The sequence below is a fragment of the Semicossyphus pulcher genome, unplaced genomic scaffold (genome assembly GCF_022749685.1).
Source record: "Semicossyphus pulcher isolate SPU_LCO1_2020_fin unplaced genomic scaffold, fSemPul1.0.p SCAF_4, whole genome shotgun sequence".
Classification (NCBI taxonomy): Eukaryota; Metazoa; Chordata; class Actinopteri; order Labriformes; family Labridae; genus Semicossyphus; species Semicossyphus pulcher.
In genome coordinates this window covers 28,789,520-28,858,673 of record NW_027211715.1, presented here as the reverse complement: position 1 = coordinate 28,858,673, position 69,154 = coordinate 28,789,520, and the positions used below count along the sequence as shown (strand labels likewise).

Here is a 69,154-nt window from a genome sequence, read left to right as displayed (position 1 = left end):
AAGAAGAAGAATTGCGGCCAATCAAAAGCCTGAAAAAATCTATCCCGAGGCCTCTGTTCCTCAATATAGTAGACGAGTAACTGTACATGTGTAAACATGTAAAAAGTCCTGTTCAGCATCACTGTTTATGTCACGTCCGTCATTTTGCAAGGATGGTCGCCTCATTTGTGACGCGTCGACACGGACTTGTATAAGCTGAACATTTTAAGTCTGATCACATCAATGTGTCAGAGAAAGGAACGCTCTTTAGACTTGATAGAGAACAGTAGCAAGAGACAAGCAGTCTGACCTCTTGTCATGATAAACATGTCACAGGTTGTCTGTTGCTAATGATGTGGAACAGACTTAAAGACTCTGTGTGCGTCTGTAAAGGAGAAATGAGCCAGCGGCGGTCAGCTAACCTGAGTGCAGGTCAGTAATGGAGGAGATGCTATCTTTGTGAATTCTGTTATCTGGCCTCTTGTCCTGTTGTTTAACTGATCAGGCTTAAGTGGCTGCAGCGAGTTGTGTAAGGATGATAACACAGATCCTCACTTTTTGTAACATGATAAATTGTGTCTGAATGTAGTAGTGACCAATTAAATGCAAAACTCTGGATTGAGGCATGAGTGCAGTGATCAACTAGTTGACACAAAATTCATTGTATGCCGTACCATTACTGGTAACAGCTTCTCCAATTTAAAAACTTGCAGCTTTTTTCTTTTATGCAGTAAAATTATTATTTTGTATTCTGGACTGTTGCTTTGACGAAAGATGCAATTCAGCATACCCACATGGCGGCCATTTTTCTCAGACATCAGGCCCAAGGTTGAATGCTAAAAGGCTGTCTTAATGTTCTACTGCTGTGTTCAAGGTTTTCAGTCGTATAAACATAGAAACTGTTACCATCTCTCCTCTGGTTGATTGAACTAAAAAGACAATGGAGGGTGAAAATCTGCAGGGACATTGGGCCATTTTGCGAGGTAAACAACATATTTGATACTTCATGACGTACCGACAGCTACAACACAACAGCTAACGTAAGTATTCAACCTATTCCTAGCTAGCATTACCGTTAGCTAGCTAATTTTACAGTTAGCTAGGAACTTAGGGCTCTCCTATCGTGTCATGTAGCTCTATCAAACATCAATGCTAGCTGGGATGAGATTGAATGCTAATATTAGCTGTAGTCTCTCCATAGCTAATGACTTATTGAAATTGTAATAGCCTTTTTTCTTACTTTACACACAGTAGGTCATTCTACACAAATGAAGCAGTATTATGACTTTGTTAAGTAGCATTGGATCAAGGGAATGATTGTCTCCACTGTTAAACAACCTGCATTGCAGATAACAATCTATCTGACATGACTCAGGCTTAAAGCACGATCACTAAGACACATTTATTCATGTCATGTCATTTAATGATAAAGAAACGGCAGTAAATAAGTTAGCTAACTTAAACCGGTCGCAGACTTCCTGCCTTTATCTGAATAATTATCTGGATTTTCTGGTGTTTACTGTAAGACAGGAGACAAAATGAGACAGAGTTACTGAAAATGACGCATTTTATCTGTGTTTGAACCTTGTTTGAACAATTTTTTTTATCATGTTATACAAAACTCAAATACATTTAACACTGGACTTGTTTAAAGACATTTGATCACGGAAATGTTTAAATAAACAACCAATTAAATCAATTAATCAGTAAACATATACAAATTGTATATAAAAACCATATTGAATTAAAGTATTTATATAGGACTATTCTTGTTGTCCATGTGAAAACTAGTGACACTTATCGTACCTCTCACCATTTTTATTGGATTTGTTCAGCTGTCTTCATGTTCTGTAAACAAGAACAATTAAACAATAAAATTTAGCCTTAAAATATATGACCGATTAATCAGTAATGAAAAAAAAGGTTAGGCCCTCTTCTGTCTGATCCTGATCACAGTTGGTAATCAGATCCTTCCTGCCGTCGTTGACCCTTAAATGTTTTAACAGTGAGTGTTTTACTTTCATTTTCACAATCAACAGCTTCTGTTGTGAGCACTTTAAGGAGGACTTCAGTTAAAGTAGTAAAGTGACTGCAGAATGGAGTTTCAACATCCCTCAAAAGCCAAGGATGGTTAAAATATCATTTTCCTGACTTAGACCGCTTAATTTAGCCTCCATGAGTCACTGTTTGTGCTTCAAAGGAACACTTTATTCCAGATGTGAAAGCTAAGAAGGCCTTATTTGGTTTTTCTTCTCTTTACAACCTCTCAGAGACGTTTCAGCCAACACAAGCACACTGAATATTTAGGTGAATATCCCGGCTATCTCAGTCGGGTTTATATCAAATGAGATAAGAGCTTATCTGGGTTCTGGACACGAGGATATGATGTTTGCTCGCACGCCTTTTATTGTAGTTAGGGATATTACGTGGAGGTTGTATGGGTTATAATGTTTGTCCCTACTGATTACACAGAAATACACGGCAATGAGTAGTGTTTGTGTTTCATGAATCATTTAATAAGTCCACATTTTGTACATAGAAGGATCAGTAATACCTGGACTCTTTGTTAAGAGTTTTAATATCCTATTACTGTCTGAATGTCTTTCCCATCCTCACAGCCTTCTTGGGGAAAGAGTCCTTTCCTTCTTTCCACTATACTATTGCTCACATCATTATGCCTTGAACTTTGACCACCTTGCTCATACATCAATGATGTAATGTTAATAACATAACATAATGTTAAAAAATTGGTTGCATTGTACAAGAAAAAAGAATGTTTTTACGTATTTGCTCTCCAGACGCTCACATCTAGATGTCTAAACCAGGAGTACGAGATCAAACATGTTCCTAATTTAAATAACTTAATACTACTAAGAGGCCTCTTTCTATAAATGTATGTAAAAATTTCTTAACAACCTGGACAAATATGTATAAAAATGTGTAAAAAGTAAAAAGAGAAAACGCCTTATTTTGAAACATTTCCACATTTGTGGATATAAGATATTTTTGCATTAATGCACATTCTTCAATTTCTCCTCTAAATGTATATATTTTCTGTGTGCAGGGGATGCAGATTGCTATGTATTTCTATATAAAGTCTAAAGATAAAGACCTTATAACAGCATTCATCAAGCTTACCAGTTGATGTGACGATTCCTCCACTGTGCAGATGGTCAGAGTAAGTATACTCCAAAATACCACCAGATACAGCAGGACATCCTGGTATTTTTTAGCACATTGAATTTGAGACACGTATATTAGGACATACTATTTTTCTTTCTAGAAAACTAAATGGTTTGGAAGTACATCCCAACCCTGTCAGTGGAAATGGGGGAAATGTAGCTGAACATCTTCCTCAGAGCTGTAAGCCTAACTGTTCAAAACCGTACAAATCCACAACCTTAATAAAACACTAGTGTGGATTTAAATGCATCAATGCACAATAAAAGTTCCTTTTAGGTTTTTTGTCTTGAGCAGTAAAATATGAGTGAATAGCTATGACAATAATGTGATTCTCTGGGACGTAAAGCTGCAGGCTCATGGCAACGCTGCTCTGACAGGGATCATCCAGCCTAATTTATACCCTGAGAAAGGCTTGTGTCCCAGGACATAAATTTAGTTGCGGTGCGCGCTGAGAAAAAGGGAAGGCCCATAAACCAGCCGGGACACAGAGAGAGAGAGCCGGGGACACAGAGAGAGGGAACAATAGGCAGCCATCAGGAGGAGAGCCCCAACAGCTGCAGAGCCCTGCATCCCAACACACACTCACGTGCATGTGCAAACGTGCACCAGCATACACACTTAAATACACTCCCTTTACTTTTCTTTCTCTGTCCCACACACACATGCACAGGTCCTTCCTCAAACACTCTCTGGTCGGGCCATCTGAAAGGGGGCCAGCTAAGCAGATGTTCTGCCACTGCGTTCACAAAAGACACAAGTGACTGAAAAGGGAATCAAACTTCCTGCAGAGCAACTCTTCACAAGTGCTTATTTTGTGTCAAGTTAAATCTTGGTTAACGTTACATGTACGTTTTTGTTATGTCATTAATGCCAACTTTGCTTTGTAGTGAGCTGACACGGATGTGTATCCAAGAGGTCCGGTGAGGAAAGTCTTATCAAGGGGAGATAAAGTAACACGAGTTGAACAAAGTGCATACATTTTTCTATCCAAGGAGAAGCCACAATGTTAAAATACTCCAATAAAAGTCCTTCAATCAATTTACAGATTATCAGCACGACCATATTACTTGTGTAATGTATATTTGCATCTTTATATTGATTGACTACTGCTCTGAATTAGGGTCCTTGCTAACCCTTAGCTTGTTTACATCCTATATTTTTTATAATGGTGGTCCTTAACATGCTCTTTCCCTTTGGAGCAAACATGAATAAAATCAAATATTTTATAAAGTTATTGTACATTTTTTATATAAAAATCTTTATTGGCAATATAACTACAGCTGAAAAAACAGTCAATTTGTCATTTAAGAGAAACTGTACCAACAATTAGCATTTAGTCTAATTATCAATTGATAGTTAAAGCACATAAGAAAGGGAGAATAAAGAAATACACCGGTTGTGGCCTCTCGATTGTGAAGTGCTGATTTGTATTGTTTAATATTGTTTTACCTATTGTTATATTGATTAGAAGATAGTTGTGAAGAGGAAGTTGCGCTTTAGCATGGGTCTCTTAAAGTGAAAGTGCTTAATAAATATGATGTGAGCATATTCCACATCATCATCCATCCATCACATTTCATATTGGCTTCTTGAAAGTGATCTAGAGATGCTACCTGCTCAGTTATTTTGGATTAAATCAAAACTGTTGATTATTTGATTTTCTTAATAAGGGCTTTGGGAACATTTTTCACTACTTTCTGACACTGTGCAGGTCAAACAAGCTCAACAAGTGCATGATTTGGGTAAATGTGCTTGTTGATACACCACCCCCTCCTGATATAACCCCTTGTTTTCTATCGACGTACATACATCGCGCCATCATCACTGCTCGTATCGCTGAATAACCTCCGGTACTATCACAAGATGAGATCTCATTTTCAGGAATGCAAGACATTTCCAGCATGAAAATTACCCTAATAGATGTTATTTTTCAACAAGACAGATGCTCATGCCCTGCAGTGAATGTGTCGAACAGTTGCAACACTTCTGTCTGGTCCAAATGTTTGTGTCCTTCCTGATGCATCTTCCCTCTTTTCCCCTCCTCTCCTCTCCCTTTTTCACTCTGCCACACAAAAACACGCACTATGCAGCCTGCAGGTTTTGACCTGTAAATAACTGCCCAGACAGGGTCTAGTCAGTCAGATGTGTAGGCAGAACGAGGCGTCAGTGCCTACACGGCTCCTGCAGAGCAATAACAGATGCTTATCATGTTTTACTGAGGGTGGTGGAGGCGGCGGGGGGAGAAGGAGGGTGAATGTGGGGCCCTGTTGTTGAATGGCTCTGACAATAAATGCCCTCAATCATGGGTTGTACCTTAGAAAAGAGAGGCACAGATATGCCAGGAGGGTTACAATGAAGTCAGATAGAGAGGGAGTGTGTGTATGTGTGTGCTTTAAAGAGATCCAGAGAGCGCATGTGCACTCTCACACCCACTGCAGCTTTTCAGCAGCTCATCCTCTTGCACATTCCAAGTAGAGGCAACAGCAAACAAATGGCTTAAGGTTCAAGTGAAGTATGTTTCATTCCTTTCTCTGCTGTCTCCGCCGCTCTTAAAGTCTCGGGCTGCGCTGCAAGCGGGGACAGGGGTTAGCCGCAAGGTCAAAGAGGAGAGGATTACTCAAGATACACTTCAGATAAAAGTGTCAGTTCGATAATCGGCAGTGATCCATCATGTGGCCCAAGCCGTGCTTTCAGGCTGCTGCTGCCACTGGAGAATAAAGAATCGCCTTCATGTGTGTTTGTAATAATGAAGATGAAACTATGAAAAAACAAATTCCTCATGACACACACAATCCTGCTCATTTGTAAAGGCTAAGAGATGGCTGCGAGGTCGTCGCCATCCTTCTTCTTGTTTCTTGCTGAGACCAACATTTCTCTCCTCCTCTCTCCGCAGTGAAGTCCTGCACATTCTCCCCCTGAGATGGGACGCTGTTTTTTTTCTGCTGTTTGCTGAAATGCCTTCACAGCTACCAGTGAAGCTGGTAATTTGAAGTCCTGACTCGCTTGCTCGCTCTACAACTGAAATTAATTCACATTTCAGTGACAAATATGTGCTGAATTTCAGTGGAGAGGGCTGCGCTTCATTTCTCATCACCCAAACCTGAAATTACAGCCTCTTCCTGGGAATAGATCTCTGAAGTCGGGCTCAAGGAAGTAAGCTTAAATTATGTTAGAATGTTGCATTACTGTGTACTAGCCTGCAAATCCTATAAGTGGGGATTCCCGATTGATCAGCAACTGAATAGACAAAGGGAAGTGAAAATCTAAAGGAACAATATGTAAAACAACATATTTGATAACTCTTTCATTTGCTGTTAGACAAGAGCTTTTATTAGCTTTAAACCACTTCCTAGCTAACATTACCGTTAGCTAGGAATTAATATTGTGTAATATTATTAAATGGTACTGTAAGTAAGGAATTGTTTGAATGTAACAGCTGGAAAAAATCGGCTTACATTAGCATTCAATATATTAGCTAACAGTAATGTTAGCTAGCTAACAGATTGATCAGCAACTGAAAAGACGAATGGTAGTGAAGCTCTAGAGGAACATCGGGCCATACTTCAAGATAAAACTTTGATAACCCATTCAGCTACTGTTAGACAACATTAGCATTAACCACCTCCTAGTATTGCTGTTAGCTAGGAATTGTGTTGTGTGATACTATTAACAATAAAGTTACATTTCAATTGGTTGAAAGCTACAGCTACAAAACAGCTAGCATTAGAATTCAAGCTATCTTACAGTTAGACCAGCAACTGAAAAGACAATAGGCAGTTAAAATCTTGCAGGACACCCGGCCATAGAAGTAAAACATTGTATTTTAAAACCCATTAAGCAACAGTTATTTAAGAGCTTATATTAGCATTCAACAAATTACTAGCTAACAGTAATGTTAGCTATCTTATAGATAGGCTTAGATCTGCAACTGAAAAGACAATGGACACTGGAAGTTGGGGTATGGATGGGCATAGATCTGATTGGAGATTGGCACTTAGGCCTTTGCCATCAGTGTGGGAATGTGACATGTAGTGTAAAAGCAGCTTTGAGTGGTCACAAGACTAGAAAAGCGCTATAAGTACAGTCCATTTACCATGTATCATTTAGCAACCTAGATGAGTGCTTACTTTAGCATTCAACCAATACCCAGCTAATGTTGCCGTCGGCTAGGAACTTGAATTGTGTAATATTATTAAACAGTATTGTTAAAGGTTAAATGCTACAGCTAGCATTAGCATTCAACCAGCTCCACTTTAACATTACCTAGTTAGCCCGGAATTTCTATCATTCAATACTATCAAACAGTAATGCTAGCTAGGAATTGGTTGAATGTAACAGGGTCATATATCTGACCTGTATCTTTCACAGTTTCTTTGTTATAATTACCCAAAATCTAACGGGCAGTTGTCTGTCTATGAATTATGAATGAATTAGCCTACTGCTCTTTCCAAAGGGGTCGCCAGAATCAACACAAAAAAAAAGTTCACCACAGTAGCTTCAAGAAAGAGATGTCCAATAATACTCAAAGTATTCTTATATTGTAGTATTTTTAATTCACTCATTTAATCAACACTTCTTGCACCCCTGTTAGAAATACAACTGCAACTTTTTAAGATTCTTTCCTTTATTGATAAATTAATAATAGTTTTGTCTGTAAAATGTCATAAAATTCCCATTATGGCTGTCCAGAATCAAAGGTTAAATTATCTTGTTTGCACGATCAACGGTCTTAAAACTCAAGATTTTCAATTAACAAAGACATAAAAAAAAAAGATGCAAAACCTCCCATAAAAGACGACAAAGGTTGAAAACAAACCTTTTTGACTGTTTGTTTATGACTAACGTAGAACAGCTTTTATTATGGGTTTATAAGTTGTATCTGGCTTCATTTGAGTTTAACAAACCATTTACAGAAGTTTATGAGTTATAAAACCATGAATTAGATCACATTATTGGATACCAGGATGTGTGCAATGCTTACCAGCCTCAACCAGGACAGTTGCATTGTTTTTTTAAATATTTATTCATTAATAATTGTAAAGACTAAACAGCACTTTGAATGTGTCAGAGTTTGCAAAAGGCTGTTTCGGTCATTTGACCCTTGACTTTCACCTGCAGGGAATGTGTCTCAAAATTATATTATCAACAACTTTTAGGACACAAAAACAAGTTTAGTTAATGATTTATAAAGCATTAATGAAGGCATTAAAGCTTACTACATTTATTATGGGGTTATTGGTCATAACAGCGGCCTAGTTTAGTTGTTATTTTGGTAGTGTTAAAGAAGCTTTCATGTAATTTACTCTGAATAATTTATGCACATGGTCCCTGAACTTTGAGCCATGAAAATATTTCAAGTATCTGAGCTGCAAACACGAGGAGAAGGTGAGGTGAGGCGCTAGAGAGGAAGAAAGAGAGAGGGAGGGAGGCAAAGTGTGTGTGTGTGTGTGCTTGTTTGTGTGTATGAAGCAGAGAGGGAGGGAGAGAGAGCTGGTGCAGTTACGCAGAGTGATCCAGGAGTGAGTGAGGCGACAGAGCGGAGGTGACAGCGGAGAATGGAGAGGAGCCCGTCCGCCCGGCGAGCTTTGACCGCGGCGAGCGAGGAGAACCCACTCGGCCCTTCACTTCTGGAGCCAGCGTGCTGAAAGAAACCGGGGGGGAACTTAACAGGGGGCAAAGGAAAGGAATGGCTGATCCTCTGCGGAGGACTTTACTAGCGAAACTCCGGGGGAAGAAATCCAAGAAAGGAGCGACGGTCGGCGGTGGATACGGCTCTGCTGCTGCGGTGTCTGCGGCGAATGGGGGCCGAGAAGGTAAAGAAAAAGTTTTGCAAACGCAGCGAGACTCCGACGAGGCTCGCCCGGTAGTGTTGCTCACAGGGCTGGATTGCACGGCAGAGAGAATGAGTACGTACGAGAATTGTGTTGACGGGGCGATGGTGCAGACAGGGGGGGTTGTGATAGTCCGGGAGAGCCGGACTGAGTTGGAGTTTGCCGGCGCACGTCCCCAGGAGCGCAGCAGCGGGGGCAGGGTTCGGGTTAATGAGGAGCTCCTGGGGGTCTCACTTCAAAGAGACGTGCAGTTTGTGGGACATACATTTAGGGAGGGACATAGGAGCCACCACCAGGGGCACAGATCCGGTGGCAAAATCACGTTATCGGCGGGGGTCCCTCTTGGAGGACCGCATGTCCAGAGGAAACACTTCATCTCGGTGCCGCGGCAGTGCAGCGTCGGGGATTCAATCGGGTTTGGGGACCATTCAAATCACGTTTCGCACCGAGCACGAGTAAAAACGCAAACCGGGGTGAGTAAGCCAGCACAGGGCCGGGTTACCACCGCAGGGTCAGAGCCAGGAGACGGAGGACTCTCCCGGCACATGGCTGGGACTTTAGTGGCTGTTGATGAACGCAACGCCAACTGGACTTTTGACAACAAACAAACTTTGGAGTCGCCGGTTTGCGCGCTTATTCACCCAAACGGTGCGTTAAGGAACGCGGAAGAAAACATGTTAATCAGAGATGTTGAGAGTTATGGGCCTGAGTATGCAGGGGATGTTAGAGGGACTGCAGGTAGTGTGCAGAGCCCGACTTTCTTCCCCACAGAGTTAGAAATCTGCGACATCAACATGGCATCACTCTGCGCCACAGAGGCCTCCCTTAGGTACACTTTAGACAGCGAGGATGATGATTACTATGATAATGAGATTCTGCCTTTTTATGAAACTATCAGAGCGAAAAGTGATAGAGCAGATGTTGCAGAGCTGCCACAGCCTGGGCAGGACAAAGGACAGCTCGATGACAGTAACAGCGCCCAGGAAACAGACAGGCTCAGAAACCAGCTTAAAGAAGCTTATTACCTTCTTATCAATGCGATGAATGATATCAACATGGATGTCCAGCAGATTAGCGGTCCTTTAACTGAGCAGCAGGCTTCCTCCTCCTGCAGCAGCCACTCCAGGGATAGTCTATGCTCCAGGTTGTCTGCCAAAAACATGGACAGTGACTCCTGGTCCTCAGGGGGAGACCACAGCCCTCAGCAGGTGTCTGACACTGACTCCCTCCTGCTTTGCCTCAGCGGAAACATTGAGTCAGGGCTCGACGGCAGGCTGAATAGTAAGAGTATGTTAAACCTGTCCTTGACTAAGAAAAGACCTACATTAGCGCGCTCTGCTAGCGACGGAGCTATCAGGTATCCAGGTGGACCCTTGCTCTGTGTTCAGGCCCCAGAAATTTGTAATGAGAGAGGGGCCACGCAGGGAAAAGAGGCTGATAGAGAAGTTGCAGGAGTGGGTGAGCTGTCGGAACCTCAGGGGCTTTACAGCGCCATCAGCAGTGACGAGCTGCTACAAGATCCTGGCGGCGATGAATACCCCGGCGGGCCGCTCAACGAGAGCGGTGGCTCGGTCAACAGCCTCACAGGTTCTTCAGACAGCAATCAGGGTCACGACAACAAGCAGGAAGTCCAAATACAGGGAGCCAACTCTGCCAACAAGGGGCCCGGGGTCACCGTCAACAAGATGCAAGAGTGGATGCACAAGGGCCGGTTGTTGTCTTCGGAGATGAAGCAGCGCATCGAGGGCTCGTCTTCGCCGCGTGGAGGAAGCCAAAGCCAGGAGCGGGGGGTTAAATCTGTCAAGGCAAAGTCACCTGCGATCAAGTCAGCACAGCAACAGCAGCAGCAGCAGCAGCAGCAGCCAGGTAGGAAGGCTACACGGAGTGGCCTCAACCCCCGTGGATCCTCTAAATCAAAGACCTCTCACCCTCCTTCCTCCCGTCTGATTATTGTCATCCTCCACTCATAGTACACTCAGTCTGGTGGAGGTCCACCCTGCACTCCTCTTCTTCTTCTGGATGCAAAGCAAAGGGACGAGACACCTCAGACCTCTTTGCTTTCCTTTTAAGATTGTCTAACCGGTGGCGGGTTCTGTCCTTCACACTAATTTAGGTGCATTTAACACTGAATTAATCGCACATCAGGCTGTAGGTCGATCACTCACAGTGTAGATCAGTAACAACTAACTCACTCTCTCTGATTGCTGCGGTGGTGGTTTTCATGGTGGTGGTGGTGGTGGGGTTTGTGTGTGTGTGAATGTCTTTTGATCATGTACCAAATGTTCAGTGATGTTCTGATTGTGTTTTGATGATTTGTATTTATTAAGGTGCAAAACAGGAAAACATCTGTATCATGAAACTGTTGACAGTTTTAAATGGAAGTCTTTTAAATGCAGGGACTTTCTCTGCAACATCGCTTTTAATCACACCACCTGATCTTCCTCAGCAGATGCCTTTGCCCAGTACGTCATGTCCTTTAGTACCTTTGGTGGTCGCAGTACTTCTCGCCTTATAACTTCTTCATTCCGGACTAGACCTGCATTGATTAGCTTATTAATTGATCAGTTGATTGAAACAAAATGAATGCCAGGTATTTCAGAAGTTAATTCATTGTTGCAGTTCTTTGTCAAGCAATTATGTCAAACATTTGCTCGTTCCAGCTTCTTAAATGTAAGGATGAGCTGTTTTTCTTTGTGATGGTTAATATAGAGTTTGGGGGTTTGAGTGGTTTGGACAAAAGAAGAACATTTTCACATTTTTTGACATTTGAAACTAAAGAAAAAATGATTCATCATGAAAATGATCGCAGATTGATCAATTTCTGAAAAAATAATTTGGTTTTATTGGTAGTTATGAGCTCGGAAACTGTAGTTGAGAATATTATCTCACCACAAGATCCAGTGACCCACTTATTTACACACTTTTAATGCATTGCACTGACAGTATAGCCACGTTCCCTCTGGTCAAATAACCTGCAAACACCCGGCTTTTTTGCTTTGTGGGAAAGGCTACAATTGGCATTCAGACCCGGGTCAAATGACTCTGCAAAACCCGGGTTGACACGCTAATCTCCTGTCTGGTGCAGTGCTATGCTCCTTCGGTAACTTCTGCGACTCCTTGTCGTCTCAGCTACAAATTCTGCCCGTCTCCATCTAAGCAGCGCTCGAACATCGTTCCAAATGTGTCGGCGCCGAGTTTGATACACAGACTGAATGAGTAATAGATACAATAAAGATGTAACCACCGTAACATCTTCACTGTGTCTGGCGCGTTTGTTACATCAGGCCGTGACGCAGCAGAAAAGAGATCAACAGGAGTATACTCCACTGGCAATGGGAGAGGAGAGACAATCGGCATCTATAAGCGGGTCTTCCCAGGTCTGTAAAACCTGCGTCAATGTGCTAATTTTGGTGGGAAAGGCGTATAACCTACAGTTCTTTACATTTCATATCACTTCAGTTACTATTGACCACTGTTTGAGTTGCACTTTTTGTTCACGCTGACCTGAATTGGCTGCAGTTATCCGGTTCAATAACCGGATTCTGTCAATGTGGAAAAACTTTGTATTGACATTTGTTGCACAGGCTTTCAATTCTACCGCTCTGTATATAGCTCTGTATGTGTTCCGGTTTATGTGTGTGCCAGTGAGTGCCAGCGCGCGAGCGCGTGTGATGTCCTGACAGTGTTTTCCAGAGTAAATAGATGAGCCGCCATGTGTGCAGGCTGTTGTTGACCGTCAGTGTGCTGTGCTGCTACAAATAGAGTGTGATCTGCAGAGCGGAAGGCCCTCTGTGTTTGACTTCCAGCCGCTGTTGGCTCCACGTACCTCCAACTTTTACATCCCAAACTCTTTCCTCTGGTCAAAATAGAGACAGGACTCTTCTTTATATTAGTTTCCAAAACCTCTTTACCTCCCTAATTCTTCATTTTTTCCCCATTCTGCTCAGCTTTCCCCTCTCTGTCCCCACTGAACTTTTCCACAGCTGTGGCCAGAGGAATCCAAAGCAGGAGAGAAGCTACTGCAGCTACTCTCTGTGGTTGTGTGTGTGTGTGTGTTTTGAGTGTGTGTATAAGGGGGGTTGGGCTGTCATGTTGCCTTCCTCCCCAGTCGTTTGCTCTGGACAGCTCCATGGTAACTTGCATTTTAAAGAGACTCGGGATTGAATATTTAGGATGCCATTCCTGTTGTTTAACTTGTTTGCGTTGTGTCACTTAATTCCTCGCCATGAATGAACAAAATGAAGGGCGATTAAGTATTTATTAAGGTCAGCCCTGGGCTTATCTTGCCCCTGTGGGCCTCTCAGCGCCTCACAAAGAGCCATTTAAAAAAAAGAAATGCCAAAGCTCTCAAAAGCGGCAGTGAATTGCTTGTCTTGGCTTGAAACTCTTCATTGAGTTTATGCTCTCCCGCTCTTAATTCATGCAAATATTTGTACGTTTCTGACTTTCTAAAAATAGTCCTTCCTGTTCCTCCCCTGAGTGTTGGTCGGAGATTAAACCTCACTATGGATTCTCAGGAAAATATGTTGGCTTAATTAGACTCCAGCTAATTTAATTCCTGCTCTGACTTGTCATTTAATTACTGTCTAAATTAGATCAAGTCCATTATCACCTCGAGCTGAGTGTCACTCCTTATATGTGTGGGTGGGGGGGTATTGTGCACATGAGCACGCATATTCACATCTCCGGTGTGGACATGCATGTTTGTAGGATTTATGGTTTTGTTGTGTTGTGCAGTTAAAGAAGCTTGGCTTGCCGGAAGGCAGGCAGTAACCAGGCATCATGTTTTGGCGAGACCTGAGCTCAGGTGGTGTGTCAATCAAAGCTGATGTTGCCACAACTGACACAGCTGAGAGGCAGAAACGATTTACTCTCATGTTGCTTTTTATGGTTCAAACTCTTTTGCATGTCAATAAAAGACAACTTTGGAATGGAGCAGCATCAGCCGATTATTGCTTTTACTGTCGCTATGAAAACTGCTATTAAAGTTGTAATCTCGAAGATCTCAGTTTCGTTCTCTTTGGCGGCACCTATGGCGATAAACGGTACTTGCGGGAGCACACTTCCCAGATATCCAGACAGTGCTGCATGTGTGACGTCCACGGTTGGCTCCGGTTGTAACTCTTGATTTTCCTCGCTAACGGTCGCTTTCCTTTTCAGACTGTTTGCTTCATCTGAGCGTCGAATTTGTTTCTTTTTCTTTGGATTTTCACTTCTTGTTGAAGTTGTATCTGTAGTCATCCATCTTTTCTGTGTCTGTTCAGCCATAGTAGATTACTGTTTACTCACAACACTTGCAGCCGCTTAGCTCCGCCTACCCTCTCTGGCAGACCAACCAGTGCTGGCTGATGGAAAACGCATCACTAACTGGGCGCAGCTTGTGGTTTTTTCCTCGAAAGTCACCACAGACACCCAGTCTGTAATACTGCAAATGCAAAGGCTTTCATCAGCGGGCCAAAGGCTCAGTCACTGTTGTGTTACCTCATTCGGCGATAGAGACTTAACAGACATTTATTCACATTAAAAAAGTTTCCAAGACAGAAAATAAACAAATTTACCCAAATGTTTTAGAAGACGATGATGACCACTTTGATGTGCCCCTGTTGAATGTGAAGCTACTCAGTCGCCGATTAGCTTAGCTTAGCTTAGCATAAAGACTGAAAACAGGGAGAGAAGTTGACTGTGTGTCTTCCGGCAAAAAACAAAGTTTGGCAGAGAAAGTTTAGTTGTGTTTTGAGTTTTGTGCCAGATTTTTTCTCGCCAGAGGCAGTGACTTCTTGGAGTCTTTGCTCAGCTGTGTGTCATTTTATGCTTCTTTATTTGTACAATTTCACCACATGAGATATATCGTGCTTATCAATGAGCTTTATAGGTACGACTAGGCAAATTTAGTTACCTTGCAATGGACCCATGCTTACAGTTTTCCCCTTGTTTTCAGTCTTTGTGCTAAGCTAAGCTAACTTGCTATAAAGACATAACAGACAGGTTGATCTTCTAATCTAGATCTTGGCAAGCAAACAGACGTATTTTCCAAAATCTTAAACTATTCCTTAAAGAATAACACATCAAATATGAAGCTAATACTTAGTAACATAATGCAGAATTGCTTAACATTTTAAACGCATTAATTCCTGCTTTCTGAGTAGATTCAGACTGACACAAGAGTGCAGGTGTAAGATAACCCTCCTCGACTGCTGTCAAGTCATGTCAGAACGATGTGGCGTTTGGTTTGTGCCAAAAATCGTGTTACTGAGCTGCCGAGTTGTTGTTTTTTTTTTCACATAAACACACACGGCTGATGGTGGAGCTCCAATATTTTGTCTTGTCTGGTGTGTCTGTACTTGGACAGATTTATGGAGGATTGTAGCTCTGAAGACGGATCAGGTGATGGAGGAGAAACCTGAGGCATGAAGGTTCATACCAGGAGGGTTTATGAGATATATGAGTCACATGTTGGTGTCTGCAACTTGTTTGGCAATTTAAAATGATTGATTATCAGTAGAATTAACTGGATTGTGTTTATAAGGTGGCAGTATTTTATCAGGAGCTGCTGTGCAGAGTCGTTGAAGGGCCTTCCAATGACTTGTCCTACTTTAAAGGGCGTTTTGGACCTAATTGGGTCGAACTGCGAGTACGTGTTCCTTTTTTTTTAGCTTGCATTGTCCTCCTGTTTTTTGAACAGACACATTGAGACAAGACAGAAGATTCCCTGAAAGAGCTGCAACATTGAAAAGAATTTGGGTTTGAAGCCAACAAACTGAGGAGGAAGTTGCATTAGCATTAGCAGGCCGCGCTGCCAGGACGCCTCAGCGGGATGCAAGTGTTGACATGTGATGCAACCCTGGACGATCTCAACTCTGCCCTGGCGTAAAAAGAAAAATCTACACTGAGGATCCTCATTAGCATATGAATGGATGTCAACAGGAATGTATGGCACACAGCTAAAGATTCCCTGTGAAGGCGGGGAGCCCTGGAACTCTGTATACACAACAAAAGTGTTGTCGGTGTGGAGGAGCAAACTAGCTGGTGTGTGTTTTGCACTTATCAAAAGAGGAGCAAAGAGAGATTGAGGAAATAAAAGAAAGCGTATGGGAAAGTGGATCAAGTGTTTTGTCTTAGAGGAGAAAGAGATTCAGTCATTCAGAAGATTAAGACGTGAATGTGATTGGGTGTACTGTCAGGCTAACGTGGGCGCAGGTTCACACCAGCTCATCCAGGAAACACGATTTTTTTTATAAGTTTGCATTCCTTTCTGCCGCTCAGACGAACCCATACCGCTCCTCCCCGTCACCTCTCCCTCTCTCCTTTTCTCTTTATTCTCTCACACGGACGTGCACCCTTGTATTATGTGCTCCGGCCATCTGTTACCTTCAGGTCAGGGGTGTGACTTTTACGTGCCCCGAACACTTCATCGTTGTACCGTCGCGGCGCAGAGAGACCCACTGTGTCAGCTCCATTATGGACATTTAAACAGTCAGAATGATATTTAGCTTTCTTCTGTTCATACGACGTTGGAAGGTACTTTTGACGTTCAACTGTCTCTAACATTAGAAATATACCAAAGAGAAAAGCAGCTGTTTTCTTACTTTTAATTCCTGGAATTGATTTTTTGTTGGTATAAATCACATTTTCATGATTAAATTAATCTTTTAGAAGTTCTTCCCTTATGGATATTCTGCTGGTTTTACCATCAGAACAGCTGCCTTTTCTTAATCAAACACATTGGGTTGCAACTCTTGATCATTTTCATTATCAGCTATTTGCATACGGATTAGTTGTTTAACCCTAAAATGTCAGAATATTGTAAAAATTGCAGATTACAATTTCTTAAAGCCCAATTTCTGTATCAAAAACACCAACATGTTCTGTTTACCAGAAGCTGATAACATCCCCGAAGCAAAAATCAGCCCCCACCAGGAGAGAGAAGAGAATCTTTAGCATGTCCAGATACATCTCCATGAGATACCATAAATATCAGAGTAACAAATACAATCTCATAAGACAAATAAAATAATGTTTTATATTTTAGTTTGAAAGTGAACCTTTAAATTCATTAAATTGTTTAGGGGTGGGAATCGCAGGGTAATTAACAATACCATACGTGGCCCACGATAACCATAAAATCATGATACAGCGATTCTGCGATATATTGCAAGACAGTCACATAGTGATACACCTGATAACTGCAGAATACAAAATGACCCTAAAAAGGTCAAGCGCAGGATTAATATATTTATTCACTGCAATTTGGCGCCAGTTTCCCAGAATTCAACACAAACAGATTGAACATTGACGTGTTTTCAGCCTGTAACGATAGAACAACTGTAAAAACAGGATTTGAAAGTGTCATCTCTGAACTTCTCACCGCTGTCCGACATTATCCCGCTGTCTTCTTCTTCTTTTTATCCTGCTGCCAACCTCCTCTTCAGCCAATTAATCTCTCTTCATGTTACCCTCATTCATGTTGTAAGCGCCACGAGCTACGTGCCGAGTCCTGAAGTAGTGACGCTGTGAGTCAGAATCACGGGGAAATCTGTTTAGCGCAGCGTATTAAAATAAAGATATTTGGCGACAGCCTACTGATAATTGAGTCAGGAAGATGATATATTTTGCTGTATCAGTATTTTGTTCCACTCCTAATGTTGATAGACCCCATTTGTTCCCCATCCACAAGCATTCTTATTGTTCATTTTTGTAAATAGTACAAAAATAATTTATATGTCCTAAATGTTTCTCTTTTGCCTAAAGCTTTAGCATCCTTCCTTTCTTTGCCTTTAACTGTCTTCAGGTTCAGTTAATACTTTGACACATGGCTTATGTTGTTAAAACAGTTCCCTTTGTTAGCTTTATATTGTAGCTCTCAGATTATATTAAAGAAAAGCAGACGCATCTGTTTTTCATCCACCTCAATCATAAGTAGATTTTCACAAAAATAGCTATGGTGAGGCGTTAGGAAGAGCTGGATAGTGTTTGAACAGTTGGATATTTGACACCGGTGGAAAAAGTGGCTAAAATCTGACTATTAAAGTCAAAGTCTTGCTGTAGCTGTACGTGCTGCTCCTCCGGTGTGACAGTGGAAGGAGACGAAGCGAGGCTGTAAATCTGGAGCTGTGGTCTGGAATGTGGCTCATGTCAGAACACGCTTCCTCTTCCAGTTATGAAAGACCCCTCAAAGAAGATGTGGCACGCCGGCAACAGCTCCACGCACACAACCATCTCACCTCTCTGTCGTCTCGCGTTACCTGAGCGCTGGCAGCGGCGTCTGCAGGTTTTGGATCTGTGTTCAGTTTTTAAAATCTTACCTCCCCATCCATGTGAGGTGCCGATATTTGATTTAACATACTTTACCTCTTAAATGTTAATTCGTAGGCTTTTTGTCTGTGGTGGGTGACTTTAGATTCTCCTTTTAATGTCCGTTAACCCTCATTGGATGCAGTTCATCCGATGAAAAGAGAGCTTCACTTAATCACTAAGGTTTATAGATTAAAGAGCCTGTGGTTGCAACATGTCCTCACTCCTAACATGTGAAATACGGCAGCTTTCCTCTTCCCTTAGCTTCAGAATATGTCAATCTAGGTACCACTGCAGCGTCAGTTTGGCACAACATCAAGTTTCCTATTATAAATATGCAACACCTGGTTAGACTTTCAAAATAAACTTCAAGTATGGGACGCTGGTTTAGCTCTGCGGTTAAATCACCAGTCCCGTATAAAGAGGCTACAGTCCTCGAATGCCACCCTCTGCCCCTTGCCGTGTGACGTCCCCACTCTCTCTTCCCCTGTTTCCACCACTATCCACTGTCCTGCCTCTCTGAATAAAAACCAAAACCCCAGAAGTATGCGATAAAAAAATAAGCAAACCGGTAAGATTTTCAAAATAAAACGCCTGGACGTGTCACAGTCATTAAACGTGATTAAGGTTAGTTTAAAGAACTAAATCTACTTTGTTAGGTACAGCAGGAAAAAAATGCTTTGGGTTTTAATAAGAACTAATATAGTATAGTATATATAATAGTATGTATGCTCGTTATGTAACTTACAGAGTATGACGTAGCCAATATATGTACGTATGAGACATAAAGTTATGTAACACTGTGTAGCAATCTCAAATAACGACCGCGATATAGACCTAACAATATTTGCTCACTCCCCACACACCCTGTTGGGGGGTTCAGTTTTTGTTTTTGCTTGGGACCTTTGTACGGGTGACTTTCAAAAGAAAAAGCTCCTGACTCACAAACCCTGACATCAGCGTTGTTAGGCTGATGTCAGCTTCTTAAAAAAAGTCATCATTGTCTATTGGGAATTAAACAGTGGTCACATGGATTGAAGTCCTGCGTGTGTTTGACTCATCCATTGCCCCGATCGCCACCTTAAGTGGACTTTTGCGCTCTTTATTCTGCATCACCTGATGCCACATCAACATAATAAGCTAAAGGCAGTGTCCAGAAATTACGCTACAGGCGTCCCTACAGTGTCATATTTTGACTTGTTGGGCCACTGATCAAGCTATAAAACATAATTACCCACTAATAAATGCAGATTGTCTCTTTTCCCATTGCCAGTGAAGTATACTCCTTTCTGTCTCTTTTCTGCTGCGTCACCATCTGACCGTCTGACGCCACGCGCCGTAAACCTGTCTTCCCCTCGGATCAGAAGAAGCTCTCTCACCTTGCTGTCTCACCAGTGTCACCTCGCTGTCATCTGTTCCACGCATTCATCGCTCGACTCGAGAGAGTTGTGTTTGTGTGCTGGCGGTCGAAATTGGCGTGTAACATTAGATTAGAGAGTTGTGTCATTGGGTTGGCTGTCAAATTAGCTAGTTTTACCAAATTAGCTAATCAGTATGTATGATAGAGAGTTCATTTAACAATCTATGTTAATAAAACAAGCTGTTTTGCTTTTCTGTGCTTTTATGTTGGCTAGTAATGGCCACGTACTGTTGTTTGTATTGCAGTGTAGTGTATTTGTCTAATATTATGTTAAAGTTATTTAAAAAAAGACTTGCTGCCGTCAAACGTTCACATGTGAGGTACAAATCGGGCAGGAATAAGTATGCGCATGCGCAGAACAGATCGGGCAGCCGGGACAGATGGGGTACTGACACCGCTCATTGCCTACGATGCCAATTGTAACCTTTCCCAGCCGGGTGCTAGCTTGAGGCTAGTTTACAAAAAAATATCCAATCACTCTGATTCCAATCTGAGAAAAATCTGACAGTTTAAAGGGTTAAAATGACTTCCAGGCACGATCAGCCAGAAACATAGTAGATTATTACAGCGTGCCAGTGTGGGCTGACACATTAAATCAAGGGACTTGATATCGAGCCAGGAACATGCTGTATGTTTCAACTTCAGTGAACAGTTATCACATGCTGAAGCTACTGAGCATAAGGCTAATCCAGGGTAATGCAAACACACGGCTGGCTCAGGACACACACACACACGTTTTTAAATTAAACGCAGCAGAAAGGAAGAATGAAAAAGATGAGGTTGCTGTTTGTCTTTTTGGACATTAGAAGGGTGTTAAATGTGGCCTCTGTTCTTACCACCGAAGCTGTTTTATATCCTCCGCAGCGTCTTATATAATCAGCTGGAGCGCAGAGGAATGGCATCCCTGACAGAAGCAATTTCATCCCACTTTAAATCATTCTTGTCATATTTCCCAAGTGGGGGAAAAGTCAGGCAGCGAGTGAAGAAATAAAGTTTGAGACATGTTTTGTTGTGGCGAGAGGAACAAAGTTGGTTGCATGGTATTTTCCCAGCTGGCGGCAATTATTGAGTCAACAGTTGCATTATGAAGTTGCCTTGTAGATCCGAGGACATCAGAGAAAACTGTTCGGAGAGGCTGGTGGACTTCCAGGGAAAAGTAAATCCCAGTGGAGCCCTCTGCTTTCTCTGTGGCGCTTTCAGGGCTTTGTCGATGAAAGCAACCAAGCAAAGAAAATACCTCTCAATTCCGTCTCAATCGGCTGAGTAGAAGTTATGCAATTTGAAACCTGGGGATTTTTTAATATACTTCTTGGACTGCTCTGGATTTATAACACAAGAAGAAAAAACGCTGTTGCGACTCATTCACACTTTTTTAATAGTCACACACTGAACGTTTGATTTCGTAAAGTGAAAATATTCCCCGGTCTGTAATTTTCTGGATGCAGCCTGGCGTGCATGGAAACGCATTTCCTCAAGGAAAGGAGAAGTTGTCATTATAGCATGTGGAGGGGCTCGTCCGGGAGCTGCTGAGGATCAAAACAGTCTTTTACACGAGCCTGCTGTACGTGTTAGAGCAAGACCCTGCCCTCAGCGCCTCACACACACACACTCGCACTCAGAGGTTGTTTTTCTCCGTCTGCTCATCAATGCTTTTTTTGATTTCTCGGAAAACAAAATCCAAAACCGCTTTAAAGCTACTTCTTCACATTCATATTTTGCCCCTGGCTGCACTTATTGTCACCCCCTTACGCACACCCTCCCCTCTCCACACTATTTTCACAGCTGCGACGCCAGCGGTTTTCTCGCTCTTTTTGCTGCGATGGAAGATATGTGCGCTCAATCCCTCCGTCTCCCTGTGATCTCTTTCAAATTCGCAGCCCACATATTCCCGAGGCGTCACTGAGGAGGAAAGAGGGGAGGTGCTCCGGGGGATTGCGGTGTTGTGATTGAAAGTTTGACTCCGGTCATAAAAACAGAATCACAAAAGTCCATCCAAAAGTTATGAATCAAATGACGACAGAATGAGACAAAGACAAAGAGATGTATCGATTCTTTATGTCACATTAAAGGGCAGAGAAGAAGAAAAAGAAGGGATGGGCGGAAAGCGCAGTAAAACTTTCATTCAGTGTTTTCACACCTGTGCTTTATTGATACAGATGTTTTCCTCAACTTGGCAGGACATGAATAGTCTGAGATAACTTCAGTCAATAATTGCTTAAATGATGATCAAAGTGATAATTAGTGGCTTTTTTATTCCAACCTAACGGTTTTTTAAGTGTCTCCTGGCACGAAGTTGTAACTCTCACTCTTTCTCCTTCCATCGCTCGCTCAGCTTTCATTGAGACTCTCCAGACCCCCTGCGCTAACGGCCGGGAGGTGGGCAGGGGAAGCGAGTCTCCGTCATGGCGGCAGCCGCTCACCACCATCACGGTGTCCAAGAAGCGCAACTGGCTGCAGCAGAGCTCCCTCGGGAAGAATCACTACGCCAAGGACGAGCAGCAGGGAATGCTGGGAGCTGAGGAGGAGGGCTCCCATCAGCCGCCACCTCCTCCCAGTCCCTCTCCAGACCACCTGAGACCCTCAGGGGGAACCCATACACGACCGGTCCGCCTGCAGCTGCCTCAGGTTGGCCTGGATGCCTCTGTTAACAAGAGGAACAGTTAGAGGTTTTGGGAATACACTTATTCACTTCCCCTCTGGAGAAGCTAGGCTAGCTGTTAAGCTAACTAAGCTAACCTGAGGGCTGGCTGTAGTTCTACATTTAGCAAGACTGTGCATGAAAGTGAATAAGAGTGTTCCCAAAGTGTCTAACTGTGTATAAAGGACGTTTATGTTTCAGTAAGTGTTCTGGTTTTCCTCAAAGTTAACCAGAAAACTTTGGCTCTCTCTTGATTCAGATAAGCGTCGCTCAGGCCAAAGTGTCCCCTCACCCTCGGAGCGTAGACCCAGCCGAGGAGAACGACGCTGACGATGAAGGAGAGATCTGGTACAACCCGATCCCCGAGGATGACGAACCGGAGACGTCTCACCGACCCTCCGTTCAGCTGCTGGTTCCCCCTCGAGCGGAGCCCCAGAGGAGGCCCAGCAGGGGAGCGGATGCGGCTCATGTCGGCAGGAACCTGGGGGGCGGCGGTGGCGTCACGGGGCTGGACCTGCTCGGGGAAAGTCTCGGCGGTGGTGGAGGAGGATCGGGAGACGGGAGTCAGGGGAATGCTGTACATTCCACAGAGGCACCACATCTGCACAGACAGATGCTCGCGTGCAAACCTCAGGAGGAGGGGGGGCCTTCCTCCAGCAGAGCCACAGGTAAGGCATAAAAAAAAAGACACCCACACACCTCCTCGCGTTCTCGATTCTCTCCCCTTTCTGCTTTTTTTCCTCCACTCCTTCTTTCACCCTCTCCCTCGCGTCTTTGGGGCCGATGCTCGGGGCCTTTTAGTGTCTGTCGTTTGTCTCTCAGCCCGTCACTCTCAGCAGGTTTTTGTGGTCGTTAACGCTTTGAGCGCTAATTACAGCTGTTGTTGAAATTGTTCCCAATTAAAAGGATCAAGAGGCTCATTTAGCTGCAAGTAATTCCTGGCTGACTGAAGCTCTACCCTCAAGAGTGTTTTTTTTGTTCTTTGTTTATTGGATTTTTAATTTAACCAACATTTATACGATAATTGCACTTGTAAAATGTCAATCGGGAATATAAAACTGCACATTTGACACAACAAAACAACAGAACAAAATGTAAAGAACCTGTAAATCTATATTAAAACGTTCCAGGTAGAATACTACAAAAACAGAGACCAGAAAACCCCGAACAAAGAAGCAATTAAAAAAAAAATAGGTCAAACTGAAATGCTTTAAAAACCCCCTCCAATCAAAATCCAGTGTTTAACCTTGTAAACATCTCCATGTGGTGTTCCTCATGTGCTACAAGACATATCAGGGACAACATGAGCATGAGTCATCTCCATGGCTGGGCCTGTCTGCTTTTAAACTGCAGTGTACCAAGGACAGGCTGAACAACACGTTTTCAGATTGGTTTGAGGTCGTCACAAACCTAAGGAGCCAATCCCGTTAAAGGACAGGGTGATGCTATGCATATCATTATGTGTAACCTATGGCAACCACTTCAGCGATGCGTGAGCCAGCTGTAACCGTCATCCTAACGTTAATGTTACTACTACTAATTGATTACTACATTTCAAGCTAGCTAAGTTTCAACAAGTTGCCACTAAACGATGGCAGAGACGTGTTTTGTTTTCACGATGGAGGAGGCGGGGCCTGTGCAGATTCAGGAATCTTTAATGAGGGAGAGGGGGGAGATGCTTTGGGAGGATTTTTACAAGGTAATTAAACGTCTTTGGCATAAAAAACACATCAGACACAATTTATTATTCAAGCAGAGCATTTTATGTGTCTTAAAACACGACTGGAAATGCTCTTTAATAACTATTTTGATGCCAGTTTTACAGGTCAACCAGATCAGATAATACAGTCCTTGAAATCCCAAAGTGCTTACACATACCTCTTGCATTACTGTGGGTAGCATGTCTTTTCCTACATAAAACAAGGATGAAAGTAACTTGTTTAAGATGATAAAGTTGCAAAATTAAAGAGTTTTAAAATCTATTAAAAGTGTAGCCACTCTAGCACAGTGTTTTCTTGTTCTGTTTTGTTTGATAGGAGCAGACAGGAGCTGCGACTGTCCACTCGTATCGCTCCATATCAGTGTCCCTCATTAGTTAAACTCAGGCAGACATTAGCGAGGAGGAATTCAGAACCAGCATTCCTCCGGGGGAAGAAAATCCATTTAATTGTGACTGCGGCTCACACAGAAGGCTGTGAACTTCTGCTGCTTCTTGGAAGTGTTTCAGTTAAATAAATGTCCTCTTGTCTTAAAAACCTGGCTCATTAAAACTGCACCTCTTGTGTGCATCCAGGCCCTGCGACACATTTCCAACAGCATCACGTTAAGTACTCTGTCTAGTACCCTATAAAGCACGTTTTTATTGACCTTTGTGCTTGGAAATTGTTGACAAGTTTAGTCTACAGCGACGGCATAATGATGACAGCCAGCACACGGCTCCCTGTCTCTTAATAAGCTCGCTCTGCTTTTTTCTAACATCCGACTTTTTGTTCTCTCTGATGTGGCAACATGGTAGTTTCAACCAATTGGCACATCTCGAGCTGAGCCTATAATTACAACTTTTGACAACACTTTTCTGTGGCACGCAACAGCCATTTTTTAAGTCGTAGGAGCACAAAGCGAGGACGAGCTGTTTGTGTACGCGGAGTGAAATCTAATACTGAAGCTTTAGTGTTCACAGACGTGGTTTTAACTGCAGGAATGAAGGCTTGAAAATGTTTCTCATGCTACTATACTGCAGTTTAAAAGTTGAAACCACAAGGCATTGAGACGCATTGCGAGAGAAGGGAAGAATATACTTAAAAAAAGACAAGAAACTGTCTCGCTAAGCGGAAAGTTTCTTTTTCTGCTAAAACAAATCTATCCGTGACGAAGACGCAGGTTTGATTGGCAGCTCATAAAAACTCCTTGATGCTCATTGGCTAGCCTCGAGCCTCTGTCTCTCTCTCAGCAACACTCTCTCCGTCCTGAGAGACTTTCCCAGTGGGATTAGGATTAAACCAGTCCCGAATGAGTCTCATTGAGTCAGCCCAGGGAAGGCGCTAATCATAGCACACAAAGCTAATTAAATTTAGTCTATTCCTGCCTGCACCTTCGGATAGACCTATTTTGCAGCGGAGGTGAAATTTGCCGGTGTCATGAGGGCCCTCCATGCTGAGTAAGCAGATGAGAGGACATAATTGGAGGCTGGAGTTGCTTGTTCAGCTCTTGTGAACAAAAAAGCCTCTTTTAATTTTCCCTGCGCTCTCTCGCTCACCTTTTCAGAAGCGATTCATTTTTCCATCAGCTTTCAAAGACCTCATTTACATCCTGTAATAAGATTCTGCTTAATGGCAGCGCTGTGTAGCAGCTCTGTGATCGAGTGGGTGGGTCTGACTGGGCGCTGTGAAAGTGAGAAGCGGGAGCAGAGGTGTTTTTTTTTTTTCCTCTCTTTTTTTTACCCTCCCCGCTCCGGAACTGCCCCCCCTCCCTGCTGCATGTTGACTTTGCAACTGATTCCTGCGGGTTTGGCGACGCCATCCCACACTTCACTGCAACAAAGAGACGGCAACAAGCTCGGCTACGTGTCATCAAAGAGGAAACGCTCATTACTGTGTGTTGTGGGTGCAGCGGGCACCTGGGTATTAAGTAAAAAAGAATAGCTGGAATTTAATGAATTGCTTTGCAGTCTTTCTTACTGTGTTTGGTGTTACCTCAGCCTGCACTGGCTGCAGAATGACACTGCACTCGTCCTCCTCTCACACTGAGTGGGAGGGTTGGAGGATGGTGGGCAGCCTGCTGTGTGCTCTCACTCCACCCTGCATTCAGTGTCCCCGCTGTCCTCTCCAGGGTCAAACTGGGTCTGTTGTAGGACATGGATAACTACTAAAACAGCATTTCTGTGAAACCTTATTGTAGTTTTCTCTGAAGTCAGAATAACTGGACCTTCATGGCTGCATACAACCATGAGCAGTCTTGGAAATGCATCCCATAAAGCCTGAAATGTGGTATCAGGTATCTACAAGTATACTGGTCAAAGCAATAATATATGATATGGCTGCTAGAAGTAACTATAGTTTTAGAGCAGAAAAGAAGAACTAATGTTAGATTAAAGCTATGTTAGACCATAGCAAACAACAACAACAACAACAGTGCAGTGCTGGCAGAGTTAAACGTCAAAGTTAGGTAAAGGTAAAGACGATTAAAACCAGTAAAAACACAGAAGAAAGTAGTGTATTGTTAAAAATCAGTGTCTCTACAAACAGGAAAACCTGAAGGAGGTATTAAAGTAGTAATCTCGCAGATTTTAATTTAAATAAATGTCTGTTAAGTCCCTATCTGTCACCGAATGAAGTAACACACTGGTGATTGAGCCTATGGTCCACTGATGAAAGCCTTTGCATTTGCAGTATCACAGACTGGGTGTCTGTGGCGACTTCTGTGGAAAAATCTCAAGCGGCGCCCAGTTAGTGACACGTTTTCCTTCAGCCAGCAGTGGTTGGTCTGCCAGAGAGGGTAGGCGGAGCTAAGCGGCTGCTTTTCTGGTCTCTGCAAGTGTTGCGAGTAAACAGTAATCTACTATGGCTGAACAAACAAAGAAAAGATCGATGACTACAGATACAACTTCAACAATAAGTGAAAATCCAAAGAAAAAGAAACAAACTCAACGCTCAGATGAAGACAAACAGTCTAAAGATTACAACTTTAATGTTAGCTTAGCTTGTTTCTAGATCAGGATTCCTTCAGTGTACTGAGCCAGGACAAACAACATAGATAGCAATCATATCCATTAAGGTCTAAAAACCATTAACTCGTCCCAAAGTGTAAAAATAGTTTAAAATAAATCTGCAATATTGCTGATCTGTTATCTTCAAAGTGGTCTTAAGATCGACTGCTTCTGTCTCCACCCACATACCTCACTACTCTCCTCATTCGACTAAAGTATTCACTGAAAAAACAAGACCATATTGAGTCTTGTGATTATTTCTCCCCATTTTTCAACCCAGAGGAAATCCTGCTATTCCACATGAACTTTGACAAAGTGTTAAGCCACAAGAAAGGACAGCAGCCACCCTGTTGCACCCGACACTATTTCTGTCCCTTCTTTATCAGATTCTTCACAATTATGAGCCCAAACAGACTCCACTTTATCTGAAGGGCCAAACATTTGACAGGCCTGCTGTTGATTGAGCCTGAATAAGAGCGTCTGCTGAATTAATGAAGCAGTGCAGATGTAGATGACTCTCGGGGACTATAGCTCTCCTCTGTCCGGCTGGCTGGTTCCTTTTCGCTCACCGGATACACTCCAGACTCCTCGTATGCTGCCTATTGACTGACTTTTTGTCCATCTGAATGCTCTGTTTGTATGGAGAATAATGATTGATGGACTTTGGGGGTGGTGAGCATGGTGCGTTCCCAATCTCTTGTTCCTTTTAGCGCCTGTTTGGGGAATCTGACTTGGCTGCTGCTCAGAATGGGATCAGGGCTATTTCTGGGGGTTGTTTTGGTCACGCTGGCTGCTGCGTTTGAGCACTGGCTCCGGCTGCTAAAGTTACATGAGAGTTCAAGCCGCTGAGTTGAAACCTGGAATCTAATCTCGGCTGAGGATTGCACGGTTGGGTCTGGAGGAAGTCAACAACTCGGAGGAGCAACATTGTGAGAGCAGCACTTCAAAAAGCAGAGCAGATTCCTTAGTTTAGCGCGAGATGTGAAGTTCAGGTCACATAGCTTCTCATGGCTCCTTCTCTCTGGTCTGTTCTCCATTTCATCACCAGAGCAGCTGTAGAAAAGTGTTCTGGCCTCTGTTTTGATGAGTGAAGACTTTTATCTGTGTACACTAATGCATAATCCGTCCTAAATTGGTCATGCATGCATGGGTGGTCACAACAGTATCTGGAGTTCAGTTGGAAGAGAATCTGATCCTGAGCAGGCCTTTGGCGAGAGGTTTTCCAAGCACTAAAATTAGAGCTGCAACAAACTTTGTTTTTTCAATTCAGCTGTAAAAAACAAACAAAAACAATCTCCTCGTCTACGGTTATGTCTCCATGGTGCCGGTTTTGTTCAACAAACAGTCTAAACTGATAAGTGACTTTGATGAATAGCAGAAAATCGCATTTAAAGGTGTAGTATTATGCTAATTTTAATCTTCATATTTCACCCTTTCACACCTGTGGAGTAGCTTAGCATCATTTACAGTTAAACAAACACCTCATTTTTCTCACACTGGTGCTCTGTGCAGGCCCTCATACAGCCTCTGCCTGAAACGACTCAGTCCGCTCTGTCTATCCGCTTTCTTCGGATTGGCCAGCTCTGCGAAGTCTCCTGAGGCTGCACTTTGTGACGTCACAAACAGTCTGAAACCTGGTGTTCACAGCAGCCTGCAGACTGAGCGGAGAAGCCTGGGGATTACTCCAACATACTTTTACCTACAGATCTGAAACTTCACCCACGTTTAGTCTGAACATCCATGTATATGTCTTAAAAACAGCATAATACCCCCACTTAAAGGAGTTTGAACCAGCTAATGCAGGTTTAACCATGGAAAAGGAAAGTTGTATAAAGGCATGGTCACACATTTGCAAATGCAAAAGACCAAATTTCCTTCTTGTCTTGCTGAATGTGGACAGTGCAGGAAATAAAGGTTTCGTCCATTCTACATTCCTACAACACCCAGCATGCATTGCGCCCCTCCCTCTGAAAGGAACGGCCCAGCGAGAGACGCTGGAGTCAAGGACATTGATCGCTGCAGGCAATGGCTCAGAGCGGTACAGAACCTGAAATACGATGATAATATACCGGTGGATCGTCTAAAAAATCTTCAGGTCTGCAGTCTACATTTCAAACCTGACGATTCTGAACGAGACATGACATCGAAGGCGGGCGTCCTAGATTGAGGAAGCGTTTTACGTAGTCTGGTGGAGGTTTTCCAGGGCCCATTGGAGAAGCGGATAGCGTCCTCCAAAGGCACAGAGCAACATTTTTCTACCATCATGGCATTAGCTCCCCATAATAGCATGATAGGACTGAGGTTGAAATTCTGCAAACTGGCCCTTTAAGCTGTCAGTAGTTGAGTTGCATTGTGGGTAGTGTCAGCGCCTATCTCTGGTTTCCCAGCTTGTAAAAACTAATTTGCATATGTACAATGTCTCTTAATGAGTTGAACCAGACTGATTTTGGTTTTATCTCATGCTGTGTTAATAGATGATCGCCTCACTGATTTAATACTGTAGACGGGCTTTGCTTTGTGAAGTAAGTTATTTTTCAGGCTTGCTAAGTTTCCATGAATCCTGATAAGCCTTCAGTTAGTTCTCAGATCAAAATAAGTAATTCATTACCACTATATCACATACAGTAGCTGTTTGTGCCTCGCTGTTTGGACGGTGGCCGTGCAGCAGGGCCGGTGTGGCTGCAGGCTGTCTAGATTTAGCGTCCACTCTGTCTCTTGAGTTACAGCAGAGCAGGAATTCCTGCAGTGGTAGGCGAGCTGGGCCACATGAGGGCTGCTTTGGCAGGGGGCCATGTTGTGCTAGTGAGAAGGCCCTGCATGCTTGGATATATTAGCAGGGGTTTTGTAACCATTGTAATGAAACGGCCGGGGCTCCTGCGGCCCCTGAAAGGCCTTCCAGCTCTGAATGATTTGGAGCCAAAAAGGAGAGGAAGCAGCGCAGAGTTTGGCCCCGGTCACTGAGGGAAGAAACTACAGGACAAGTATGCCATTGAGCGGTTTTATTTACACTCCTCTTGTTTGTCAGCACACTCAGGTCCTTTCTGTTTTTACATTTTACACACACATTTGGCAGGCGTGCTTGTACAGACACACAGACAGTGAGGTGAATGCAAGTGGTTTTACAGGGGCAATCAGGGACAGCAGATTATTGTCTCGCTCCAAGGCTTATCATAGAGCGCTCAGTGTCTGCCTCTTTCTTTCTCACACACATACACACACATTGTTGCAGCCCCGGCGCCTATTGTTGTGTCATTGGAGCACATTTCACATTATCAGACTATTCACTGGAATGACATTTTGGCTCACGCTAGAAAGAGGATCTGAGAAACAAATATCGGACATGTTTGATAACGATCAGCTCGTCCCTCCTCCTCCTCCTGCACCTGTCTGGTGCCGGCGTCTTGAAAAGCCCTCGTCATAAATTCCTGGGCTTTGTTAAGAGGTGTCAGTGGCCGGGTGCCTGAGGAGGGCCGCGGGGTCAGGGAGGGTATGTGTGTGTGTTTGTCTTTATGCATGCATTTTGACATGCACTCTCTCTTTGTGTCACAGTAATATGGTGAGTGCATGTGTGTTCAAGTGTTGGGGTGGACACAGTTACCCGGCTCAGGTGTCACCGGAGAAATGCAGACCTTTTGCCCTTTGACCCGGGAACATGGCCCTGGAGGGTTGGGTGTCAAACCATCGCCCCTGAACCTCAGCTAGTGAGGTGTCACGTTTCTCTGCTGGCTGCTGCCACAAGGCCAAAGACTACAGAGGACACAGCTGCATGCGTGTGTGTGTGTGTGTGTGTGTGTGTGTGTGTGTGTGTGTGTGTGTGTGTGTGTGTGTGTGTGTGTGTGTGTGAAGCAACAGTCATTAACTTTGGCAGATCTCCCTTCCAGGACTGGTGGACGTTGCCCCAGTTCTTGTTGATTAACAAATATATGGATCAATAGAGCTCCCTTTTCAACATGAGATTTGAGAGTATGAGATGAGGTTGGAAAATCATATTATATTTAAAACATTGTTCTGGTTTTTATATATAAAACAAGAAGGTGATAAACCTGAATTATTCCAACAAGAATGCGTCTGTACCATTTACTTTGGAAAAGATCGATGTGGCATCGACAATAGTTAAAGTGGTAATCTCGAAGATCGTTCCAAGGTTTGTTCTCTTGGTGATAATCAGTAATTGCGGGAGCACACTTCCCAGATATCCAGACATTGCTGCATGTGTGACGTCCACGGTTGGCTCCGGTTGTAACTCTTGATTTTCCTGGATGACGGTCGCTTTCCTTTTCAGACTGTTTGCCTTCATGTGAGCGTCGAGTTTGTTTCTTTTTCTTTGGATTGTCACTTATTGTTGAAGTTGTATCTGTAGTCATCCATCTTTTCTTTGTTTGTTCAGCCATCGTAGATTACTGTTTACTCGCAACACTTGCAGAGACCGGAAAAGCAGCCGCTTAGCTCCGCCTACCCTCTCTGGCAGACCAACCACTGCTGGCTGATGGAAAACGCGTCACTAACTGGACGCGCTTGTGATTTTTTCCACTAAAGTCGCCACAGACACCCAGTCTGTAATACTGCAAATGCAAAGGCTTTCATCAGCGGGCCATCGGCTCAGTTACCATTGTGTTACGTCATTCAGCGATAGATAGTGACTAACAGACATTTATTTACATGAAAATCTCACTTTAAACCTAGAGACAGATTTTAACTGTAGCTATTTGAATTCTAGTTACATCTACATTTCAATCTTAGTCACTTATTTCAATAATATAGACGATATATAAAGTCGTAAATGTTTTCATGTTCAACGAGTTGCGCTCTTGAAAACCTTGTTTCAGACCCGACCAGGCCTCTCTGCACTCGACCCCTCCCCAGATGTTGTTTGGGGAGCTCACACCTCCAGTGCCCTCCGCCCATGTTCTCCCTCTCACAGCGCCTCTTAGAGCGCCTCTGTGTCTATTATTGGCAGGAAGCCGTGACAGGGAAGGCTACTCAGCCAGCGGGGAAAAGAGGCTAAACATGGTTTGGTGAGGAATGTGAGAGAACAGCCGTGTTCGTTTGTACATTCACCAGCCGGCCTGCCAGCCTTCCAGTCGGCCATCCAGACCTCTGAGTGCCTGGACAAGGGGCGCCTTTGTCCCCCATCTGCCGGCTACACCCTGCCCTGCTCCTGCCCCCCATCTTACCCTTCTCTCCATCCTGTTGCGCCTCCTCTGCCTCCCTCTTTTCACTCGCGGGCCCTCGCCCCAGAATAGCACAGCAGGTCCCCTCTGAAAATAGAGCTGGTGATGTTGGCAGGGTCAGGGTCTCTCTCTTCTCCCTACTCTGTATCTCTCTCTCTCTCTGTTTTTCTCTCTCTTACAGAATCATTCTTTTGTTTCAGAGGTTCATTCAGAGAAAGTAATTAGCTTTATAAAACAACAGAAGCCTCTGTCAATGAAATTTCACTTTCAGACTAAAAAGCTCATCAACCCCTCGACTTAGTGTTTGTTATGTAGATCACATCTCACCGCTCTCCTCAGAAGGCTGTCTGAATTTCTCATTGATCCATGCAGAATGGTATTCCCTCTGAAGTGTGAGACGGGCAGGTTAGCAGCAGGGGAAATCTTATTAAAAAAAGCGCTGAATGTAGAAAATACTTGTTTTGTGTTTCAGACAGGCTCAAATTTCCCCTTTGGGCAAAAAGCAGGATTCATGTAAGTGGACAAATTCCACTTAAATCACACAAAACGTGTTTGGCTCTGTGCCGACTCTTCCTCTTGCTCCTCCTGTGCTGGAAAGACTCTTGGGTAGCACCTACATCAGAGATTATTTGAGCTCTATGCACAGTTCAGTAACAATGCACAAGGTTTATTTATTGTTGTCATTACGGCAGTTACAGTTCAAACATGCTGATGTGTTTAAAGTAAACAAAACAAAGCACTATATTTGTATCTGAACAGTGGTATTGAACAGTCACAGCAATTGTTGATAGGCTCTTAAAGGTGCATCAACTGACCTGTAGGCACAAAATGTGAACACCAATAAACCTTTAAGTTAATATGGCAAACTTGTAAGCTTGTTAGGACATTTGGAGTTGGCTTATCCTCCTAAGACCCGAGCTTTTGTTTGATATGCATTTTTAATTTCTCCTTCCTTTTGGGGATTAATAGGACCTAATTAGTATAAAACATAAGAATTGTCTTTGTGTTACATTGAAAAAGTCCCAATGTCCTCATGTGACTACCTTGTCGTAACGGTGTTGTAGCTTGTTGCGATTGATAAAATTAGTCAAATATGTCTGCCATATCAAGCTACAACTGTTAATACGCATTAAATAAACACGTTTCAATCGTAAAATCTGAAGAGGTTTTGTACCTGGTTGAGTTTTCTGTAGAGACCGACTGTAACACAATTTGGTTGGGATCACGGCCATCTTGAATGTACACTGATCAGTGTAATTTGCTTTTGTGACCACAGGTTGGTGGACAAAGTGTCCATGAATGAGACCAACGGGTCTAAGTTTCGAAGAATTAAATATTATGTTGCTGTGAAGCCAAAATGTAATGTCCCCGTATGAGGGCGCAGGGTCTCGGGAGGTTAAGTCTGTATACCTGATGAATTTTAGTCTAATATTTTAGCTCTGTTTGGGTCTCCACCAGCTCCTTACTAAATATAATGAATAAGGAGCTGGTGGAGAAATCTTTAGCTGCTGAGTGCCCTTACTTTGTCTCCTGTGGGTCCTGGCCACGTAGCAAACAATGCTTTTATAGATCTTCTGTGTTAGAAAAGAGCTGCCAGCTCTGCCATAGAAGATGCTGACGTTGGTGAAAGTGGACAGAGCAGTGAAGTTGCAGAACAATGAGCTGAAAGCTGAAAGCTCTGCTGAGAGGGGAACTGCTGCTAGCCCATCACTCCGACTGACATCATGTTAGTCATTTGATTCATTTGAAAACATATTTATTATCATCTTGACCTGTTAAAAAAACGCCATGTAGTCTAAACAATGGCGCTCAGTCCTGCGTAGAACTCTAGACCCGGAAATTTCATGTTGTAGACGTCTAGTTCTTCCAGACTGCCTACATGGTCCAATCTAAATGGATATCCTTCAACTTGAATGATGGTGGAGTAACTCTAGCTCAGCCCTGAAGCAGTTGGCGTCTTTAGACTAACAGTTCTTTGCTTATAGACCAATGTTTTTCCTGGAGCTACAGCTGAAGACATTCCACCTCTACTTCCCTTCTTTTGATTGAATGACGCCCACTTACAGCGAAGAGGCCTCTTGGAAACTCTTTCTGAACAATTGAATTTTTCATATTGGCGCCACGTCAGCAAACGGTTTGTCTTAAACAGTGAATTATCCAGATTACTGTCTGGGTTTACTTATATAGAGTTAGAGCCTGCAGTGCCCGCTGAATGTATCTCTGGCGCTGGATTACTGGGTTGCATGTAAACCTAATCACTTGATGATGTGCCATGAAGGTGTTTCCAAGAGACTGTAAATTATGGCTCATGCACACTTTGCCTTTGGTTTCAGTCTTCTCTTTCCTGTTTGCTTTAACTGGACTTCTAAAGAGATACTTGTAATCATGGGAGTGAGGTGGTTTATGTAGTGCAACCAGCGATTATAGTGTCTTAAAGAGCTTGTGACTGGTGGTACCCATTTGTTGCTGAGAGTAAACCAAAATTAGCTTTTAGGAGTAAAAAATGTTTAAAACAATGTGTCCCGAAGAAAAAACAAAATTGCGTCAGACTCCTCTTTTTAATCCCATCTTTTCTCTCGCCCTGTTTTTTCCTGTGTAGATGTTCCTGACCTGCCCAATGCCGTCAGCTCCCCTCCCTCCAGCCCGAACCCAGCCAAGAAGAGCAGCTCCATCAACTGGTCCTTCCCAGACAAGATCAAGTCCCCGCGCACCGTGAGGAAGATCTCCATGAAGATGAAAAAGCTTCCAGAGCTAAGCCGGAAACTCAGCGTCAAGGGGACTCCGAGCAGCAGCAGCAACAACGGAAGCAGCCAGTTAGAGCCCAGAGCCCATTCTCCAAGAAACAACGGGAGTGGTTCGGAGGCTGCCCCCCATTCGTCAGGCCCTCCAAGGTTAGCTGCATCAGGGGGCGGGCAGGCCAGCCGAAACGTGATCTCACGCTACCACTTGGACAGCAGCGTGTCCACGCAGCACAGCTTCAGCAAGAAGAAGAATAACGGCAGCTCAAAGTCGGCCAGTAAAGGTGGCTACCTCAGTGATGGGGACTCGCCGGAGCTGGTGGCCAAATCTGGGAAGCACAGCTCTGCGGAGGGGAAGGGAGGGAAGGGAAAGGAGGTGGAAGGAGGAGTTGGAAGCTCCAAACTCAACGGCACAGAGCTGGACATTGATGCTTTCCGCCATTACAGCTTCACAGAGCAGCCCAAGTGCAGCCAGTACATCTCTGGACTGATGAGCCTGCACTTTTACGGTGCGGAGGACCTCAAACCTCCACGAATTGACTCTCGAGACGTCTACTGCGCTATCCAAGTGGACTCAGTTAATAAAGCACGGACCGCCCTCCTCACGTGCCGAACCACCTTTCTAGATATGGACCACACCTTCAACATCGAGCTGGAGAACGCCCAGCACCTGAAGCTGGTGGTGTTCAGCTGGGAGCCGACGCCGAGGCGCAACCGCGTGTGCTGCCACGGCACGGTGGTTCTGCCGGCCCTCTTCCGGGTGACGCGTAGCCACCAGCTGGCCGTGAAGCTGGAGCCGCGAGGGCTGATCTATGTCAAGCTGAGCCTGATGGAGCAGTGGCAGAACTCGCTGGATGGCGGCCTGGACAGAGACAGGGAGCCGCAGGTGTTTGGTGTGGAGGCGTGGCGGGTGGTGGAGCGGGAGAACACGGGACAGATGGTGCCGCTGCTTATAAGCAAGTGCATCAATGAGATCGAGAAGAGAGGCTGCCAGGTGAGTCTGTGTTTGGGTTGGGCTGGTGCTGCAAGTTGTTATTCCCTTATGGACCAATCTGTCTGTTTTATTTCTACTATATGGCAAAAAAAAGTTGTCCACAAACATCCGTCACAATTATATTTTTTTGAGGCCAAAAGGAAATCATTTTACAATTATATAAAACACATTTGAGAAGTTGCAAACATGGAATTTTTGCTTTATAATTGACTTGAATTTTTTTATTTGTTTCTAAGGTTTGCTGTCGCTTATTTTTCACACAACTGACTTTAAACTACTGCACAATGGTTTCAGCAATAAGGACAGCAAATATGATTATAGGATGATTTAATAAACTCCTTTATTAATACCTTTATTGTCACAGCACGCTAATATAGACCTTAAAACAAACTAAGACACATTTTGGCATCAAGCCTTCGTGTGGGAGTCTTACGACGAAGACAGATAGACAAAGCTTGTTTGTTTAAAGGTGTACATGAACTAACTAAACTAACTCACCATTATATGTTTATTTTATTTTGTAAAATAACAAGAAGAGTAAAATTAATTGGTTTGCACAGAGCCCAATGTGATGAATTTGTTTCTGATCAGCAGTTAAAAAAACAAAAATATTACATTTACAGAAAAGAAGTGAATCCTCACATTTGCAAACCTTGAATCATAATACATCAACAATGTATTGATGATAGGCTTAGCTTCCAATCCATTTACCCAGGGTTTGAGGGCTCTGATAAATATATGTTTAAAGACACATATATACGATATATATATACACACAGTACATGTGAGTGAAAGCCGTTCTAATCCTGTCCTGTGAATTGAAAACAGACGGGGATTCATTTGAAAAGACGGCTGTAGGATACAATTATATAATGCATTTTTGTATGAGAGTGAAAGAATAGGGAGAGAAAATAATCCCACATTCAGAGCATCCTTTTAGCTCAATATGCCGTGAGACGAGCGCTCGCCCTGCAGCCAGTTATAGTAATGGATGAGTGGCATGAGCAGAGTGGATAGAGGAGATGTACCGCTCTGCCCCGGCCTTCCTGAGGCAACAGGCTCTTTTATTTCAGAGGAGAAAGACTCAGAGTTAAGAGGCTGACGTGCTGGTGACGAAGGTGGAGTGGAGTGTTCCCCTGGATCATGTTTTGAGCTCTTGTTTTGCCCCCCCCTTCCTTTCACATTTCATGTGCTCTTTGAAGCCCAGAGAGAGGAGAGAGAGAGAGAGAGGCCGGGAGTTTCTCCTAATTAGAGCAGAGACAGCGGCAGTAAAAGTGTCTGGCCACTGTTCCTGACTGATCACTGTAGGGGGGCATGCCAGGGGCAGCGGGTGCCTGGGGGCCAACAGGCAAACATTAGGCCTCTCCAAGGAGCCTGTCTGTCAAATCACACATCAGACCCCGCCCTCGGGTACTTGTGCAGCATGCCGGGCTTCTAGCTGGAGTAGCTGCTGCAAAACTTATTGTAATCTATGATTTCAAACGGGGCGAATAAAATATTTAGCATGAGATATTAGCTCTTTATTTTCTTGGTAGTGGAAAATTATCTCATGTTTCATAGCTGGTAGTGCATAAGATAAGGTTACCAACTACTGATTTCTTTATATGGATTACTTTATATTCTTTTTGTCAGTTTTCCAGAGGCTCCGATTACATCTTCAATTTCTTGTTTTGTTGAGCCAAGAGTTAAATAAATATGTCTTACTATTACGTATTTATCTGCATTATTAATCTTTTAGTTAATAAAGCCCGGCGCCGGTTCGGCTCTCACCCTCGGCCCTTTGCCGATTGTCATCCCCCATTCTCTCATCTCCTGTTTCCAACACTATCCACTGTCCTCTCTTTAAATAACGGCATGAAAGGCCAAAAAAGTATCTTAAATAACTGAATAAAATCTAGGAAAAAATTTATAAATAGGCCGAGGCACAGCCTGATTTGATAAAGCATCTGTTTTGTCTTAGCAGGGGTTTAAAACCCAAAGATGTTACCTTTAAAATAATATTATGTTGTCTGTTGAGTCTTCAACCTATACCCCCATTTTCCCTTAGTTTAAAAGCTTTATCGAATCACCAGGGAAAACATCAACACTTGCCAGATGGTAGGATGCTGGTGGCTTCTACCTCCTGAAGCTGTCTAGACTCAACTCTGGCCAAACTCACCTGACCTCCCTCTTAAAGGGCCAGCTATATGTCTCACTTTACCAATAACTTTCAGTCGCTCAGACGTCTTCTGTTTATGTAATCTCGTCTGAGTTGTGTTGCCATACTGTGATTCCTATCTATTTCTGTCTCCTCGTCTGACTTGGTCTGTCTTTGTTTTTCACACATTACCTGTCCCCTGTCCCTTGCGGTGTTTCCTCTACTCACTCTCTCCCTCGTTTTGCTGCTGTCTTTCATTACAGAGCTGCAGAGAATAGACTTTGCACAGGGTATCAGTCTGAGATCAAGTGTAAGGGCTCCTCCAGGTTGCAGGCAGATTGAGGTTAGGACGGGGTTGACACCAGATCCCAGAGGAATTTTTCAGGTTGTGTCACTAAAGCACGCAGGGCCAGACGTGGAGCGGTGTGCCTTACAAATGATTATGCGCATGTTTGATGGAGACCCTTTTTCAGAGTCTCTTTCAGAAACGAGTGTCCTGAGGGCGTCTCCGAGCTTTTAAGACGCTGGATGATTGTGGGTGTTTTTGAAAAGACTGCAGACAATGTGTGTGTCAGAGACTGGAGCATTCTGTACCCATTAAAGGAGACATTTTCTATCCCAGCAACCTGTATATTATCGTACATGACAGCAAAGGATGCTCTCAGATGCTATGAAATGTTGGGAATGGCTGTACAGATGCAGACAGAACAGACTTCTTAGCACGGTGACGGTAAAGTTTTATGTTTTGACAGATGTGAGCCTCCTGTCAGCGTTACTTTGCTGGCTTTATCTGTGGCTTCTGGGCGTTTAAACATAGGTCTCTGTTGCGTAAACGACTCAGAATAGGTCTTTTCAAACAGCTAAAATACAGCTGCAGCAATATTTGTGCATATATATGTAGCATCTGGCACACAGCACAAAGCTAATAGCACTGTCTGAAAAATTCTGTAAGCTAAACATCTCCCTCTTTCACAGGCTGCATCTCTGATAGATATTACATTATTAATTAATTACTGTTAAATACGTAATGAAACTAAGCTTATGAGTTCCTCAACAGCAGATCCCTTAATAACTCGTCTCATTAATTTCACTCTCTATTACGGTAATTATTATAAATCTGCTGCCCTGTTTATAGTACAGTTCAATAGCATTAAAACGTCATTAAAAATGACTTTAAGCTTTGACTCCCCTTAAATCCCTACAGGCTGAGCGGCTGTGTCTTAAGAACTCAGCTGGATTTTCTGATGGTTTTTCTTCTTTGAGTGAAAGATAAAACGACACCAACATGTTTTATTATCTGATCTTTTCTAACAAATATCAAACCAGGAAGCACAGACCCACGCCAAGGCCTTGTTTCTTTAGATGGATTTAGATCCGCTCTAACATTAAATGGGTTCTTTCTACACCCTTATATCATAATAATTATTGCTTTATTTGTATAGCACTTTTTTAAAACAAAGTTTGCAAAGTGCTTCCCATAAAACTAAAATCCAACAATGAAAAAAATGGCGCCAGTTTAGCCCAGCTGTTAAATCGCGCGCAAGGACATAAAAGGCCAAAAAAGCCACACAAAAAACCCAATAATAATAATACAACAAGGATAAAAGAAAAGAAAAGAAATTATGGGTTATATGTGAGGTAGGCATGCATCACTAAAAACACATCGACAGGTGGAGATCAAAACAAGTTAGGGTAAAATATAACATAAGATCAGTGCAAAGGAAACTTAAAGATGATTTACATAAAAGTTTGTGAAGACTTTAAAAGATGAAACTGACTTTGATGGCCTAATTTCCTCTGGCAGGCTGCATGCATGTTTGCTTTCCTTTTATATATTTATACAGTTTGTGGGGAACCCTCATGAAGGTGAAAACAGATCATTTTTTCCCAGTGGTGTTTGTAAGAAAGGTGAGTCATGTTTAGAGGAAGTTAACAGCTCGTTGGACTGACATTGGACGAACACTTCAGAGCATTAGCGCGGTCAAATGCACTTTTCTTTCTTGCCTTTCTTCTTCTTTGATGTTTCTATAAAGTCTTTAAGCTAATCCCTGACTTAAAAAAAGCCCTGATCCGATCATTGCTCCTTCAGTCACTGGGCATCCACATTCCTGTCGAGGGAACCCTTTTGGTTTCTCGGTCATTGTGTCTGCCTCGCTCTGCATATATGTCCTGGCTGGTGCTGCCTGTTTTGTTGCCGGGTTGCCAGAGAGCATAAGTGCAAGCCCTCTTTTTTGCTAACAGCTGTTCCCCGCCTGCACTCGGCTCTCCCCCAAAGAGAGACTCTTTTTTTTTTCTCAATGGACTTGTTGTTCATTGTGCCCAGTGACTTCTGTTTACTCTCACACAAAGCCAAATCCCTGCCTAATCTGTGCTCCTCTCTCCCTCTCGCGTGAGGTTTAGAAAATAACTCGACGAGGAGGAGAGCTCGCAAATAGTTGGTCTGCTCCTACGCCGGAAAGGCCAGCAATGTGTGTGTTAGTGCGTGTGTGTGTGTACAAGTGTGTTTGTGTGGAACCGGACCCGACCCGCCATTCACAGCCCACTGCCTTAACACGTTACCAGGGCAACAACACCAGTTGGTCTGCTATGCCACATACCAGACAGACACATGTAGGAGAAATTATGGTATGTCTGTAGCCAGGCCTAATCCCAACATAACAAGGAGACGGCTGGTGCCAAGTTTCAACTATCAAATGTCTCAAGGAAATTAAGAGTTCCCTCAGGTCAAACTCTGGAGGCTTATGTAAAGAAACATTAAAGGTTTATAGCTTCGTGCTTCCATTTTTAATGCTGAGCTGTCAGCTGGGTTTTTAGAAGAGCTCAGTGTTTATCCATCCAGCCATAAAGATGTGATGTTTTATAACACCTCTGAAAGAAGTCTGCCAAAACTCAGACAGCATTTTCCTTTTATTTACTTTCAATTAAGTATCTTTTATATATAAAGCCAAATCGTCCTCTAACAGTTGAAAGTCTACCCAGGAATTTTCCTACTGCAGCCTTGTTTTGCTGGCTTAAATAAGCTAATGCTATCAAACGTTGCAAACTAATATTTTAGTTTTTAAGTTAAATGTAAAAACACTAAAATTTACTTTTGCTCTATTCAGCAGCCCTACACTCGAGTTTTTGCTGTTAAATATGGTCTGCATCACCAGTAGCTTACTTTGGCAAGTGTTAGCGAATGTTAGCAACATAATGCTGAGTCACTGTCATTAGCTTGTCCGCTCTTTTTATTAGGTTTCTTGTGCTACTGTTGGCATAGCTTCAAACTCCTACTATAATCCTGTTAATCAGCATTTTACTTAAAAATATATAAATAATCTGTTAACAATATTCTTCTTTAAAAATGTACTATACTTAATGCACTCAAGCTTTTACCACTACTGGTATTACCGTTAGCTTGTTTCAGCTGACGATTGGTAATGCTAGCATCATAATGCTATTACAGCCATAACTGAGTCTGTTTGCTAACCTGACTGACTAAACTGACTTTTTGAAATACTGTTACTGTTAGCATTGTTTTTAGCACCTTACATTAGCCGGAAACTGTCTGTAGCTCAGCAAACATAACTCTTGCTTTAAAGGATTGAAATAATTTCCTACCTTTCATACAAAACTGCAGCCTAAAGTTCTCCATGTAGTAAAAACTAAAACAACACAGACAGACATTAAGAAGCAAGCAAGTCATAGCAGGTTTTAGTTTAAATGTTTAAAACCAACATGCCTTAACAGTCTCTGTTGAGAAGAGGCGGCTGGTTGTCCATTAAATCCAGTCAGTTTCGTTTGTCCAGCCTAAGTTTGTGTCAGGGATTTACAGTCTTACAAGCCTCCATCTCTCCTTAAACCCTCTATTTGTCAGATAGTCAGCATAATAAGTATTGTGATTCAAAACTGTGACCCTTTTATGTTTTAAAATAAGACCATGAAATCCAAGTAAAGATATTTTATCATTTTGCAAGTATAAAAGCTGTTTGCAGCCGCCTGGTGTTGCTCCATGTTGGGCCTCTGGTGCCCCATAAAAATTGTGCCCTGTTTGAGTAATTTATATACAATACATAAAATGTTGTCAGTTGTTCGAGTTAGCTGTCATTGTGCAGAGATAAAACAGGCTTAAATTTTGAGACACATTGTTTTTGGCTTCTGTCCAACACGTTGTTTGTGTGCAGACGTTGAACTTGATCGATAGGGTTGTAAAAATGTCTGCCTCTCTGTCAAATGTTTTGTTTGCTTGACCTACTTGTGTGTCTCTGTGTGTGTGTGTGTGTGTGTGTTTCCAGGTGGTGGGTCTGTACCGTCTGTGTGGATCTGCGGCTGTAAAGAAGGAGCTACGTGAGGCATTTGAGAGGGACAGCGAAGCCGTGGAGCTGTGTGAAAACACCTTTCCTGACGTTAATGTCATCACAGGTAAAGTGATCGCTCGTAACACAAGACACACACAAAGCTCTGGGTTAGCACACACACTTAGTTTGATTAGGAATTGGTTAATTAACTGGATGGATTTTCCAAAGAGCGCTTGTGTTCCTCTGGTCTCAGGATACTCTGTTTCCCTGCAAGCACCCTTTTAGTTGATTTCATTAGGGCATTACATAATACACTGAGCACACAAAACATTCAGTTTTCCCATGAAACAAGCAGAAAAGGTGATCCCAGATTAAATCTGAGGCTTGAGATCTTTTTTCCATTAACAATCATTCCACTGCTAATTTTCCACATTACTATTCAATTGGCCCTCGTCAGAAACGAGTGAAATGCAAATCACAATCTCCAAGAGCCTAAATTAATGTTTTAAAATAAGGTCAGTGTTTGAAATTTGTTCTGAAAAGACATTAAAACCCAAAATATGTCCGCCTAAAATCAGTGAAAATAAAGAAAAGCAACAAAGCCTCACTTGTGAGAGGCTGGAACTAATGAATTTTTGGTATTTTGCGTAAAAATCTACATAAATGCAGACGACTTATTGATCAATTACTTAGTTTGACACAATTGTACCTTCTTTTGAGACATTTTTGAGATGTTTTGGGGAAAGGACTCAAACATTTTGTTTGGCTGGATTACATACAAAGTCAATAAAAAGACACAGACACACATTTCTTGTCTGCTCGAGCCGGATGTAAACTTTTGCCTAAGATTTGCATGAAGCTGTGTTTTTGAAAGCCCATTAGATATTTATAACCTCACATTATTGTCTCCATCAGACGTTACCTGCAGCTTAACACCTTTCACAAAGCAGAAATCCTATTGGCGATTAAGGGAGATTATTCACTTGTTGCGAAACGCTCCAAAAATCCTGCAGCAGCTGTGTTTAGGAGGGTAGTGCAAGCTAAAAATTTGCACATTTAAAGATTGTTTTCTTTTATCATGATAGTAATCAACCTTTTTTATTACGGCACCTTTCAGATAACAGCTATGAAAACACCTAACAACAACAAAAACAGAAGAAGAAGAAGTCTTCTTAATTAAGGGGGAAAGCCTTATAGAGCATCAATATTTATGATAAAACAAACAGGACATAAATCAAACAGAGTCTGGGTTTAGTATTGATCCGGTCCTTGCCCCACTAAACGTGTCTGAACCAGTGTGTCCGCTGCAGATAGGTCAGCACATGTGTGTGTCTACAGAGTGTGTGTGAGTCTGCTGTTTGTAGTAAACGCATTCCAGCAGTCAACCAACAGTACGGGCCAGTGCCTGAGGGAAGGGCCCACACACACACGCACACACACACACACACACACACAAATCACACCACGCTGTACATTCAGGTCATTCTTTCTCCCTCAGGTTTGTGGTTGAGACATGCTCTGTACTGTCCCCTCTAGGTCACGTTTCAAGTCAAGTAAAGAGAAAACTCTGAGGCCTCATTACAGAAAGAAACTGCTAACTGCGTGTCCTTTCATAAGTTTCAAAGATGGGAAACATTTTATCTTCCTATTACAGAAACAATTCCAGTTCCTGTCCTGAAAAATGGAGTGTAATATTCTCTTAAAATGTAAACAAAGACTCTTCAGCGGGTCTTCATCAGAATCCAGATCCGAAGAACAGCATGCAAGTGATACTGTCAGAGATTTTCATGTAAATAAGTGTCTGTTAAGTCACTATCTGTCGCTGAATGAGGTAACACATCGGTGACTGAGCCTATGGCCCACTGATGAAAGCCTTTGTATTTGCAGTATTACAGACTGGGTGTTCGTGGAAAAAATGACAAGCGGCGCCCAGTTAGTGACGCGTTTTCCATCAGCCAGCAGTGGTTGGTCTGCCAGAGACGGTAGGCGGAGCTAATCGGCCGCTTTTCCGGTCTCTGCAAGTGTTGCGAGTAAACAGTAATCTACTATGGCTGAACAAACAAAGAAAAGATCGACTACTACAGATACAACTTCAAAAATAAGTGAAAATCCAAAGAAAAAGAAACAAACTCGACGCTCAGATGAAGACAAACAGTCTATAAAGGAAAGCGACCGTCAGTGAGGAAAATCAAGAGTTACAACCGGAGCCAACCGTGGACGTCACACATGCAACACTGTCTGGATATCTGGGAAGTGTGCTCCTGCAGTTACCGTTTATCGCCATAGGTGCCGCCAAAGAGAACGAAACTGAGATCTTCGAGATTACAACTTTAAAAATAGTTATATACTAATAGTAATCCTAAACTTCGATAAGATTTCAAACTGAGTATGTTTCTGTAAAGAGGCCTTTGGTCAGGTTATTTGTAGCGTGTGAAGTGTGAAAGTTGTTTGATTGTCCCGCAGGCAGCTCTGCAAGTTTTATGTCTCATATTTGAAGCCGGTAATTTAAATGCCACTCAGACTCCTGTGAGATGCGGCCTCTTTCCGCTCCGTCGCTGCGAAATTAAAAATGGAAACATTGAGTTACAGCGTGTCTCCCAAGCGTCTTCGCCTCACAGAAACAGCGGTGTCATCGGATTGAGTAATGATTCCAGCAGTGCCGCTGATGACAGGAGGAGGAGGAGGAGGTGGACGAGGAGGAGGGGGGGGCAAAGTTGTAGAAAAAGACTTGGTCATGATTTTTTGTTTCTCCCACAAAAAGAGGAAGACCACGGAAACCACTGGGCATTGTAGGAGCTGCTGTTGGTTTTGGGAAGAGGCCCCGTATAGGCGTCGTCCTATCATGCCTGCTTTGATCCGCATGCATTTGCATGGCAGGGCAAAGAACACAGTTAACAGTTGAACGGGTCAGAAAAAAAGGGACAGCACCGGCGTGGATTGTTGGTTTTTCTCTCGCTGCCTAAATTTGCTCCACCAAGCGAGTTGCTGTTGCAGATGGGCCTGAGTGAGAGGAGAGAGAGGGGGGAAGGGAGGCAGATGCATGGTGTGTGCTGCAAAAAAAGTCCATCTGGTATATAATCATAGGTTCAGTCTTAAAACATATTTTAGCCAGTTGATTGACCTAATTTTACCTTGTCATGCCAGTGTTTTGGAGGGTAACATCGTGCTGTTTCTACTTTCAATATTTAATGAAGCAAAATGTTCCCTAATGTTTTACTGTCCAATTCTTTTAAAAAATAACAGCTGAGTTTCTGCAGAGTGCAGTGAGACTGAAGGCTAATAAGCGAACAGCAAACGGATGAGCTAAGAGGGCTGGCGTGTCACACGGCTAATTTAAAAGAGGAGGTAGTGAAAGGGATTATCCAGGGATCAGAGTTCAATCCAAAGCTTGCAAAACATGCTCAGTGTGCGGCCCTCCATTGTTTCAAATCACAATCCTTTGTTTCAATTCACTTAAAAGGTGTTATCAACATCAGCAACAGGGCGTGAATCTGCAGCAGGTTTTAATTAATCGTTACTCTTTCTGATCCAGCGTTAAGCTGATGGTGACTCTTTCCGTGAGCACCTGTTAGAAGAGAGTTGTTTTTAGATTTTACATTCTTTTGGATAAGCACTGAAGGTTTCTTTTATTACATTGTACATATCAAACATTGTAAACCTTTAACATCCCCTCTGTAAGAGAGCTAAATTACTTCGAGAAAGAGATTTGGACTGCGAAAGTGACATCTCAGCATCAGAGTGAAGTCTTCAATCTTTAAGAAATTCAGTTTATAATATGTGCAAGAATCTGAAATCTGAGTCATGCACACAATCCCTCTTAACAGATTAAATAAACAAGTTTTAAGATTTTATTCAGTGAGGTTAGAGAGGTCTTCTAGCAAGATTTCAAGTTTAGCTAGCTGTTTCCCCCTGTTTCCAGTCTTTATGCTAAGCTAAGCTAACCACCTGCTGGATGGACATATGGGTGGTATTGATTTTCTTATTTAACTCTCTTAGCAAGAAAGCTAATTAGCTTATCTCACAAAGCGTGGAACTATTTCCTAAAATAAGAGCTTATTATCTTTCTTCTTATTTTAAGCTACTTCAATTAACTACTTTGTATTAATTTAACTTTTTAATACTCTTCAATGAAGGAGAATTATTAATTCTGTAGGAGGAGAAGTGTCATTAGAGTAGGTTAGACAAGGACTATTAAAAGATGCTACTTATCTCTATAAGAAAGGAGGTAAGATATTAAGACCCAGTGCAGGTGGCTTGGCATAAGTGAGCCTGAAGTGAGCCCAGTGGTTTTCCTGTCTCCACATCTATTCAACCTCAAGCACACCTTGCATTCGCCTGTGGTTTACTTTATTACCATCGTTAGCAACTGATGTTTTCCTCTGAAAGATTTTGGGGCTTTTTGCCTTTATTATACAGTACAGCTGCAGAGAGACAGAACATGTGGGGAGTCGAGGACTGTAGCCTCTGTACAAGGGGAGCCTGCTCTATTAACTGAGCTAAACCGGCTCCCCGTTCTTTGTTTTAAAATCTCTGAAATTCAAATTCAGTGTAGATTTAATGCAAGAACAGAGAAATGACGTCCACTTTATTTATAACATTGTTGAATTAAGGCTTAACTCACTCCCTGTAGTGGTGTGTGATGATGCGTCTAAGTCGCCCTGCATGTTGACATATAGTGTTTATAGATAAACGTGATGAAGAGGATTGAGGTCAGTAGTTGAGTAATGGAGATCAGACAGTGAAGTCTTATTGGGCTGTTTGGCAGCTTTGTTTTTGTCTTTAATCACATCAGCAATAAGTGGCAGACACAAAGTGCAACCTGAAAATGTTTACAACATCATAAATTATTTACAGCTCCTCCTGGTTGAAAATAACAACATGAATCTGTGTGAAGCAGTTTGGTGTTAAAGCTCACTTTAGCGACCTTTGCTAATAATTAAGCCCTCAGCTTGACTTGTTTTGGTCATGAGTGGAACCAAAGCTCCTGAAGTGATCCACTGATGGTAAACTGGTTCAGATATCTGTCTCACAAAATGAAACCAGTGTGTCACAGGGCCTTCAAGCACAGTTATTGATCCTAGTTTGTGGTCTTTAATTTGCCCTGCCTGACTCGTCTTTTCCTACTTCTCTCTGCTTTGCCCCCCACCCTCGGCAGTACTCCAGTGAAGACATGGAAAGTCATTAACAAGTGCCCCCTTTGTTGCCGAACAAACACAGATGGTATTTGGCTCACGCATGGGGGATTAGCTGAACCCTGGGCCGGCCGGGGAAGCAGGCAACCACTTTACAAAGAGCTGCGTGGGTGACAGAATATTTCTTAAACTGACAGCGGAAATCAAACATGAGTTTGTGTCGTGTTTCTGATGAATGAAAATGTTGCATTAGAGCACAAACGTTTCCACAGTTAGGAATAGGGTTAGCTCATTTCAAGTTTTAAGACGGGGGGTACGGAAAATATAAACAAATCAGTGTGTAAAACCCTACCGTGCCACCGGACAGGCCAGCGACACACACATCTCCTCTGGCCCCCCCTAGTGCTGTGGGGGCGTGCATGACAGCAGCGAGGGAGGGGGGCAGGACGGAGAACAAACCCCCATTTGTTCTCCGGGCGAGGCGTTGACTGCAGCTCTGACAAGAGGAGTGACCTTCCGCTTTGTTTGAACAAGAGGTCAAAGGTAGAGCCGTGCCCCAGTGCATTGTGTGTCTTGTAGTGTTTGGTGGCACATTTGGAACACTGAAAGTCTGAATTGATTAAAAGTGGAAACATTTACATCAAAATACTTTAAGCTCTTATTATCTCAAGCTTTTATTGCGTTTTTTAGGTATTTTTTCAGGGGATCAGAAGTGGCAAACGTACACAACTTCTCAAGTAAAAGTATAGATACTCTGGAAAAGTAGAAGTACTGATTCAACAAACTTTAACTTCACTTCAGGGTGCAAATAGGTTGGATGAGGGATGTCTTGCAGATCTGAATCGACTCCTACATTAACAGCAATGTTGGCTGGTTCACTTTTACTCCCATGTTGCTACAAGTTCATCCAGCGACATCGCATTCACCAGAAGCTTCTACCTGAGCGAGTTTACCTCTCACCTCGATATATCTTTTGCCTCTTTGTTATCATGTAATGTCTGTCGTGCATGATATGCAAGGAAGGATACCATAGAGTGTATAAAAAATGGACGACATGACAGCGAAAATTAAGCCAAACCATCTCTATCGCCCCCTGCTGACTGGCAGCAGTATAGGTCATAAAGCCCGCCTCCTCCATGTTAACAGATGGGACATGAGTCAAACTATAAAATCAAAATACGTGTTTCTCAAACATGGTTTCTGTCATTATAGTTAGTTCTTATCATGCTGATGACAAGTGTTCATTTTTCTGACAAGTTTATTTTTAATTAGTCACTTGATGCTCTAAAAATGATGATTGACAGCTCTGCTGACAAATCCGGCTCCTGCAGCCGATCTGTTCTGGATTGGCAGAGTAGAGGAGGAACGGCGAGAGGAGACTTAACTAAAACAGTCACTACAGTCATTGAAGTTTATATATCTGTGAACGTTAACCTCAGACCAACACAAGAAGCTGTTCTGCTGTTAAACACGCTGCTTTGCTGGATCCTCGCTGTTTTTTTTCAGAATTTAAGTGTGTGTTTAACGGAAGTGGCTACGGCGGCTCCACCCGCCGATCTCTACTGCGCAACTCTGGCTCCAAATGATGCCACCATCACAAGATGGCAGCGCCTATCACGTGGGCTATTTTGGCATCACATTCGTACAATGAGAGCAGATGGAGACACGTTGTCCATCTTTATATACAGTCATTGATGGATACGCAAACAAATCGTCTTTTTTTGTGTCAAGGTCCCTGCGCTTTCATTTGAAATCAGTCTTGATGTTTAGAAGACAATAACGCTGATTAAAAATATTGATTCATTTTCCTCAGATGCATTTAACCTAAAATAACCAGCTTTTTTTTAACATTAAAGGGACTAAAAAGTACAGACGTGTGTCAGTGTTGTTGATAGAAGTTAAAAATTGCTCTACTTAAGTGCTTTCCTCGTATAAATTGGTTTCATTTAACATCTTAAAAGCCATACATACATGTAAGCTGGAGATAAATGTCTGTGTTGCTCATGTCTCTGTTGGTCAGAAGCCAAAGCCCCAACAGTTTAAATGTGAGAGAACAGACACTCAGCGTGCGCTTGTTGTCAGCTTGGCTGTGAAGGAAAGTGAAGCACCTGCAGGGGAAGCACACCTGTTCACCCCTGAGCCTGTGACCTTGTGTGTATATGTGTGTCTTCACGTTTCACTGAGCATTTGCTGTGTTTATATGTGTGTGTATGTGTGTCAGGGGCTAAGACACAAAAGTAAACACAAGCAGTGACTCATAGCAGGCTAATGATTTACCTGAATGGCTTTATTCTCCTCACTTCAGACAAACACAAGCTCAAGGTTTGATTGACCTGTGTTTTTTATTAATTACTGAAATGGAAAGAGCTTAAATGTGTATTTTAGGTCATCATATATGCATGCAAGGGCGTTAAGAGGATGTTTTATTTCACAAAGCGGCACTAACGTGTAACAGTCCTGCTTGTTGTTGTGTCTAGATGATCTGCCTCAGCGCACAGCGGAGGTCAGAGGGTCCACCATGCTTGAGTTTCCATTTTAAAAACAAGTGGAGTGGGACCTCTCTGCTTTGTATTTGCACGCTCTTTGCAGAGATAAGGATAAAAACACATGGCTAATTTTTGCTTCCAGGCAGTTTTCCTTGCGATGAAACAAGCAGATTATTATTATCTCAGTGAAGATTGACAACAGGAAGGACGTTCCCCACAGCGATCTGTTCTGGAAATCAGCATGTCCCGAGGATCTTTAAAGGGAGGGTGAATGTATCTTGTGTTTATGTGTCCTTATCGCATTCTGCTCATACCACATTTCGTACCAAACCAGATGGAGATAAATGATAACAGAAGAATGTCAGAGTCAGAAGTGAAAACAAAATGCAAACATGCCGCCACAGATCCGCTGCGCTCACAGGGCACAGCGGACGTGTCTAATTGCTGGGACGGTTTATGAAGTTTTAAGTGCATGTTTGCCTGAAGTCGTGTTGAAGTCTGACCCCGCTGACTTACTAGTGTTGTTCCACCTGAGATGAATACGCCCCATGTGCTTGTTCGAGTATGAGATGTTTTTCTTCAGCACATCAATGGCTGCCTCAGGAATGCACAATCTCTCTCTCTCTCTCTCTGTATCTGTGTGTTTGTGTGTGTGTGTGTGTGTGTGTGTGTGTGTCAGGACGAGTTGAATCTCAGGCTCAGAGGAAACTGTTGTGTTGTAGTTTCTAAAGCAAGTTAACCCAGTTGCAGTTTTCCTGTTGGGATTGTAGCTGTCGCATATCATGTATTATTTATTATTTATGTTTTGAGTATTTATTATTTTTGTCGGGATGAATTGACTGCAAACAAATAAAAGACTTTCACTCAAGGGACCGCTGCTCATGTCCCGTGTGTCGTCAAAGTCGAGGTAGTCTTATTTACATAATGTACTTACCTGCTGTCACAATGGTAATGTGACAGTAAGTACGAACATGATAATTCCTTGAAGCTAACAAAGTAGATTTGTGCCCAAAGTCACAATATTAACAGCTTAACAACATAACACACAATATAAAAATATACAGTATGTTCAACTGCAGGTGAAAACATTTAATACATCATACATACAATGAAAATACTGTAACGGACCGGCTGACATGGTTACTGTTATGCCATAGTTCAGTCTGTCAAGAAAAGGACTGTTAAGGATAGTTACTGATATTTCTGGAGGTCAGTGAAGGTGTGTGTGAGTTTCCACTCAGAGTTTTGTTGTGTTGCCGTTAGCTGCGGCTGTCAGTAGCCTGTGTATGAAATGAGAATAAAACAACAAGGCAAAGCTGGATAATGTTGGGGAGCTGGTTTATCTCAGTTGGTAGAGCAGGCGTCCCATGTACCAAGGCTACAGTCCTCCACGCACTGGTCACAGGCTCGACTCCCGATCATTTGGTGCATGTCATCCCAAACTCTCTACTCCCCACATTTCCCGTCTCTCTTCAGCTTTCCTATTAAATAAAGGCAAAAGCCAAAAAATAATCTTTCAAACAAATGCACCATTGTGGAACGTTACAATACCATAAAAAAGAACAAAGGAGACTCTACAGTCATGATAGCGGCTCTATGAGGCTGCACTAAGTATGCACAGTGGTGCTTTTAGCTTAATGTTTCCAGTTGCCATGCCAACATGCTGATATGCAACAGTTTTGCATGTTTTGCTAATATTTGATATTTGCCACTGGAAAAAAATACAGGCGAAGATTGTGAGAAACATAGTTCAAGGACATTGAACAAATTTAATTATTTTGACCAGATTGTTGGCTGTAATCAAAGTATAACCGAATAGGTTATAAGGGTTTGTTCTCCAGAGAGGGCAGATATCTGTATTAAATTTCATGGCAATCCATCCAGTAGTTCAAGGAATTTGATTAAAAATTCTTATAAGGCTTCTGATTATGTCTGCATGTCTTATCACTTCCTGATAACTCTTCTGAAGTTGCATTTAATAATCACGGTTATGATCTTTTTTGGTGTCTTTCAAAACACACGTAGAAGTAGCAGAAAACACATTTTTACACTGGTAAAGAAATAAGCGATAATTCAAATTTAGTTATCTGATTAATTTTTAATTTATAGTAAAACATCAAGTGGTATTTTGAACAGTGGTTGAGCAGTTTGAACAATGATCGTCAGTGTTACCTGCAGTTTACAGCAGATCATCGTGTTGAGCTCTTGTTTGTGCAGATAGTGAACCTAAAGCTAATCTGAGGCTCTGTAGTGTAACACTGAACTGGCACAGATCCTTCTTTTACTCTCTAATCCCAAAAGCTCCTACGTCAATGTAACTGTGAAAACAGAATACAGGAAATTCAAGCGTCATCACCTAAACACGCTGAAATTTGAGGTTCAGTTTTAAACATTCGTCTGTCCAGTTTACTTTCCACACATTAACACGGTAGATCGAGCCACAATTTGAGTCAGGAGCCGACTGACAAGCTTTCAGCCTCAGGCTCCCTGAAGAGCATAGCGGGGACTTACTGGGATTAAAAAGTCAGCGTGTTAAATTGTGCCCTCTGTTCTCCTCACTGGGCCTAAAGGGATCTCGGCGGATTTACAGTGACTCGTATTGTAGTTTGCTGTAAATAGAAGGCAACAGGAAATACACCTAATTTGAGATAATCCAGAAATGTAGAAGTGACAAATTAGAAGCTTCTATTTAAAGCATCCTAATCAGTGTCACATACAAAAGCTCAACGTACCCTGACACTATTTAAAGAGCCTCTCGGAACAGGATGATACAACAAGGCTTCGTACATTTTTTCAGTAACATGCTGCCATGAGGCCATCTCTTTAAGAAAACACCTCCAAAGATCGAGTATTTACCATAGACTTCATGCTAACGGTTGGAAGCTCAAATGCTTTATAGTCTTGATCATCAACTGGTAAGACAGGGGGAAGTGAAAATCTAGGGGGAGATCCGGCTATATTTATATATTATGTAAAACTACACATTTGGTAACCCCTAGCTACCGTTAGACAACAGCTAACGTTAGCATTCAACCACTTTCTAGCTAGCATTAAATTTTGACATGTAACAAGATAAATTAGGAAAGGTCAAGTGTGTTTTACTTCAAGGTTAAAATAAATCTGTCCAAAATATGTGCTAATATTACAGAAATATTTATACCTTTCCTATTGTGTCATGTTAAACTGTCAAATGTTAACGTTAGCTAGAAAGAGGTTGAATGCTAACGTTAGCTATTGTTCATTAGTGGCTAAGTGTTTAACAAATATATTGTTTTACTTTGAAATATGGCCCAGTGTCCCTCCCAATTTACACTATACATTGTCTTTTCCGTTAATGATCAATTGAGAAGAGGTTAAATGATTGTGTTGTGTCAGTTTCAATATGTTTAAACGACTTTATAACAGCATTAAACCTCAAATCTGAGCATGATGTCAAAGAAAACGGCTGCCAGGTGAATTGTCGATTAAACTCCACGTACAAAGCATTTTACTTGATTGATAATAAGGTATGCCAGCTATGCAGCAGAGAAATGTTACTTTACCTATGTTATAATAACAAATATTCATGCCTCTGGTTAGACAGTTATCTGATCCTATGTAATGTTACAGGGAAAAACGCGGATAGATCTTATCCTCAATCTGATATCTAAACCCGAAAACAATGCAGAAACCTGAGGCACAAATCCGTTTTAGCTCATCACATTACATGCATCATACAAAATCTGAAAATACATTTTTAACCACTGCATAAATCATCGACATGAATGCGTCATAGTGTTCGTGCCAAAAACTAAATAAAGAAAAATAAGCTCAAATCAAAGAATGCATTATGCTAAATCTGAGTATTCATATTTTAGCACTGCATAAATCAGCAGCATGAAAGAATCATAGTTAGTGCCAAAAAACAACTAAAGAAAATAAGCAAATCCACATTTGAGAAATGTAAAGACAGCACATAAATAGAACAAAGCAGCAGCAGCATCATAGCACACTGATAGTTGCATTTTTTACTCTCCAATCACATGAATCTCATTCCATTTAAACATGTGCAACAACCCAGAAACGCTGCCTCCTCCTGTATTAGCATTGAACTGTACATCAATGTTTGACATGTGCATGTGCTTTAAATGTTGTGTAGTTCCATCTCTGCCAGAGGGCATTCAGTGAACTCAGTGACAGTCTGTGCTAAGCTTGCTCAGATGTGTTTTTTGTCTATCCAGAGAGCAGAGCTGCAGTGCCTAATCAATACACGCTGCAGTCAAAGATTAAAACCTTTGTAGGCTGCTTCAAAAAGTTGTATAAACCTGTTTTTGAACTCCTGTTGTGCACACCTCATCTACAGTCTAATAGCATAGCATACCCAAATCTCAGCTGTCAGCAGTCGTATTACATTATGGGTAATGTAGGCAGTCCCGCCCTCAGAAATGACTGGGCCCCTGAAAAGGTCCAGTGAATGGGCTGAGGCATGATTATTATTCACAGAAGTCACAGCTGGTTCAAATTCCAGAGACAAGGTAAAATTAATAAAGTCTTTGATATTATCGAAATGATCCACCACATCTTCCCCCTCAGAGGAAGACGTGGCAGTGGTGGTGCCTTCACTGGCGCTAGCCAACTGCTGGTCAGTCACATCAACTGTGACATTAGCCTCCTGGCTGTAGTTCATCTCTGATGCCTGGCGAGCTAAACTCCCTTCCTCCCCCTCCTTACTTTTATAGCATCCCAATTTATGTGCAAGTACTGGCTCGGAAAGTTTCAAAAGACTTATACCATTTTTAGGACGTGGAGTTTAAAACAGGATAGATTTCAGTAAAGCAACAATAAATAAATTATAAGTTTTTGGCATTTTAATTAGTTATGGCAAGTAATTCTGCTCAAATTAAGAATTGGATACTAATGCTTACATAGGTTGTATTTTGCCGTCAGGAGTCCCTTAACACCTGGGCCCCAGATAGCTTTCCCCTTCCCCCCTCCTTATGGGTGGCCCTGAATGTAGGCACCTGATTTTGATGAAGAAGAATGTGTGCGCATAAAAAACACGATATCTTTGGTTCTGCTGTATACATTAAGATTCTTTCCTTTTAACTTTTCGTGCCATTCTTAACCGATCACGTGTGTCGTTTAAATTTGTGAATGATAAGACCAACAGTGTGCTTTATTAGCTGGTCGTTTGATCCATTTAAGTCATATCAAATGTAAGTATAAGTAATGAAGGAACTCCTTTTTTACAATGGCATTAAAGTTAGATTTTTCACATGGACTTTAAAAGCTGGATGTCCCCTGTCTTACATTGAAAATGACCACGGTGTACTGTGCTGATTTGGCCGTATCATTTGTTAACAAAATCATTGAAATGATATCTGTCCCTCAAAATTAGTTGAGTAGTAAGTCATAGACAGTGAATTAGTTTGGAGCATAACCAATATGGCTGATTACAAAGCCCCCAGCTGTCTCTGAAAACTGATCCAGCTCCATGCAGAGCGAAAAGAGAGCAGACACTCACCACAAAGAGCTGTCACCCTGCCAAGAGCCTTTCTTATTCCCGTATTTATTCCCTTTCCTTTGATGAAAAGAGATGCCAGCGATATTTCAGGGGCTTAGTGGAGACAGACAGCGTGGGTTTCATGTTTTCCCGCAGCTTTTGTCTGAAGTGCGGGAGGCCTGAAGTCACAGGTGTGAACGTGCCGTCACAGACACCACAGGCCCCCTCCGATACTTTTGGCTGCTAAATCACGGCCGACTCCTATCAGGCATTTTGGTAGACGCCACAGGATCCCCCCCGAGGAAACAATGGGACCTCAATTAGCAGCCAAGAGAGTGCAGCAGGTTCAGCTATTTAAAAGAAAGGGAAAAATAACCGCTTTTTATATCTCAGTAACAAGGCTTTGTGGAGATAAGAAGAGCTCCGGATTTGTCAAATATTCTCAGTGAAAGTTGCTTTTTAAACGTTCCATACAAATTAAGTTTATCATCTCCATTATTCTGTGACAAACATCCACTCACTGTGTTGATGCATCAGTTTTCCTCACACTCTGTTCTCTCTGCTACTTTTCAGGAGTACTGAAGGACTACCTGCGTGAGCTGCCCTACCCTCTGATCACCAAGCCGCTGTACGAGGCCGTGTTGGAGTCCATGGCGGTGAGGCCTCTGAGGATAGGACCGTCGGGCTGCGAGAACGACCAGGCCGACTCTGAACACACCGTCAGCCTGTTGGAGAACCTGCCGGAGGTGGAGAGGGTGAGGAACACGGCTTCCTTTCAGAGTGTGATTTGAAATTTAGCCTTGTTTTCTAGAAGTTTAATTAATTGAAGAAACAAAGCTTTTTCCTACAACAACATTTTTAACGTGTGTGTTTTGCCTTAGATGACACTGCGGAGGCTTCTCGACCACCTCAAGTTGGTAGCGTCCTACCAGGAAGTGAATAAGATGACGTGTCAGAACCTGGCGGTGTGTTTCGGCCCCGTGCTGCTCAGCCAGCGCCAGGAGGCGTCATGCCACACGAACCGAGTCTTCATCGACTCCGAGGAGCTCGCCAGCGCGCTGCACTTCAAAAAACACATCGAGGTCCTGCACTACCTGCTGCAGCTGTGGCCAGGTGAGACACTGTTTTAGGCCTTTGTTATTGCTATTTAGCTTTGTTAAATACAATCAAACCAGGCAGATGTCATACGTAGCGGAAATTGATTTCTTATTTAATCATTTCCAGCTTATAATTAGTTTTTTACAACTGATGTTTTTAGTGTTCTGGGTTAAATGTAGTGGTAGTATATAAAGACTTTAGCCCTGCCTGCTTGAGGGTCTTTCACAAATCGGTGCCAGCTCTGCGGTTCAGCTCTACAAAGGCCTGTAAAAGGGCGTGGCCGCTTTGATCCTTGAGGTTATCCGCCACTGGCACGAGTTCAGCTCTGATAGCCACGGGCAACCATCTGTTGGCTCCCTCAAACACGAAACCCTCCACAGACTGCTTCATCATAGCAGACTGAGCCAATCACAGCCGAGGAAATAAGCCCCAGTGTAAACCAAACTTTTAAGGCGTGGTCCCCTTTCTTAAGATAAATCACCAACCAAGGACAGAGACCAGACAGATACCCAGCACCAGCTCCTCTCACCACAGGTCATCTGTCTGCCGGCACAGCTGCTCTCTGCCAGCTGCAGCTGTCTGCTCAGTGTGAGAGATGAAGGAGCCCAAAGATTAATCAGCGGTGATGAAAAAGAGCTGCAGGCAGTGAATTTTATATCAGTCGCAGCAACTAAATTCATATCTTTTCACCTTAGGTGTTTAAATTTTGTGTTGAACCTGTGTTTAATCAATGTGTGAGCCGGTTTGTGCCTGCTGTGGTGTGTTTAAAGTCTCACCTACTGTAGAAACATTAAACAATCATCTTTGCTGCTTTTTGGGCATAACCTTATTGCTAATAGTAGTCGGCAGTTTGCCTGTTCTCACCTCAGCTGAAAAGAAGCATTTCCTCTCAAAGTTGTTTACATTTCTATAATTATTAAGGTAATAAGACGTTTGAAAATCCATTGTGCTATTCAAAAGATATATGGTTATCAATCCAAGCTAAGACTGCTAACTGTATCGCCATTGGAAGTAAGCTGTTCATTTCCTTTGTTTCACTGAGTTGTTACGACAGCGTCTAGTATCAGTATCTGCCTCTGATACTGCCTAAAATGTGGTTTCAGGTAATGGAAAGTATGCTAGTCGATTCAACGATTCCCCATAAAATCCACTTAAAATATTGTGTGACAGTACCAAGCATTCAAATGGGAGAAAAACTTCCCACATCTGTTTCATAGGACAGGTGTGTAGAGAGGAAAAGATCTGTTAAAATTGCAAGTAAACTCCCGCACACTGTCCAACTTGCATGAAATACATTTATTTGCTTGCAACGTTTTGATGTGGGACCTTCATCAGGCAAAATGAAGGTCGAGCACTGAAGTGTTCTGCAAGCTGGACAGTGTGCGGGTGTTTACTTGCAATACCAAACATTAACAGTGTGGTGCTGGCAGTCAGTGTTATGTTAAAGCTAGCAAAATGTCAACAATCAGTGTTTATCTACCAATATTTTGTATATCTTTTGATCGCGCTCGTATTAAGAGGTACCTGGTATCAGCAAATACTCAAGTGTAGGTATCAGGAAGGAAAAATTGGTACCAGATTATCTGTAGACAAAATTCCCAGGCATGCCTAAAAGATTCAATTCAGCTCTTCTTCTGTAACCTACAACTTTAACCACATCTGCTGATTGATGCCTGAAGAAGAGCTGACTCCATGTCTGGTCTGGCCTCAAAATTTAACTGCATCCCGAACCAGTTTTGTGTAAACCGCTAGGTTAAGCCCCCTCCACCCTCCTTTACATCAACTAGAGGAAGGAACGCACACAGAGGGAACATAAGTGCAGCAACTTAATAAGTCAGCATTTGTGAATCCAGTAATTGCAGGTAGCCGGGTGAAGAACAAGTGGAAGTTAAACCAAAAAATGCAAAGATATTTTCTTTTAGAGGACAGAACAAGCATGCAGACAATGAAGGAGGGCAGCAGGGTCAAGTCTGAAGAAAATGCTTTTTAATCTTCAGTAGACGCCTGCACTTGTCCTGCACTCCTGCCTACAGCTGATGTCACCAAGCTAGTGCCTATAATGACCCGTAATAACCTTGACAGAACCTCCAGCCCAGGTTCAAGCCTTTGTTTACACCTTCAATGACATCTCCATTCATCCTGCTTCCCCAGCTCAGAGTGAAGGACGCCTGGACTGTAATTAAAGACATTCCAGGCTTAACCTTAGCCCTCAGCCCCTGAAGCTTCACCCTTACATTTCACAGCCATTACAGGATACTTTCAGCCGCCTCTTTACGTCCCTCACACACACATACCCCAGCCTCCGAGGCATCGTTGTTCAAGCCTCGAAGTGTGCATGTCTTTGGGCAAGTCTGAGGTGTGAGCAAGCATGAGCATATGTGTGTTGAAGGGGCTGAGGGGGGTGTTCAGTGTGATTTATGTATTTTGCCAACTGTATGTGAGCAGATGGTTAGACAGACAGAATGACAGGAAGAAGAAGAGGGGAGTGTGGGTGTTTGTTGTGTCTGTGCACGTGTTTGTATCTCACATTGTGTGCGGGGATAACACTCTTAAATCCACCAGCAAGGTTCAGTTTTTGTGTCTGCTTCCTGCCCTCGTGTTCTCTGCTGACAGCTAATGACTTTAATCATGCCATCAGTGAATCACGTCTGAAATTAAATAGCACGTTGCCTCTTTAAACGAGGATAATTTCTGTTTGTTTTAGTCGATAATTGCTCGAGTCTTTAGCCTCAGGAGAGGTGCAAGGCATGCAATGGATGCACGTAAATACTGAATCAGCCACCACCACTCTTTATGAATGAAATGGGGTCAAGGTGGTTCATAGTTCATCGTTGTTTTTGTTATAAAGGCACTATGTGGAGTTCTCAGAAAGCCTTTATTTATAATAACGGCAGGTGATAAGTAAACTGCAGTCAGTATCCTGACTCTGAGCATCCTGGTTACCTCCCTCAACAGTTAAATTACATAAACACAACTAAAGGTGATTCAACCTCATCACATTAGCAATACACCTTTGCAACCATGAGCTACATTATTTTTTGTTGTCTAAAATATACTTAGTGTGTCACAACACAAAAATAAATAGCTGGTACAGAATTTTAGCATGCAAGCCAACATACATATCCAATCAGATTATGTTTCTAGCGATATTGTAAAGAGCAAGCAAGCTAAAGCTAACCGGCTAGCAATAAATTTGCTACTCTACATGCGTGTAGCGTTCGTTCCTTTGTAAATTAGGCTGATATAGTAATTTGTAAACAGTAATCAAACATTAGCTAATTAACCAGCTAAATCATCCCAGAGAGTCAAGAGGAATTTGCAGAAGTTATCACCTCAAAACAGTGTTTTTCCACTTTAGCTAGCTAGCACTTTGAATCAGCGAGCAAGCTAACGTATGACAAGGCGAAACTCCCCCAAAAAAGCGAATGCCCTGTCCGTGTTGACTCTAGTTTTCTGCCGACGTTGGTTACACTCCTTTTTGGCCAGACAGGCTTTACTGAATAAAATTTTTGTTCTTTGGTTTGTACTCTGTGTTGCAATGTCGTATGTTGGCGTTAGCAGCCTCCACTTCTGAGCCGTTAGCTAGTGTAGCACAATGAAGAGCATGTAAATTGCTCCACAACATTTACATCATTATAATATTTGGAAATATTTAAAGGTCCTCTTTTATGCTACATATTCTGTATGGTTTTAATTCATACAGCTTGTACTGTTTGTGACTTGTAGCCCAAACTTTTAACTTTGTTGTTTTTTGTTCATTTCCATGCAGTAAGCGAGAGCTTGCGGTACCAACAGTTGTAGGTACACAGAAATAAAGACAGACAGGTAACCGGATTGTGCTGGTTGTGTTGGAGTGTTTACTGTTGCTTTTGTTGGCACAGATGGTTTGTTCATAACATCCAAACAGGTTTTAGTTAAGTTAATTTTTAAGTTTGGTTTTGTCAAAAAGTACAGAAGGATGGCGTCAAAGTCACAGAGTGTGGTGGTTTAACTTCAGCATGTTTTTCTGACTTCTAGCACGGCATGGCAAGTATATGTGTTAATCATTTCGGGGTATGTAATGTGTCAGGGGTCCCACAATTTTTCCCACAGTTTTTTTCTTTTGTAATTTTAGGTGAGCTAACCTTTTAATCAATTCTGTTTTGTCAATTTGGGAAATATTCTTTACAAATGTAGAGAAAATCCACCTACGAGGCTAAGCTAAGCTTGCAAGCCACTGGCTATAGCTTCAAATTTACTTTTTAGGGTTAAGAGCAGATATAACGTTTGGCAAAAAAGCAAATAGGCGTATATCTCAAAATGTCCAACCTTTCCTTAAAGCATACACGTTCAGCTGGCCGGTGTACACCTGACTAACCGTGCCTGTCTTGTGTCTCTCTTCCTGTCTCCTCCAGTTGTGAACCCATACGGTCAGTACTCCTCCCCACCTCTTGCAGCCTCATCCGACCTGCATTCAGCTCCTCCATTACGGCGGAGAAAAGAGCGTCCACAGGTCCTGAACCTTTCTGAATCGGAGATGGCGGGCGTCCTACGTCCCAAACCAGGGCGCCTGGACAGCCCTAGCAACCGCTACGCTGGTGACTGGAGCGGCTGCGGTGAGCGCTACTTCCCTTGCGACTTGCTACTTCCTCCCAGCAAAGAGGAGGCGGACTATGATGATGTGGCCTCTGAGGACACAGAGGCAGCTGAGGAGGGGCAGGAGAAGCCTGAGGAGGCAGAAGAAGATAATAGGCAACCGATAACAATCCCTGCATCTGATCCTGCTGAGGAAGAACAACCTCAGGGAGAGGAGGTGGTGAAGGAGGAGGAAATAGAAGAAGAGGAAGAGGAGAAGCAAGAAGAGAGTGATAGTTCAGGCAACGGGCAGCTGTTAGAGGACATGGAGGAGGAGAGGATGTGCGAACACATCCTCCCTCCTCGGCTGCCCAAAGAGCACACGTATCAGGCCTACATGAAGATCCAGGACATCAGCCCCGTGCTGAGCAACAGGGTCAACCTGAGAGACCTGCAGGAGAGCATCGACACTCTGATCGGAAACCTGGAGAGAGAGCTCAACAAGAACAAGCTCAACGTCGGATACTGACTCCACTCACACACTCTTATAGCCTGACGAGGTTTGGAGCGGACGATCTTTACTAATGACGGTGCTTCAGGATACAGCTACAGTGTTCAGAGCATGTGCCGTCATCATGGCAGCATGCCGCGGTGCTGCGGGTAACAAGCGGACAAGAGGAGATGTAATGAATCGGGGCACTTCTGGCATTTGTACCTTAAACGTTGACATTCCATAACATTTTTATTTCTTTTAATTTGTCTTACTTGTTGTTTTTGTTTCAGTCCGGTTCTGTGTTCCATGTTGTTATTGTTGCTTCTCTTCTTATTAGAAGAACCCATTGACCCCTCAGGGGTTTAAAAGGTGCCTTAATTGTGTGAAGGTGGTACGACAAGAGGAAAATCCACCCTGAAATAAAATGTATGCCCTCGTAAGATCTTAACATTGTTGGCAACCAAGAAAAGAACCTCTGTGATGTTAGGAGTAAAAAAGGCCACAGTATATATACAAAGGTACAAATCCACCATGGGTACTGTGGGGCTTTAAAACTGTGACACAGATGCCTCCATTTGTCGAGCAAAGATGCTGAAAGACATTATTTGTTCACTTTTTGAGCGCAGCGTCATTGTTTCCAGAGCTTCTCCCCAAAGTATTTTCTGGGAAGGCTTATGAAGCAGCATTTGGACATTGGACATTTCTACATCTGGGATCCATTAGGGCAAGAATTGGTGTCCAACAAAAACATATAATTAGGTAATTTAATTAGTGAAAGAAGAAAACATTTAGGTTCAGGACTACAAGGCAGCCACTGTGTTCAATAAATTCTGTAATGCTGAAAGATTTTACCTCCTCTAATTTCCAGCATTGTAAACAGTGTTTAGTAAGTTAAACTGGGATCATAGGAGAGGAATGTGTATATATTCTGTTTGAGGGTGGATTTCCTTTTTAAGGCAGCAGAGAGTTTTTCTATTGAGGTATGAAACACTAAATGTTGTACAACAATGACGCACTTATGAGGCAGGCAGTAGTATAGATTGGTGTACATACACTACAGGTGTACATACACCTGTCTTAATTTAATACAGTGTAAGGGTAATAACAGTCTCGTCTTTGTTCAAAGAAAGCTGTGCAGTAGAGATGATGGTTTGAAGCAGGCAACTAAAAACAGAAAATATGTTTTATTCAGTAAAGGCAGAAAAGATTACTTCAACATTTGGGGAAATTTTCTTATTTACTTTCTTGCAGAGATTAAGATTGATAACGCTCTCATGTCTGTTTGCTACATGTAAAAAATAGCTTAGCTTTAAATAAAGACTGTATGTAGGGGGGAAACAGCTAGCTTGGCCCTGTTCAAAGGTAAAAACGAAGCAGCTACTTCCAGGATTTAAAAATGAAACCAACACTAAAACCCCCAAATACTGCATTTCCTCAAGTGGCCACTTGAGGCTGGCCCCAAAAGTGAGTCAATCCCCATAGACCACAAAGTTCAGATGCCCAACTTTACAACAGAAAATTAATCCTATTGACAGTTTAGGTCTCTATAGCTAATTTACATATTCATGACAACTGTGTGGGGGTTGAATTTTTATATAAATCACCTGTTTTAATTATATTAAGGCTTAAATTTACAATTGGTTGCTACAAGCTAACTCAGTGCTAATTTAACCTATTGGCCGTTTTTGGAGTGCTTGGGTTCAAAATCAGTAAGCTGTGTGTTTCAAGAAACTCACCATTAAAAACATACATGAACTTTGTATGTAGGAAAAAAAACATTGCTGGAGCATAAAATAAGTATCATATTAGGAGATAATGAGCTGCGAAATGTAGAATCTTTGGTACATAGATACACTCCTGAAGAGCGTTAGCCTAGCTTCCTGTTGAAAGTGCTGGTAGGGCAACAAGCTAGCTCAAGGTCCTGCTCAAGGCAAAAAAAGATCCCCCGAACTAGGTACCAGCACGTATAAAACTCAACAAGACACAAGATATCTTGTATATAGCTGTAATCCATGCTTTAAGCAGCAACAAGCTTAGCTAACTTGTATAAATCTTTTCATCTGCACTAGCTATCTGTAAATAAGTGAATTTTCCCGACATGTCAATCTACTCCTTTAAAAACCACCAAACAGTCACCTTTCTGTTCTCCCAGCTTTTATTTTATTTTTATTTTGGCAAACCGTGAAACATCCACAGCCCGAATGTGAAGCACAATTTTCAGAACAGCGGTGGAAACTGTTAGCGGAGGGCTTCAGGTGGTACGACTTAGCTAGCTGCCTAAATGGACAAAGGACGTTTTCAGCAATCCAGGGATTCAGAATGATCAGTATTTAACCTATATGTATATGTATATATTATATAAATGTATTCGGAGTATATTATTTTTACAGCTTCTATTTCAATGGCGTATTTAAATACTTCTGATGACCTCTTAGTGTTGTAGTAATAGTTGCTTTTCCTCCCTTCAAGCTACCTGTACACATGTTAATGTGCTGGACTAATGGTACAACTTTAGCTGTAAAATATATGATAAAATCGTGCTCTGGCAGAAAAAGTGATATTGTTATTTTTATCGTATTGTGTATATATTTGTCGTTGTTTCGTGTCTCTGGTGGACTAAGCTGTGTTCATAATTTTTTGGTGTTTTTTTTTAAAGGTACTGAACGTTGCATGGTCAAAAGCTTTACTGACATAAACAAGGCTCTTTCTCATCGGCCTTTGTGTTTGATATTTATGTGTAAAAAGACTTATTTTGCATTGTATGCTCATTTGTCCGCCACACTGTTCCTCATATAGACAGATGACTGCATCGATCCAGCTTTTCTCCAGAGGACTTACAGGCAGGTAGTGATTCTGTTTGGTGAGGTGCTGCACGTGACAGGGACGCCTCCAACTTGTACGTACATATAATCAATAGTCACCATTATTCTAGCATATGGCACGTTATTTCACTGCCAAAATCTCCATCTTTAATTGTCATCGACAGTCTTGTTTGTCTTTAAACAAATGAAAAAGAAAACTTGGATAACTATGCGCAAAAAAGCGTGTTTGTAGAATGAAATAGTGTCGATTTTCCACTCTACAAAACTTGGCTTGAAAAGGAATGACCCAATCATTTTTTTTTTACTGTTGTTTGACTCCCCACCTTCCTACATGGTACCCGTTCACAGTCCTGCTGCTTCACGGTGAAGCTGGTGCTGTCAGTCTGTTCCAGCAGGGCTCCATTAAACCATCTGTCAGCCCGGGCAAAACACAAACTGATCCAAGGCCTCATTTCCCAGCATCACATCGAGCATCACCTGCAGTTTAATCTCATGTAGGTGTGTTTAAAAACATTTTAAATTCTTCAGATGCTGACATTGATTTTAACCCTCAAACACTTCAAAGATCCAATTTGACTTTTAAAAACAGAAATCCTTTTGATGTATTCTTCCAATAGTTAAGGCGTTACTGTCTCTTTAAACGACATCTCTGTCACAGAGTTTATCAGCAAACATCTGAATCTGTCTCGTCCTGTTTTGCCTCTGGAGAGAAAATGTCACTAAACAAAACAGAAAAGTGCTTTGTATTGATCCTGAGTAAATGTATGGTCATAATAAAGTATATTATTTTACATTCACAAGTGGACTGTGCTGCTTTTTTTGCCTGATTTAGAAAGTCCATTACTGGCTATAATGGATTTATATAATCTGCAAAGGATGTAATTGAGCTTTAATCTCAGAGACATTCACGCATATATATTGTATTATAAGAAGGTTTTCCGCAACATAAGCAAGGTTGTAGTTTAAAAGCTGTAGCTTGGAATTAAACACATCAGATCTTTTTGATTTCTGAGGGATATTTCAAACGGAACAGACAAAAGTGCCTCTGAATGCTTCCACCAATTAGAGCAGGGGTGGCCAACCCTGCTCCTGGAGAGCTACCTTCCTGCATGTTTTGGGTTTCTCCGCACTTTAACACACCTGATTCGAATGTTTCGCTCGTTACCAATCCCCTGTGACGCTTCAGTTGGTTGATAACGAGCAGATCATTCAAATCAGGTGTGTTAGAGTGCGGAGAAACCCAAAACATGCAGGAAGGTAGCTCTCCAGGAGCAGGGTTGGCCACCCCTGAATTAGAGCATCGAAAGGTGCAGTAGGCTAGGTAGCTAATTCTAACATCCAGTTCATATGGCTTCTAGTTCAACATAAGACACCAGCGATGTGCATGACAGGATTTAGTGGCCAACACTTTAAATAAACCACAGTTAAGTTAAATACTGATGCAATAGTGGAGTCAGAACTCTCACGTCAGCAGCAGCCATTGTGACGCTCCCCTGTGCATTGTATTTAACCTGAACAATTTACCTTGAAACAATGCCAGTGCCCCGACCTTTATCAGATTGGATGAAAATCTGTCTAAACATTAGTGGGACCAAATGTTTCTGCGAGCAAATTAATCAGGAGCTTGTATTTTATCTGGTTCCCAGGCTACCTTTCCTTAGCACTCATATTATTTTCATGTGAAATGAAGGACCAGAACAACCCAAAAGTTAAAGCTCATTTAAACTCACTTGACCTAAAACTTCACAAACACTGAAACCGGATTTCCCAGATCTGATTATACAGCTGTCTAAACAAGGAAAAAACATTTCTGTGCTAAGAAATGGCAAAAAATCTGGGTTTGCACCATCAGAATATTCACATTTTATTGATCCTAGTTAACATCTACCTCTCCTACATGCAAGGAAAAGCCTTGAATTCAATCATAAAATGTTTTGTTAAGATTTCTTTTGTTTAGTTACACATATACCGCTGCATTTAGCCCATTAATAATCTTGACACTTTAGCTGCCCTTTCCCAAACCCTTCTAAACACTGTGTTTCTTGAGAGGAAACTATTGGGCAAGTGTTTCGTTAACTGCAGGAAACTGGACTGTGTTTTTTGTTCTGTAGAGTCTTTGCTTTGGGAGCATTGTAACTCTGAGAACAGATAAATAACACGGGGAATTGCCCTTGTTGGCTTGTGGGAATCTCCCAGAACGACTTCCAGCTTCAGGGACATTCCCAGGACGCAGCTGCATTTAGCCGTCCAGTAAAATCCACTGCAGGAAGGCTGCACTTTCCCTGTGGCTCCAAAAACCAACATAACCAGGAGCACTTGTGGGATGTATACAATTAACCTAAACTCGGAACAACGTGTACCACAGGTAGACTCAAAAGCAGACTGCTGAAACAGTTAAATGTCACTTTAAAGTGAAGTTTTTCTTCAAAATAAGCTGCTGAGGTGATTCACATCTCTGGTAGGTAGCATGAGAAGTCAAAGCAGCCGCAGGCCTTTCAGCACCAAATGGTTTTTAAGCCTCATTTGATGTCACCACTGTGGGTTCATATCATGTTTTTATGGCTGCCTTGAACAAGTATGAGAAGGCTGTAGGGAACAGAATGTACACATACCTGCCTGAGCCCTGCAGCGACATTTTATATCCTCACCGAAGAAAAAAAAATCATGCACTAAAACCTCATTAAAATTCAGACTGGAATTTTACAGAGATGGAGCCAAATATTTTAGTGACAGTTTGAAAATACAGTTTCAAACACAGGGAATGATGCGTCTGATGCGCCTTTGAGTCTTAAATTATTTTGGGTCTTTCATGATGGAGAATGATTCACTCAGCGTATAATATTATCTCTAACCTTTTACATTGCATCTCAAAACATTTGGAAGAAAAGTTTTAAATTTAGTGCTGAGGATAAACATACCAAGTGCGTATTTTAAAAGTGCTTCATCCATGTTTGACTTGCAAAGCAGCTCTGTGAGTCCCAATAAAAGCAAGAGTGAAATCCCATATGAACACAGAGGTAGACATAATAGGAGCACTCAGGGTCGCCACTTGATATCCGGCCGTCTGTTGGAGTGAACTCAGCTAAACTTTAGTTCATTTCTAATTTTGGGAGAGAGCAGATATGGGTTTCTTTAGGTAAACATCCTTGACAGCCACCTGTGTGTGAAACCAGACCTTTTCTCCCCTTCGACTCTCTCTTCTGTTCCCTTAATCTCTGCTGACCTTTGAGTCATCCACACAAACACATGGTCTTTGTTTCAGAGGGGTTTTTTCTGGTATAGTTTTAACCATGACAATACAGACATGGTCAGCTTACATGCTGAGTGATTAGACATTAAAGCAGACATTTAAAATCGTCTATATGACATTAAAGTAAATGTTGGTGACATCAAACTAAAATATCTATCATCTTGTACTTTGTTAGAGCAGCATTAATTCATGCAACTTTCAGTGATCACATCCTGGAAAAACAAGGGCAGTAACAAGGGCAAAATCAAAAACGCATGTGGCTGTTAGCTGATGAGTTGATTGAAAACACCTTCTGCCTCTGATTAGCTTCCTCCTGATTGGACTTGGCTGTTTGCTGGCAGCCTATTTAAGCCTTCAGAATTAGTAAATCTGTTTGTCATGTAGATGGTAGACTCAGGGGCTCCTTCGACTTTCAAAAACGTAACCTCCACTACTGTGTCTACCATATTCACAGCTGAAAAACGTCACACCAAGGGGAGGCTCAAAAGTTGCCACGATGCTGTTCTTTTATGAATGAGGTTTTTAAATCCCATAACATAAGGATTCCAATAAATCACAATCATTTCACTTCTCCTAGATTGATCAGCAACTGAAAAGAAACAAGAGAGTTCAAATCTGGAGGGATATTGGGCCACATTTCAAGTAAAAACAACATGAAAGGGGCATGTTTCTAGCTAATGCTGTAAGCTAGCTAAAGGTTATGTTAGCTAGGAATAGGTACAATTCTTTTGCTAGCTTTTGTGACTTAGCTGTCTTAATGAGTTTATGTTTTTTGCTAACTTATTAGCAACTGACAGCTAACCTTAGCATTCAACCACTTCCTTAGTAAAGTTGTTGTTAGTTAGCCAACATTACCTTTAGCTAGGAAGTTTTCATATAACGCCATCAAACATTATTAGCTAGGAAGTTGTTGAACGCTAAAGCTAGCTGTCTGAAAGTAGCTAATAAGTTAAAATATATGTTGTGACAGCTTGAAATATGGCCCACTGCTTCTCTGGATTTCAACTTTAAATTGTCTTTTTAGTTGATTATGAATCAGGAAACGGTGAAATGGTGAAATGACTAGTCTGATTCCCCAAGTTTCTAAGACTTGCAAACCTGGAAAACAGCAGTACGACATCATAATAGCATGTGAGCTTCCTACCCAGATCGTGACTTGAGGAAAATTGCACCATATAAATATGGTAAACTGCATGTAAAACTAGCTGCACAGAAAGTAGCTCAGCTTTTGACGGTAAAACTGTCAATATATACCTATTTACAATTTCTTAAAGCTACTGTGAGGAACTTTTGGTTTGTGTTGATTTTGGTGCCCCCTGTGGACAAAGCCGTACCTCTTATCTCTTAGTTGATTTTGTCCTGTTCATGCTTACGTGGTGTTTTTTAACAAAAAAGTCTCATCCTGCTTTCTTTAACAGTCATATGTATCACTCACTTGCACTGGAAAATGTAAACAAAGGCAGTGTGCAGTTA

General features: G+C 42.3%; 1 protein-coding gene across 1 annotated transcript; it reads left to right on the top strand.

Moving 5' to 3' along the window:
• The first annotated feature begins 8,675 nt into the window (after positions 1 to 8,675).
• syde2 (synapse defective 1, Rho GTPase, homolog 2 (C. elegans)) lies at positions 8,676 to 65,207 on the top strand. Its single transcript, XM_069680068.1, has 8 exons — positions 8,676 to 10,859; positions 22,037 to 22,329; positions 22,602 to 23,010; positions 34,818 to 35,950; positions 42,362 to 42,488; positions 56,038 to 56,219; positions 56,346 to 56,577; positions 60,957 to 65,207. The coding sequence occupies exons 1-8, from the start codon at positions 8,849 to 8,851 to the stop codon at positions 61,643 to 61,645; spliced, it is 5,076 nt and encodes a 1,691-aa protein (XP_069536169.1). The 5' UTR covers positions 8,676 to 8,848; the 3' UTR covers positions 61,646 to 65,207.
• Positions 65,208 to 69,154: the final 3,947 nt, after the last annotated feature.

Coding starts and splice junctions, on each gene's coding strand:
- syde2 (XM_069680068.1), top strand. CDS start 8,849: ATGGCTGATCCTCTGCGGAGGACTTTACTAGCGAAACTCCGGGGGAAG. Junction 22,330..22,601: donor TCCGCCTGCAGCTGCCTCAG/GTTGGCCTGGAT, acceptor CTCTTGATTCAG/ATAAGCGTCGCTCAGGCCAA. Junction 42,489..56,037: donor TGACGTTAATGTCATCACAG/GTAAAGTGATCG, acceptor GCTACTTTTCAG/GAGTACTGAAGGACTACCTG.